Below are 72,089 nucleotides of genomic sequence, written 5' to 3' on the forward strand. Positions count from 1 at the left end.
CCTCACTCACCTTGAATAATTGCTACTTAATGTGCACGAATCCGTTGCTTTATTTGTTTTAATCCGCGTTTTAGGCCCTGGCGTGTGGATGACCATTTAATCAGCAAACCGGCTATAACGTATTTGTATTACCTTGTAATTGATCACCATGCTTGGTAATTCGCTTCTCGAAATGTTTACGTTCATTGTCCCTTTTCCCATTTACATATTCATATCGAACTAAAAGCGTCGCTTATCTTGCGGTATATCTAAGTACGTGATAATAATGAAGAATGTAATCATAATCAAGGCTAGCGTTTTCTTCATGCCCGATTCGTCAATCAAGCGTTATTCGACCGAAGAAAGATAACTAAGCTTGCAGTATATAAATCGGTACATTATATACTGCAAGCTTAACTCGGTTACGGATAGCATAGTTGCCTGCAGAAGCGAGAGAAAAAAAAAGTACGCCACGTTTCCCTTTAATAAAATAAAGGTATGCTCTAAAAGAACTATGTGTACTCATACAACCATGAATACGCTGCTTTTGGCTGCATGTCTTCATCCGGACAGCATTCAATAGAACGCAGCCAAGACACATATGCCACGTACAATCGTTTTCATACAAGCCGACAAACAAAACCATATTTACAAAATACAACGCTTCAAGGCCAATGACGACCCAGATTCAGTTTTCTACAATGCATTGAAAGACAATGCCTGGATATCCTTCGAGGATGTCTGTTTCTTCTTTCAACGTGTGTGAAAATCACGATGAGCTACTGACGGGGTTTTGTTGCCACAGCTCCACTTGTGAGCATTGTTAAGACCGTATCTGACATCGCCATGACAAGCTTGATGCAGTATGTAAAAAGCCTATATTTTCATTGGAATAAATGTGAGCAGCTTTTGGCCAGACTGGCGAGATTGGGGAGCGTGGAAAGCAAAGAAGGATGGCGACACTAACGTTTTTCACTATATTCCTCGTTCTTTCAGTGCTGACGAGATGTAACTATGGTAAGTCTCTCCAAGTGGTCACATACGAGGGTGATTCAGAAAGTTATGCATCAAAGGCAATACTTTATTTGCGTTTAATAGATAGTACCGAGAAAGGTATCCGTGAAAAGCTTGCAGTGCCAACTACAAATGGTGGCATTGTTTTTCGACATAACCTTAATTGCGGGCAACACACTTTAGTCAAAGGAAACCAAGGAATTTCATGCCGTCGACAAAGAATCGCGAGGGCTACAGGAGACACCATTGGCGGACTACTGCTTCCACCTCCGAGTTACAACTTTAACGTTAACCCTTATGGTTATCCTTAAGTAAGGGGAAGAACCAAAAGTCGCAGAGCGCAAAATCCTGACAATAGTCTTGACGAGGCAAAATCCCCTTGCGCCTGAGGCGCTGCTGTGCTTCCCAAGTTTTGTGGCTTCTTTTCGAATGAGCATTGCGTGGTGCAGAATTGTCGGCTCACACGTATCTTTGCAAGTGTGTTTTAATCAGACCAGCAGCCGATTTAGACTGCCAAAGTAGCAGTTTGAGTTTGTTGTCTCATTATGTTGCAAAAATTCAATATGCAAGTAACATCCTAATTCTACAAGAGAGCCAACATTTTTCTAGCTGATAATAAAATTTTTTTTTTGGCAAGACCGGGACAGGCTTCGGTGCCCCATGGACTTATGCTTCGTTCCCACTTTAGAAACTTTAGATTTGCCTCATAACGGCATGTGCTGATTCGATAAATGCCTCACTCCGTACCAGAGCAAGTTTTCAAAACCAGTAGGCGTTGACGGCTGACCTCCAGTGTCCACAACAATGGTGCTGCGTCATTTTGGTGCGCAGCTGGTACGAATACATATGACGAGGCCCCTGAAAGCCACTCCATGGACAATAGCATGCTATAATTGCCTTTGCAACGCATGCAGTGCCACGCCAGAGACAATGGGCAGCTTCTCCGGTCCATTGCGTTGCTACACATACTGGCCAGGGACAGAACACGTTGCGCACCGCTGCATCGGATGCACATTTTGCTAATAAGGCTACCGCCGCTTCTTTTTATACAATTTCGGCTTGGTATTCAATATAGTTTCGAGCTCAAAGCACAATTTTCGGCAAAAACATTTTCAGTGCCTCTTCAACGAGATACCTTGAAGAGCAGATTATGAGCCAATTAAAGAAATAGAAATAAAGCACGATCAAGTAGCTTCACGAGAAAGGCAGAATAAAATCGATATTGGCGCTGCGGGGGTTGGCTCCAGACTTCCCGATGACTGAAGCTCCTAACATGAGATGCTGTCTTTCCATACTTAAAGTTGAAATTTAGAAAAAAGGTTCATTTCACGTTGTCTTTTAAATGTTGATCATTTAAATTCCTAGATTTCTATTTACGAATGCAACTTCAGCGTGTGATCACCCAGCCGCGCTGTCGCACATCCATGGGGGCTAAGTGTCAAGCCGTTCATGTACAGTTCGATGGTATATGAGACAAATAACCTTCTGTCGCCTAAATTAATTCGGAGCTAGTCACGCATGCTCCACTCTTGGCGAGTAGCTTCGGGACGTTAAGTCTGGCGTACACATACACGCACACAAAAAGTGCAAAACAAAAAGGTGGTGCTCTTAATTAAGCCTGTCTTGCACCCGGGCGACGAGGAAGAACGGTCAATATAACTGATACTATCACTGATTAATTTGGGTCATGTGCGTATACTAACACAAAACTTTACTTTCAGCACAACAGCAACAAAAAGAACTAGGTGAGTACTTTGCATGCCAAAGAAGGAAGGGAGATTTTTTTTGCGTAGATTTCTTCCACTGGTAGCCTTTTAACAGCTTATTCTGCGTTGAGAAATATAAATCATTGATTTGAATTCTGATCTGTGCATGTGCGTGTTAAAACGTTACCAGAATTGACTTTAAAGCTGAAATGTTTTACAATAAGGCCTGCTTTAGATGACAACATTCTCTCCATTCGGAGTGAAAGTGTCTCGAAGCAGAATCCAGGCATAACGCATACATAGATCAAGATGGATAAAGTTTATGTTAATTAGATAATGCCTTAACTTCGCTGAGCTTGTCATTAAGTTACAAAACACGCAATTAAGGTGTCGCTTTACATAGACTTTCAATGATTTTGTGAAGCAATTTAGTTTCACCACAGGAAGTTGATCATGTGGTATAAGTGCAATACGCAAGGCTTACACAGCCGTGTACATTGTAGCAGCTGGTTTTGACAGGCAGAAAGGTATGAAGTACTATGCTGCAATGGTGTCACACCACCATCGAACAAAATGTGTCGCCGAGACTAGCTCCCTATGACGACGGCTTCGTACCTTCGGCTGAGAAGAACAAACGATCACATAGATGCCATTGTTCTTGGCGGCGTGAGACCGGTGGCCATCCTGTTTTGTCTGCGATATGGAAGACAATGTTTGCTAAAAAGAGTCTTAATACATCAGGAGCCTGAATTTAAGCTTAATGCGATTTAGTTTCTTGCGTCCATCAGTTGCCCGTTACGCAACGTCAGTCGTTGTTGCTCATGAACGATTACGAACAGTTTATCCTCTGCTGATGTTTGCAAGAATGCGGATGCCATGGCCAAATCTGTTGGCATACGGCGACTTCTGATTATAAAGTGACGCGAAATTAAAGCAAAACATAATTTTATTGACTTCTGCTCTTCATCCGCTCTTCACAGATGCTTGAAAGTTACCCAGTGTTACCCATTTTTATTACAGAAATCTATAGTGCTGTCTTTCAAATTCTTTGAGTGCCGGCATTGAACTATACAATGCTAAAGCCTCTTTCTGAACAGTTAGTCGAAGCGAGTCGAACGCAGAAGATCTGAAATGAAATTTCTGCCAATGTTCATGGAAAACAGACACCGCAATAAAGACATTTTCACAAGCCAAAAAAAAAAAAGCACAAAATATGAATATTCTGAGCATTCTGGACGTTTGGGGAATGTTCATATTTTCATCCTGGGAGGCACAATTCTTGAGATTTAGAACTTCTCAGTTTGCTGCTTAATTACGTTTATATTAAAAGATTTGCCCATATCTGATAACATACCGCATTAGAAAAAGTGCAAATACGTTTCATTAAATATTGAACTGGCGAGCAAAATGGAGGCTATAACCAATGAGAGGATTAATGTTATCATAAAGCATGTCTCTTGGGTTACTTGTGCTTACTGACTGCTCTTTCCTAAGTGAAACAACGTAGAGGCTAACGTGCGCGGTCGACCTTCTGTTTTGGGGGGAAAATGCCAGCAATACGGTATGAACTCAATTCAGGCACACCCTTGCAGCACTGCATGGGCCTGATTTTTCGGCAGGGCCCGGCCAGGGCCCATCGTTATAAATCCGAGCCCCGCTCGGGCCCACGCTGATATGAAGCAGGCCCGAACAGTGCCGCGATAGCAAGAATCGGCCCGGCCCAGGCCCGGCAGTCAGTTTGCGTGGACTCCTTAAAAATGTGCAGTTAAGGCGAAAAATGAAACTTTTGACGCTTTTTATTCGATTATAAACGACCTTGTCCTGGTACACATGCAACAGTACATAAAAGGGTACAAAACCAAGATTGCAAAGACGTAGAAGAAAACGCGTTGCAAAAATTTCATGCAGTATTTCTTTTATCGAAAGTGTGCGAGACTGTATTCTCATGGCTCTCATTTGGGCAAGATGGTTGTTAGATATGGATATGTAGCGGCTATCGCACGAGGAACTGTCCACCTGTCTTCTGTATGCGTCTTCCCCGTACGTTAGTCCCAATGTCCGAAGCGCGATTGTAATAAACGTACTTGTAATATAGTATCTGATTAGAGGCGAGAGTAATTCTCTTTGTTATCTGAATTGCCGAATAACCAGTTGTAAGCATTACAAAAGGTTCACAAATTCTTGCCCCTTCAGTCATGACTGCATTTCATGTGCATTTTTTAGTTTAGTTTATCTGCTCTTATGAGGTTTCAAATATCCAATCGTTAGAGGTAACACAAGTTTGAAAATCTACAAGATCGCCTTCTTATAGACCCGATAGAGTAAGTTCACTGATTGCTGAAAGATTTCGAACTAGCGGTGTTGTCTGCTTTAGTAGGGGCAGGATCACCTAAACGAGCCTTGTGGCATGCATTGCAGCGTTTCATAAGATCTGCACTGTAGTAGAGGGCGCTGCAGGACTTGGCGCTTTATCTTTTTAACCTTTTCGCTTGTGCCGTTGAAAGCCGCCAGCCATGTGCGCCCAAAGTTTCTTGGGCAAACCACTGAGTTCTGCTGATTAAACTCGGTCTACTAATCAGCTTCCTTTCATTCGGCTTTACCAAATGCAGTATTATAAAGTTTATTCGTAAACCACTTGAACGATTTTAGCGCCGGGACTCCTTCATTTCCAAAAGAAACCGTACCAAGCTAGCCCCAGCCCGGACCCGGCCCAGACCCATAACTTCCATCCTCAGTCCGGCGCGTGCCCAGAAAAACAGCAGTTTTCAGGGCCGGCCCAGTACGGGCGTTCGGGCCAGCCCAAGTACGTGCAGTGCTTTGTACCCGCAATTCGATGGTGGTATGGGTAGTGTTGGCGGTGCAGGAGCCGGGGGGGGGGGGGGGGGGGGCATGATAGCGCTGGTGAGGGCTTGTTTAGCAAGCATTTGTATGACTATAGAGTGTGTCATAAAACTTTATGCATGTTCAAAAAAAAAAAAAGTCTGCTAGAACAAATGCGCTTTATCGAGAATAATCGCATTGTGTTGCAGCAGCAACTTTAGAATGTTTGGCCGTGGTAGATAGCCTGCTAAATATAACAACCAACAGCAATCAGTACTTTAGATATCCATGTTTACTTTGAGGTACTCGTCTATCATCACAGGTCTAGCGCAGTGGACTATACAGAGAACAATCGAAAAAAAAAGAAAAAGAGTAGAAAAAGGATGTACGAATCATAAATGTTGAATAAGCCGACAGCAAGTGTTGATGCCTGATGACCTCTTCGACTCTCGATTGAAAACGCTGAAGTAATGATCACATATACGAATAATAATTCGCACACTGCAGCTGGAAACTTGAGGAGCTGTGTGGCTCACGCGACATGGTCGTGAGATCTGCGCAGGCACAATCATATTCGTAATCAAAGCTAGGTGCGCAGGATCGGTATTTATATAAACACAATATGTACTAGACACGTACATGCGTTGAGGCCAAATTCTATTTAAATTGAGGACAACGCAGAGGGCCATGGAATAGAAAATGGTAGGTGTAACGTTGAGACATAGCGTTGAGACGTGCAGAGTGGTTTAGAGAAATAACTGAAGTTATTGATATTCTAGTCGAAATTAAGAAGAAAAAATGGCCATGGGCAGGACGTGTAGTTCGAAGAGAGGATAATCAATGGTCTCTATGAGTAACCAATTGGAGTTTTGGGGAATGTAAGCGTAGCAGAGGGCGGCAGAAAATTAGTTGGGTAGATCAGATTAAGACATTCGCAGGGATCAAGTGGATGCAGCTAGCACAGAACCGGGTTAATTGGAGAATAATGAGAGAGGAGGGAGCGGGTATAGTCGGGCTGGTGATGTACTGGAAAATAGCCTTTTTCAACTGATGCCTAACTCTACAACCATACGCCAGGGCCATTCTCTAACTGTATTGCTAAGTGGGCAAGCAGTTCCGCCGTGTCATAACATTCTTGGTAAACCATTTTTTTTTCGCTATTTAACACACTCAGGAACAGATTGGCCAGATTGTATTTCTGAATATAAAGGCACAGTATAGTACAGGAAGCTTAAGGCTCTTGTCCATGGCTTCATACTATGCTTTAAAGAGAAACGTTATGCAAGCAGTGTTACCATGCTAGGCATGCAGTCTGGTGCCCATAGCAACGGGCATGGAAGGAGACAAGCACTATATACCAGACAGCAGAACACCTAATACACGAGCAACAGATTGAGTTCTGACAGCGTGATTGCTGGGAGTGTTTAGAGTAGTCATAAGGCAAGAAAGGTTATGCCAAATGCCAAATGCAATTTCACTGTGAATGGTATGGGTTGTGGTAGACGATGTGGAAACTCGGTCTGCATATACTTCCGTTTTTTTCTCCTTTCTTACATTCGATAATGGTGGCTTCTTGAATAGTATTGGTTTATCAATATTAAAGCTTTACATTTATGGAAGGAATGTTGAGTTTACAGGAGCACATGATACCATGAAATGTACAGTTCATGGTATCACCTTTCTCAACAGTTCAAAGCCTGAACGTACAGCAAACTGAAGTCCTAATAGCTCGCAGTTGAGGTAAAGAAAAGGCTATCATGCATACATTTGTCCCCTTACTTGTCCATACATACATTTGTCCCCCTAAATACAGTGCGACGAATCAAATGCTAAAAATATTCTGCACCCTCATATCAGCATCAGGCTTTCATGGCGGCTCCAGTTTCAGGGTTGGAGCCGGCGGCGTAGGTGGCGGATCCTTGCCCGGAGCCGGTTTGTATGCCAAAGAAAAGAGTGAGAAGTTGCTTGAAACATATTGTGAAAGCTGTGGAAACAAGCGCTTTACAGCGTTTCAAACGGTAAAGATCAAAGATGAAAGCCTTAAAGCGGTAAAGATGAAATTGGGCATAGGCAAAAACCAGATGTATGCGATAAGGGCAAGGCGGACAACATCATCACGAATATGGACAAGATAGTCAAAGTAGCCGAGAAGTTCTATACAGATCTCTACAGCAGCCAAAGTAGTCAGGACCGTAACGAGATGGGCGGCAGGTAAAAACAGTCAGACGTTCCACCAGTGACGAAGTACGAGGTCAAGAAAGCATTAGAAACTATGAAAAGGGGAAAATCAGCTGGAGAGGATCAGATAACTACAGATTTGTTAAAGTACGGGGGGAATATCGTGCTAGAAAAACTGGCCACCCTGTATACGCAGTGCCTGGTGTCATCGATGGTACCAGAACCATGGAAGAATGCAAAGATTATCCTCAATCATAAGAAAGAGGACTCTAAGGACCTTAAAAATTACAGACCAATCAGCTTACTGTCTGTTACGTATAAGGTATTTGCTAAGGTAATCGCTAATAGAATCAGGACAACTTTAGACTGCAATCAAGCAAAATATCAAGCAGGTTTTCGTAAACGGTAATCTACTATCGATCATATTCATAACATCAATCAGGTGATAGAAAAGCGCTCGGAATATAACCTGCCCTTATACATAGCATTCATTGATTACGAAAAAGCATTTGACTCAGTTGAAACATCGGCGGTGATGCAGGCATTGCGAAATTAGGGGGTAGACGAGCCCTACGTGAAAATGCTGGAAGATATATATATATATATATATATATATATATATATATATATATATATATATATATATATATATATATATATATATATATATATATATATAGCGCTTGCACAGCAACCATAGTTCTGCATAAAGAAAGTAACAAAATTCCCATAAAGAAAGGTGTTAGGCAAGGAGGCACAATCTCCCCAGTACTATTCAGAGCTTGCTTAGAGGAAGTATTCAGAGACTTGGAATGGGAGCAGTTAGGGATAAGGGTAGATGGAGAATACCTCAGTAATCTGCGATTTGCTGATGACATCGCCTTGCTAAGCAACTCGGGGGATGAACTGCAAATAATGATTGATGACCTAGACAGGAAAAGTAGAAAGGTAGGCTTGAAAATCAATATGCAGAAGACTAAGGTAATGTTCAACACCCTCGGGAAGGAACAGCAGTTTACATTAGGTAGCGAAGTACTGGAAGTAGTAGGCGATTATGTCTACTTAGGACAGGTAGTAACCGCAGATCCGGACCACGAAAAGGAAATAACAAGAAGAATAAGATTGGGATGGAGCGCATTTGACAAGCACTCGCAGATTATGACTAGCAGCTTACCAGTATTGCTCAGGAGGAAAGTATACAACAGTTGCATCTTACCTGTACTCACCTATGGGGCTGAAATGTGGAGGCTAACCAAGAGAGTTGAGGACTTAACTTAAGTTGAGGACAACCCAGAGGGCTATAGAACGAAAAATGGTAGGGGGAACATTAAGAGATAGGAAGCGTGCAGAGTGGGTCAGAGAAATAACTCAAGTTACCGACATTCTAGTGGAAATTAAGAAGAATAAATGGGCATGGGCAGGACATGTAGTGCGAAGAGAGGATAACCGATGGTCGCTTAGGGTAACAAACTGGATTCCAAGAGAAGGAAAGCGTAGCAGGGGGCGGCAGAAAGTTAGGTGGGCGGATGAGGTTAAGAAATTCGCGGGGATCAAATGGATGCAGCTTGCACAGAACCGGGTTGAGTGGAGAAATATGGGAGAGGCCTTCGCCCTGCAGTGGGTATAGTCAGGCTGATGATGATGATGATGATGATGATGATGATGATGATGATGATGATGATGATGATGATGATGCTGATGATGATGGAGATGATGATGAAACGGTATTGCGTTGCTTGCTGAAGTTGAAACTGCTTATTTGCAGACGACAGCTAGCTGAACATCATCGTAAGCAAGTGTCAGTGCTCTTTTACTTCCTGATTTGTTTTCAGGTGCCCCCTCACGACAAATAAGGTAACTGAGCAGCGGTGCAAGTCGTGAGAAATGGAGAAGAAACAAGAAAGCCTAAACAAACAAAAGACCAAGCCTTGCTTGAAAGCGGCGTACATCACATAGTTGCGCAGTCGTATCATTCGCACAATAGGACTCAAATCATATTGTGAGGTATAGCGCACGCAGCCCAGCGTCCAGAAACGTTGAGGCTATGTGTCCACAGAAAATGTGCCCACTAATGCGTTTGCACAGGAAAATGAAGTCCTGCGACTCCTGTTTACTATTCAAGTTGTTTTATACTTAGGTGCGCAGGGCAATGGTGTAATCGCCTCGCGAAATGCGTAAGCAGTTCCGAAGAGTATTGACATTCCTAAGAAAATACGTTACAAATGAAGAGGAAAGTGGTGCGGCTCATTTTGTTCCACACATTGAAGGCATATTCATGTCTATGAAGCACAATTGTCCTTTCTATTGTTGCATACCTTGCTCTACTATGTTTGCTGTACTGAGTTTTGTGCTTTTCACCATGGAAATCACAGTCTAACAGGTGCTCTTGGCACCCGGAATGGGAAGTTTAAAAGCGCTCCATGGCATGTAGCTATCAAAACCACGAACGGCTTATTCCATTGTAGTGATCCTGGCTCCCAAGATAGCAGAAATCAGTCCGGTTACATTTTTCAGTAAAACATATGCTGGGTTTTTGTTTGTACATATTCATTTATGATCTTGCGGTGTCAGTCTATACTATTAAACAGATAATGTGTGATTTCACAGAGAGGAGTGCGCAACTGGCGTTTGGGCCACTGCTGCGTGACATGATTTTGATATAGCCAATTTTATATGCAAAGGTAGCAGCCTATTTCCTGTTCTTTTATTGGTCGAAAGAGGCGCTAAGCTTTATGGAAATGCCCTCTAGATATACAGCCTTCAGGGCAGTGTTCTAGTGGACCAAATGTACATAGTGTTTCAGGAGTTTGAAAAATGGAGGTTTCTAGATGGCGCCAGGTGAACGCGTTCTCTTGTGTACAGCCATGCTAGGAGGTTGACTATGCAGAAGATTAGCTTGTGTGTCTACACTATTTAGTCTACCGAAGTGTCTGACGGGGCAAGGTTCGAGGTTGCTCTCTGATGCCCATCTATACCTGCATGTCCTAGTGCCCAGATGAGCTTGATATGTAGATTCAGTACGAGAATGCGGCCTGGGAACCTTTTCACAATAAAATTCTTTGATTTATTGCAGAACGCCAACTACTAGCGTCGGTTGGTCACCATTTATGGACGACTATGGATCTACATAGGAATATCCTCCTTTCTAACTGAGGTTAAACTAAAGAGTGCAGTGAGCCGGTGTTCGAAAACGCTGATTGTCACGCTCTATTTTCCTGCGCGGGCTAATATCAGGGTGAGAAGATGCATCCGGCACCCTCAACGAACACTGCTGGTGGTCATTAGATAAGGAACGTTCGTTCTTAGCGCAGTTGTTTTTTTTATAGGGACACCAAAGCATGTCGCGGTAGCCGCAAAAGCCTTCATTATTTGTGAAGAATTTCATGCCGTGAGTGATATTTATGTCCAGGCTGATTTTATCACATTACAATAAAAGCTTGAACTGCCGAGGAAACTTTTTTCTGCTTCATGAACTTAATGTTTCTTTGATGTAAACAATGCTTGATCGTTATTCCAAGAAGCTTGCGTGATTCTACAAGCTCGTTCAAGTGCGTTTAAGTTTTCATCTGAAATAAGCGATGTATGGACGAAGCAGAAAGTCAGTGAACCATGTACATGTAGTTCAAAACTTGGGAGGTGCAACTAAAACACTGTTCAAGCTGGCCAACTTTTTATTCATTTGCGTTGTTACCATGTAATATCTTAAATATAGCGAACACTGGTATTATAGGCAGCGCGCCGAGTCTTGGCGTCGGAATATGATTACTATAATAGCTTGCTTGAAATTTAATTGTTGTTATTTCCTAGCAGTGAATGGAAGAAGAATAAAAACTGCACAGTGAAGACAGACCTGCAGTAATTAGCAGCAATAACTGCTACTGCGATTACTCCGCCGAATGCACTTAATAATATTCGGCAGGAAAGTAAGACTGCTTTTCTATAGGGATGCGAATGTCAGTTATGCCCACAGGAGAAAAGCTTTCGGAAGTGGCTTTCGACGTGTATAAAGTTCTTTCTAGGAGCAATGTATTAGGTGTTTGCGTAGGTATTTGCTATTGACCTCCATACTTCATTCACGATCTACCTTCCAGCTTCAAGTAGAGGCGTGTGAAATGGGCCACGAGAAATGGCATGAAAACAACCGGAGCTCTGCACAACCAACAGTTCCCATCAGAAAGTTTTATCCGATGTCGGGAAAACAGCGGCCACAAAGAACCGTCTGTGAATAGTTGCATGCTCTGAACAGTTCCAGCGGCTACTGCTAGTACACTGCGCAGGGTGTCAGCAGGAGTGCAGAAATCCTGTTGTAACAGCGGATAAAAATGTGCGTTAAAAAGATAGCAGGAAAGTGTTCAGCTACAAAAAAATTGTAGGACGCTTAAGCTTCGCCTTCAAGAGTGGAACACGATAGCGTTATTGCACCTTGTCTAGAAAACTTATTAAACGCAGGGGTATTGGGGCATCCTCTCACCGGTACCCGCGCGGCCCGAAGGGGAGAAGCGGGTGAGCGAAGATAGTGATCTAAAGAAAGGAAAGACGCTTGATTCTACAACCAGTGAGGGGGCACGGCGAAACGTCGAGGGCGAGTGGCGCGCCACGTATCGGGGCAGCGCCGTACATTGCGAGGAGGGGTTCTTCTGTGTTTGCCGCAAGATGGCTCTGCATGTGCGCAGAGCGCGGAAGAAATGTAGCGGAAACGTACTTCGCTACTCGTGTAACTGCGACTTCTGTAAGTAACATGCTCATAATTACCGATATACACCGCAGTATACCGTTCTACGGCACGTTTCTAAGGCAACACCGCATTCACTAGAAGCGCTTTCGTACCGCTTTCAAGCATCGAACTTGTGGCTGAGTGGTAGCGTCTGCGTCTCACACTCCGGAGACCCTGGTTCGATTCCCACCCAGCCCATCTTGGAAATTGCTTTTTATTTATGAAGTGCATGCCGGGATTTATCACTCACGGCCAACGCCGCCGACGCCGACGACACCGGCTTTTCTGCGACACGAGCTCCTTAACGCTACCGCGTTAATATGTCGTGCATTGCACAACGACTATGGGTTTCATATGCAATGTTAAAGTCTGTCTTTAGAGCATTATATTGCTTTTAAACAAAAACCTTTCACATCTCATTGTAAAAATTCTGGCGGCTGCGGCGTGTGTTCGTATATGGTTCTCAAAATAGGTCATCAGTAAACAATATGGCGCAGTATCGAGACATCATAATCTTGTGATATCGACCCAACCGCGGCTGAGCATACCGCTGCTTCAGGCAATGCTATTCATTCATTCGCGTGTATGTACCGTCTTTGCTAAAAGTAACCAGGCAGTATGTTCCGCTTCTCGGTTGGGTAGCAGAGAACTCGTAACACTTCTGAAGCTGTAAATCTGTGCAAAGTAAAGACGAGGTCCTGTCCTCACTCCTTAACAATTTGTCATCATCTGGAAATCCATGTTGGCTTTACAATACAAGCGAGAAGCAAGCCATGCAGCCTGGTTACTTTTGGCAAAGACGGTACATAGCACAAGCCTTCATTTCTCTTTGTATGTTGTATACATCTCTTATTCACGTTAAAGACTGGTTCGCAACAAGGATTCCAGCCGATGATATATACAGCGGCGATTGCATGTCTCCCAACCGAGGTTTCAACGATTTCGGCTCCCACATGCCACGTAAAGCACCGCAGTCCACGTGCAAAACACAAACACACCAACTAAATATAATTCCAAGCAAAAATAGAAACCTTCAATGAATGTCGAGAATTTCACTATAACACATTTCATCAGCGGAACCATCAGGCCTTCCTAAGGGCTAGCACTCTTAGGTGTCGCCGTCTATTCTTTTTTCACTCTCACAGTAAAAAATCTTATCTGTACAAACCATTAATACTTTCACAGTTGCAGCAAAACGGACGTTGCAACTGGGCAACGCAATTTGCACTAGCATTCTTTGAAGAGGAGTACAGCAAGGGAGTACCCATGTTTAGACAATTTGGAACAGACTAAACTGGAATATAGGGTAGACGTTCAGAGCATAATTTTATACTATGAATTATGACAGGACACTGTTTGTCAGTTACGACAACTCGTCATTCCTGGATGACTGACTGACGATGGAAATTATTCCTCTGGAATTCCCCAGGTGCAAGCCGCTCTATATGCTCAAGATTTTTGGCAAATGTAGGCCGCCAATGTGTATCCTAAAAACTGAAATAGAGAATTGTGCGCACGGCTTCTGCAACTCCTTTAGTATTATCCGGGTGAAGACGTTGCTGGGGGCAATTGGTTTGAATACCTTGCATTACGCCAATCAGAGTAAACGGTACCTTACGCTATATTTGTTATTTTTTCGTACTGATGAAACACTAAAAACGAGATATGTTGTTGTGTTTTCAGGCCCACTCCTAGGCGGCGGTTCCATTGGCGGTGGTGGTGTTGGTGCTGGTATCGGCGGTGGCGTTGGCGGCAGTGGCATTGGTTTCCGCGGTGGAAGTGTAAACGGTGGCGGTTAGTATACCAACAGAGTTAGCGCTGATCATTGAGAGATCTATAAAGAACTGTGCTGAGCTGCTCTTTAGCTCTGACAATTTAGCTAGATGTTGCAGCCACAACCTGCAGATGCGTCACTGTGGAGAAGAGCGGGCTAAATGGAACAGCAAATGAGACGTGGAGTTATTAATTTGCTTATTTTGATTTGCCAATTTCACAGGAAAGCGGCGCACGCAATAGTAATCTGGCGCAAGAAAAGAAAAAAAAACTAGAGAAGAAGAAATTTAGCTACAAATTGAAACTTTGGATGAAGTACTTAATATTTTATGATTGCTAGCCATTCTACGGCAGAATGTAGGCTGTATCTGATTGCGCCAGGTTTGTAGTGACCGTATGCAGGGGGACAAGTTAAAAAGGAAGTTTGCTCGCGCTAATAGGATACATTCCGGATCATGACAGCGCAAACCTATGCATCTAAAGAGATGTCTTGCCTTGGACTGAATGTCCTACAGAACTGAGTCACTGGTAAGAACGCCGCTGAGAACGAAAGGCTAACGGGTGCATTTCAAGCGCAAAAAAAATTCCAGCAATCTTTTCTCTGGCATGCTTGAGCTATTACGTCATTCAAACGTTATGATGAGGTGCCTTGTAATCAGAGAAAACGGAACTGGGGTAACATAAAACTTTCACAAAAATTTCACATTTAATTGATGTTTCTTCTCTACTTCCCATTCACTTTGCCTTAGCTATTGCTGGTATTAAACAGGTGGCTGGAAACCGTCAAAGAGCATAGCACAAAATTTTGTATCATAGCGCTTCCGCTTCACTACATATCTGTCCGCTTCTTGCAAACACACTGAAAGCACAGGTTCTGGTTTATTGCTTTCGCAAGACATAAAACGAGAAAAAAATGGCCTTATTGTCCTTGGTTGCAACATAAAGATTGCATTAGAAATGAGTATTCGTATTCATGATACGAGATTGTTTTCAGGTTTTAAAATGTCCACAAAATGGATAAGAACGCAGCTTTATGTGCCGACATCTGCAGCGACAGTCATGTTGCACACTCTTCTATATTAGTTGGTGGTAAGCTGCCTCAGAAAGAGTTAATCTTTGGCTCTTGCTTAGTAATAGTGAACATGTGTAAATTGCTCTGCAGGTTTCCCTTGCACCTATTTTACAAGACTCTTCTTCTTCGACGCTAAGGATTGAGATACTCGCCAATGAAATTTTCTTTCATTTAATTTACTTCAGGCACTGGTTTTAACATTGGCATTACATTCAATAATGCAGTCCATCGCTTTTACTAAGGCCCTCTTTAGAGCGTCGGAATATTTGTTATTTTTCTCTTGTAGCTGCAGTGCACCTTCGAGGAAAATATTCCAAATATTCCAAATTGGCTCTATAGACAACAGCTGAGAAATGTAATCATGAATTTAAAATCAGGCAAGGTACTGCATAGGCGAAGAGCGGGCACCCTCGGTAACGCTTCACTGTAGGGTCAACTAATACCCCTGAGAGTCTTTAAAATGATCCATATACGACAACGTGCACGCCAACGTCAAAAACGATAGTGAACACTGCTGAGCAGAGTTCTGAGCTAGCTTAAAAGGTATTTGCAACTTCATCAGGAATTGTCAGAGTGCATTTAGAATATCACAACCCTTTAGTTCTTTCTAAACTGTATTAAAATGAAAAATTATCAGGCATTGTAACGAAGAAATTTAAGCTTCAAAAAGGAAGTCAAATGATGCAAACCTGCATACGAGTGGGTAAAGCACCGATAGGCAGTTCACGGTATTCAGTCGTAGCTTTAGCGCCAAAAGAAAACATGCGCTACACGGGATGCCGTAGAGCAGGCTTCCGGTAATTTCAGCCAGGTTTGGTTTTTACGTACAGTGACATTGCATAGTAGACGATCGGCTTGCGTAGCGCCTCAGCAGAAACGGGGTCACCATTGTTGGTGTCGAGCCAGCGTCTTACGTAGCACCAGTCGAACGTTTTAACCACTAATCCTCCATGGTGGAAATGGGGTAGCGTAATATTGTCTTGTGAAGATGGTAAATTCATATATATTGGAGCGAAAACTTCACTATCCCACATCGGCCCAAGGTCAGCGATTGCTCATGTCTGACATTCAATGCGCCAGAGGAAAAAATGTGGCTTTAAGCAAACACCATGCACAACCAGCATTTTGTTGCACCACCTTTGACCTTTGATTGGAAGTATGCCTATAAACAAGGACTATACTGACACCTTAACAAAAACAGTCTGTAACAGAAATCGAACCACTATCCCTTCTATCTGCTATCGAGCGCGCTAACTACTACGCCACGCCGGGCTCGTGAAAAGCATTGTGATTCTCCTTACCTAGCGTGATCATGATAATAGTGATGACAATGACGATGCGGTTAGGGATAATGATATTGATGGTAATAGCATGACTATGACGGCGCGTTAAGTTTATAATGATGACGGTAGCGACAGTGATGGTGATGAATAGCAAGAAAAAATATCACCAAGCCTAAGGAGGTTTTCGCTTCGTCTGGGTTTAGCAATGTTACCATAGCAATTTTTGAGACTTACATCTGCTGACACCCCAAAATTACTCTAGGATTTACAGAATGAAAATGAGTTCGAAGAATATGTCACTACATATGAATTATTGAGATTTTGTTGTATAATATGCTACCTATGGGCACTGAGCACACATAAAGACATGCAATGCAGACAGATTGGGTGTTGAGAGCACCACTTAGCAGGACATCGTACCGGTACTGCGATTACAACGACGAATTTTATTCTTGCCAAAACCAAGAAGCAAAAAGGTTCTCATAAGACGTTTTCGGATGTTGCCTTTATCCTGCTTTAAATGTACAGGGTGGTCCCCTCTAAGTGCGAACACGGCTCCGCGTGGCCGCGCTCCGCGGAGCGCGGCCACGCGGAACCGTGTTCGCACTTAGAGTGGACAACCCTGTACATCGTTAAAGCGCACAACGTTCTCTAATGATTCTCTTGACTTGTGGAGGTGTTCTGAGCAATTTCATTTCGTTTGTAAAAAACATGAAGTGGGAGGCAAATATTATCGGAAACATCTTGTTGCGAGAAAGTGTTATGAGAAAAGGCATATAAGATATGTTTGGTGTTATTGAAATTTTCCTATTCATTCTGCCATTTTTATTTTGACACTGCAGATGAAGGCACTATACAGCACATTGTTACGACAAAGCGGCAACAAAGGAGTCGCACATATAAGAACCCGAAACTTGTACCCCCCTTATGTTGCAGTAGAGGCATTTCAATATCTCGAGATTAATTAAATGGTGTAAACGTTTAACACAACTTGTATCTTGAGCCTTTCTCTTTAGGTTGCAAACTGAGGAACGACATGGATTCGCGCATACACCTCTTCGAATGCGTTTAGGTAGGAATAACGAAACGTTTCCTTTATGGCAGTTGTGATGAGGCTGCCAGGTAATTAAAAATAAAAACACAAACTATTCCCCGTCACGCTGTCTCAATGGTTAGGGCGCTAGACCCCTGAACCATACGATCTGGGTTTAACCGTAGTGGCGGCGGCGTCCCCCTTTTAATAAGGGCCAAAAATAGAAGCCACCTTTTATATGGCAATATTTCCTCACACAGGCGGCAGAAACTACCCGGAGCCTCCCACTGCGTCTTCCCTATAGCCTTGCTATTTATGGCACGTTACGCCTCATAAACCAAACCTAACCAAACGTGTAATTACGTCACATTACAGCTTTCAATATTCTAATATTTTTAATTTATTCGGGAGATGGTATTGAACGCCTTATATTATATCGCGAAACTGTCTCTCAGCAGTAAATACACTGCAAACCCACCTTCACCTGGCTTTTACTTTCTTGCTATTTGTTTGTTTCAAAGATTCACCCATTGATTATCTGTGGCACTATTAAAACTCATGAGTGCAATATAATCATCACAAGCATAATTTTGCTGCACATTGGATTGATCTGGAATCGAAAACGTTCATTGTCAATTGAGCCATATGTTGCGAAACATAGGCAATTGCTATCAGTATATACTGTAATGGTCGCGGATGCTGTGAGGCGTCACGTACTATGAAAGAGGACGAGGCCTATCGGCTCTATTTCGGGCTCAGAGCCAGCAAGGAACTTGTAGCTTGAACAGTACCTTTGACTCGATCCGTTCTTGGGGGAGGTGTTCACTTGCGACAGTATTTATATCGAATATCGTTCGTTAATGCCACAGTTGCCTCAAAATAATTTAGAAATATTTGGCTAACTTGCTTCATATGATTCTTTAACTGCTTAGCGTAAGAGCAGAAAAAAAAAGCTTTAAGCAATGTTCGTTTATGTATCGATAGTTTAGAATACTCTACCAACGTGTCCGTAACGATATCTTATAAACCGCAGTTGCCTCAAAATAAATGAGAAAGCTGTACTGGTTCTCCTTTTTCAATCACACCAAAGGACACCAAAGGTTTATCGGACGTCCTTATTCTGTATTCTTGAGTGCTGACAAAAACAATGCCACAATCATGGTATCTACTGATTTCAGGCCTAGGCTTTGATGGCGGCTCCAGCGCTGGTGGAGGTACCGGACTGGGTGGCCAAGGTGGCTTCAGAGGAGGGTTGCGCAGTGGCGGTTCGTACCTACTTCAAATCGGGACTACAGATATGCTAAGAAAAAGAGCTGTAAAAAGTTTGAATAAGAACAGCCACAGGTTCCTAATGCGGACACGAGTGCAGACTGCTTCCATGTACGAGAGAATGGCGCAAGCAAGACTCTTGAATTTTCTTTCATTTTTGTCTATTTTTATAGTAGAAGCTTTGCTACCCGCATTTTTGGATATCGCTGAGATGGTTGGTAGGCTTCTTGGAAGTCTTCTCTGAAAAAGAAAAAAAAAAAGAAGAAAACTCGCCGGAGGTGGGTTTCCAGACCAAGTAGAGGCAAAAAAATGAGCTTTGCAGGCCACTGCGTTACACCTTCGCGCCATCCCTGTAACCGGTTTCTGAGTGCGTTAAGCTTCCAGGCTTTCACGCTGCGCTAAAGATGCTGCTGCCAGTTTCGTTGCATTGCCCTCCTCTGATCAAGGTAGAAGGAGAGAAAGAAGATGGCTACATGATATCAAAGAGTACTGCACAAAGGTACGGGGGGGGGGGGGGGGGGGGGACTTCAGTTCGCAGGTCGAGCCAAAGTTTTGACAAGTGGACTTGTCTTCCTCTGGGCCCAGACGAAGATAAGTCTACTTGTCACAACATTGGCTCGACCTGTGAACAGAGGCTTCCGTCCCCGCCCCCTCTACCCTTGTTCAGTGCCCTACATCCTCTGATCAATTTGAACTAAAACTCTAACTAGGCCACCTTTGTTCTAATAAAAGCTTAGAGCCCCAGATAAGTATTTTGCTAAACATAGCCAGGGTTTCAAGGTCAAGGAAACGATTGGTGAAATTGGTAACTTCGGTCCTCACGGGGGTAGCGCGCTCCAACATGTTAAACGCATAATGCACCTTAAGAGGAAAATGCGATAACGGTCCGTTCTCTTTGCACACAACTGTAAGTTGATTAGACGATTACACGCAGTGCACAGTGACAGAGTTAAACGCCTGTGATGACCGGCTTGTTGAAATGATTCTGTATTTTTTTTAATCGAAGCCTAAGATAATATTTGGATTCGAATATATTTTGACGGATTTTGCTTTTCTGGGAAGGTTGAAGGCCAAGGCGTGCGCAAACAATTCGGTTCTCCAGTTTGGCGTGGCTAGTAGCGCTTTTGCATTAAAATGAATCGGGTAGCAGTTCTTCGCAAATGACATATCACTTTGATTTAGTTTCCTCAATCGGGTTTAACTTCTCAGAGCTGCTGAGAATAGTAGGAAACTTGTGAATTTTGCGAGTACTTTGGACCTGCTGGGTATTTAACGTGCTGTAACAGCGCACAATACACCTTAACATCCCCCCCCCCCCCCCCCCCCCCCCCTTCTATAAACTGAGTTAGAGCCAAGAGCATTTATTGTCCAAGAGGAGAGCATCTTCGTTTGCTACTGGGTGCATGAAGAATGGGGATCATACATTATGTATATGGGCATTGTTACGTTATAACATATAATAAGTAATAATACAATAAGACGTTATGATATATCATAAATTACTCTTTTCTTCGCTGATTCTAATTATAGGTTCACTGTGCCCATACCATAAATTTGTGCAGGCATCGCAAAATCGATAAAAATAAATATATGCAACTGATGATGTGAGGCCACGCCTGCATGATAGTTAAGGAATATAAGAATTTTTTTTTAAATGTAGGCGTATACTGGTGTGCCCATGTTTCTCAAGTAATCCGAAAATAATGTATAAAACGATGAAAATATATTTATTCGTAATTGAAAGAAAACTAAGAGGTGCAGTGATGCGCAGTACCAAGACGTTCATCATCATGGCACACTCCTCATACGCCGTAAGAATCTAAGTCATAAAATGCTTCCTGCGCTCGCACCGAAAAGTCCCGGCAGGCTTGAACAATCGGTGGTGTGCATTAATAGATCGAAACAAATCGTGCTATAATTGTTGTTCAGAGGGAACGTGCAGCGAGCAGTTACGGCATATTTGAAGATTTTCTAGGTCTGTGTGAAATTTTGTCTGGGTCTAAGTGGTAGAATTTGCGAAATATTGATAAGTTTCACGATACAGACGCCACTCTGGGGTGACGCGACAAAATGACCTAAACAACGAATACGCGGAACCCCAACTTTAGTTTTGTTGTCTGACTGATTAGCTGACAAATTAAGACTTCGTTGGCAGAGGCTTCAGTAAACATATCTCTAAGGATTGCTAGTAGAGCGTGACAGAAAGACGGCTACGTGCAATTGCGTCTGTTTTTTTGCGTCAACATTCCAGAGGGGTTATCAGAATACGTTTTTATGGTTCAGTGGAGGAATGCATTCCAGGCAAGGATAGTGTAAGGCACCAAGCCTATGCGTTTAAAGAGAGGATTTGCTTTGGCCAGAGCGTCGTAAAAATATTTTGGTGTTGGTAAAGAACTTCGCTTAGAACACTGTATTAAAGGGCACGTTTCAGGTGCGAACACTGTCCAGCAAGCTGTGTGTCGTGATTTGAATATCCCTCACCATCAGAGAAAAAAAGAGCGAGAAAGTTACAATTTCACAGTATTTGAATTTTGCTTTCATTATTGCTACTTCAGATTTCCCGTGCCTTAACTGTGCTGGAGCTGGACTTAGACGGATTTATTTCAGCCGTCGGAGAGAATAGGAAAATATGATTGTACTGCAGCGGTTTATTATTTATTCTTCTACCCACTGCTTACAAACTACGAGCACATAATTTGATTAATATCTTTATCGAGGCATACAAAAAGACCTACTTTTCTTGCTTCCCACATGAACATGATTTCAAATCAGCACTCGTATTAGAATGAAGGAAAGCATATCCTCAAATATTTAGTGATAGTCACATTAGAAACCTTCTACCTTAGAATATGTTAACCACATCACAAATAAAAATGGGATGGTCTTGGTATCTAATGGCGTTAAATTCATGAATAGCGCCTTTCTGATTTAACTTAAACACTATTTTAAAGATTCTTTCACGTTAATGGTAACAATTTTAAATTCTCGTCGAAGCTTGAGTGAGCCATTCAGCCAATAAGTTCTTGTATGGCCGTTATTCCAACAAGACAGCTTTTTCTTTTTTTTTTTTGTTCCTAAACTCAGTCAACTTGGGAGACAATTGTTTTGGCTAACCTGAAATTATCTGTATAGATAAAAACTTCGAATGAAACTAAGATTTTTAAGTTAGGCCAAAACGTGCAAATGCTGAACCAGGTGCACTCCACACTAACCTTGCCAAGTTAAGTAAGCTGTAGCGCCCTCTTGGTTCTGAAAACTACCAAAACCTCAATATGCCCAGGTAAGCTGAAATTATTGATGTGGCAAAGAGGTACTTCGCAAATGACGGAAATAACGTTAAACCGTGTTAGAATGTAATAATACAAGGACTCTAATCCCATCAATTTTATAATTAGAGATAGTTCGGCACTGTAACGTAGAATCATAAGCTCAAAAACAATTCAATTGCATACGTTCGCATCGCACAGTGAACGAGTGCCTTAAGTTTTTCGTCCATTGAAACAGTCGCCGTGGCTGAGGTTGAACACGTCGGGTGCAGCAGTCAAGTGCCTTAGCCACGGAGCCACAGCGGCGGGGCAGAGACAAGTGACATGTCTTGAAGTCTTGCAGTGTTCGGTAGCTCTATAAACATTTATTACTGACATTTTGCAGGTATCACAAATGCCTGTTTATAAGTATCTTTCTATGAGACGTCTGTTAGAATAATATGCTAAATAATAAACATTGACTTATAAATTAGTTCGTGATCTGCTCACAACCTGCGGATAAGATAAACCTGCAAAGCTGATGGAACCAGAGTTAATGAATGGCACTTCGAACTAGTATTGCGAACGGGCAGCCAAAGCTTCCGTTAAAATATGTCTTGGTGTGCTCGCCTTGCCTGTTTTTTCTAACAACTTTAAAATCATGCTATTAAGATTCCCCTCAACAGTATCTCTTGCTGGGCTAGTTGGTGTGACATTGCGTTAAACCAAAGGAAATACAGAGCTAAGATTTAGACGAACCACACAGAAAGACGGACGGGACAGGCGCTAACTCCAACTAAGTTTATTGAAAGATTCATGTGCACATATATAGCCCGAAGACAGTGAACGCTTGCGCATGTCCCTAAAGTAAGAAGGAAAAAAACCATTTACCATTGCTACAAAACCTCAAGGGCAAGCCAAAGGGGCAACGTCGAAAACAATCCTTTCGTGGAGCCAAGCCAGTGGTGATACCGTATATGCACGAAGTATCCCACAATTTAAAACGAGTTGGCAACAAGTACGGAGCCGCCATGGTCTTCTCCGCCCCCTGCAAATTGGCCAAGATGTGCCCCAAGGTTACCAGTAGGGCTCAAACAACATCTGGGTGTGGAAAGAAACACTCGAAGCCCTACGTAAAGTGTGCCACGGGAGTGGTCTACGAGATCCCCCTTACGTGTGGCAAGGTGTACGTCGGTCAGACCGGACGCTGCGTTAACGAGCGTGCCGGCGAGCATAACAGGTCTTTAGGGAACGCATCAGATTCGTTCCAAAACCTACCCGCCCATTGCCGCTCTTGCCTTAATGAAAATAAAAAAATCTGTGAACCACGATTTGGAGAGATTAAAATTCTAACCAGAAGTAAAGACAGATTAGCTCGCGAGCTCGCAGAAGCCTTTTTTATCAAAGAGAGGGGGGGGGGGGGGGGGGGTAAGTGTGTCAGCACGACTTCTGTATCTGTACGCGAAAGTGAACACAGATTGTTAAAAAATACGAGATTATGAGAAGGTTTTTACCTAAGGGTGTTTTTTCTGAATGGTTTTTTTCCTTCTTACTTTAGGGACATGCGCAAGCGTTCACTGTCTTCGGGTTATATATGTGCACATGAATCTTTCAATAAACTTAGTTGGAGTTAGCGGCTGTCCCGTCCGTCTTTCTGTGTGGTTCGTCTAAATCTTAGCGCTGTATTTCCTTTGGTAAGATTCCCCTGCCTGTTACAGGTGTCCTAAAGCATTTATTTTGCTTCTGAACGAACACTTGATCAATTTCAAATCTAGCTGCAAACGTCTTGTTTTAATAGAGCAAGCAAATAAAATCCGAAGAAAGACAGGCAAGGAAGTTTCATGAGATATGACGCCCCGACTATATTACGGTCCCAGTGACTAAAGTTGTAGTCAGCAGTATCGAATTTTCCTGGCTCGTTTGTCGATCTTTATTTTTAAAATAGAAATCTATACACTATACAGTCTTGTGTTTCACGCACTTGACGCAAAACATACGTTGGCACAAGGCCGAAGCCAAACATTCACCATCATTCCATGAAACGCGGGGAGACAATAGATGCTTTTCCTATCCTCAGTAACTGAAATGGACTAAACCTTATACTAATGAAGGATATCGAACGTAAAGATTTAGTTCGTAATGTGTGCAACACACTGCTTAGTACGACACTTTCTAGAAAAAGCTTGGCTTAGGTATAATAGATGAAATGCTTCTTTTGTCGCAAGTTGTAGTGATGTTCTATGTGATCTGCCTGAGTGAGTTGTCTAGTTAAATGAGCATTCAGATTGCATCCCGCCGCATTGGCTTAGTGGCTAGGACTTTTACTAATATGCTAATATAATTTACATCTTCAAGTTGGTACAGCGGCAAAACCACACAACACGAACAACAAAAGGAAATTGTTCTGAGCATGGAAGTTTGGTCTTCATTGCACTAGCAACCACACAAGTTGTGTTGGAGGATATAAAAGCTTCTTTGCGTATTTTCCTTTTATTTTTTAAATGAATACTGAACAAATGAATTGAGGACTGAAGGTTTAATGCGTGTTTGGATGCTAAATGTATGTCTGAATGTATGCACTGGAATTCAGCGGCTCTGCTGCGCTTAGGAACAGAAAGACGGAGGCACGCAGGCGAAAATATTGTAGGCTAGAGCGCGTTTAATAAGGTTGATAACTTAAAAAGTTGCCATGTGATGCCTTTTTCTGCGTTCTTGAGGTAACGACACAAGTTATAAAATGTCCAAAATACTGTATGTACTGATTCGTTCCCAGGCATGGGTGGCGGTTCCCTTGGCGGTGGAGGTGGTGCCGGCAGAAGGATCGGCGGTGACTTCGGTGGCGGCAGCGCCGGCGGCGGTTTGTATATAATCAATATAAAGAGGATCTGCTGTATCAAGCAATAAGAAAACGAAGAACTGATAGTAGCTGTAATTCACCATGTCGAACTAGAGGGAATCTACGACCGCAACTTGTCGGGAGACTGCATATGGTAACAATATTCATGATTTTTCAGTGACTGCCCCCGGATGCCAAAGGAATAACAGGTGGTTGGATGCACGATTAGCAAGTCAGTAAATACCGGCTTGTTTTCATTGATCACGGCAATTGAAGCATCCTCCACTTTAGGTTCGTTCCGGTGTTTTTAGAAACTATACTTTTTGCAAGCTTATCGGCAGATTGTGTTCATGAAATCACGTTAAAGGCATAGTTTGTAGAAAAAATGGCGTTAGCATTGTGAGCGAAAAATAAAAGAAGCTCCTTCTGGCGTGTTTTAGCTGCTAGGCAATAAACTAGGCACTGATTCTTTGGCGTGTTGCATGACGTCACGAACCCTTATAAAATGCCCGTGTTGGGAAGAGCTGGCAGCTAGGGTGGTTTCTTCGAGCAGGGAGGGTAGGATAGCATGGAAATAACACTTTTCATGATCCTGGTATACCTATCACGACTCGTTACATCTCGGCCATACAGACTTCTTCGTATGGGTCGATCATAGCGGGGCTTTGATCGACCCCCGCTCGATTTTATTATTATTATTATTATTATTATTATTATTATTATTATTATTATTATTATTATTATTATTATTATTATTATTATTATTATTATTTTGCGTCGAGTACAACGTACAGGATGCTAGAGGCCTACAGAAAAAGCTGCCATGAAGACAGCCTGACGAGGCCGGAAGCCCCCTTATACACTGGACGTTTCACAGCACCGCAAAAACAAAAACAGAAGGCCATAAAATTAACTAAATCCAGACTAATAAAGAGTGTCAGCATAAAAAGAAAGTCTTCAAAAAAGGGGTAAACTGCATAACACGTCAAGATCAGGCCACATAACTTTAAAAAAGTGCTATACGAGGATTTGACACAAAAATGACACAATAGCTGACAAAAATGAAATGAGCAAGGAAAAAGAAATATGTCAAGTTAGTACCTGACGTATTTTTTATGCCCAACCGGCTGTAGTCAGCCACTTAGGGCACAAAGCAAGTAAACAGAAATACAAACTATACCAAAATAGGCGTCAGGTCATAAAATTTACTTTTAAGAGGAATATCTATGTCGGAAGATCTTTCAAATAGACCGATAGCTTGCTTACAGCTGTAAGCTGATGGTTATGTTGAGGTAATATAAGTACAAATTAAAAAGTGATTTATTTGGGGAGTCGGAAACTATATGAACGTGAACAAGGATCCACGAGGAGAGCATCATATGGGAGCTATTAGCGCTTTTGTGTCATTCCTTAAATGCAGCGTCTAAGAGTTCCTAAACTTTTGAATAATGGTTCAGTGAAGGTGGTCCTGGGATGTGCTCAGCAAAGAGTTTATTAAGCAGTGAAGTCCTTTAAGCCGGCACGTTGCCTGGTGGAACAAGGTGCCGAAGAGTATCACATGGAGGTGAACTGGAAAGAGAACACAAAGGCGAATTTCTTGAGTCCTACCCTGTCCTTCTTTCTCAGTCTTTTTTGTTAAATTAAAGCAGTTTTATCTTAAGTTAGACAATGCTGCGTTAACTAGCCAAGCAAAATGTATTGTCCCCCGTTAGTGCCTCAGTGCTGCAATGTAGATGTCACAGAGCATGCGTCAACGAATGTCTACCTTCACTCTGCGCTAATTTAGTAGCTCAAAAAAAAAAAAAAAACAACAAAAAAACACAGGTACCATGATCGATGGTTCTGAAATAACTTCGACGACGTGAGGATCTTTAACGTGCACTGATATCGCACAGCACATGGACGCCGTCTCGATACCATCGATACGGGGCCGCCGCGGCTGGATAGTTTTGGTGTAATAAACATTTAACAGTAATATGCTGAGGAAATTGTTATTTCGAAAAGTTCGCCAGAAAAGAGAGAGAGAGAGAGAGAAAGATGATTTGATTTGTTTTTTAGGCTTTATCATTCTAAAGAGACTGAAACTATGAAAGACATCCTAGTGGAGGACTTAATATTTCGACCACCGAGGGTTCTTTAACAAGCACTGATATCGCACAGTACACCGACGCCTTGCTTTTCGTGACTTCGTGGAAAATATAACGCGGAGAGAGTAAGAGAGAGAAATAACCTTATTGGAGGATTTGAAGGGACTGAAAGAAGATTTGCGTCTACGCAGAGCAAATAATTCGAAGCAAGAAATGATATAGCTTTAATGTGCTGAAACCAAGTAAGATGTGCTAAAGTACATGCGTAATGGGGATAGTTTGGTTTAACTTATGCATGGTTGTAAACGACAGGATACATGCGTAACAATTACGGTTATTTTCAGTCAAGTTGTCGCGAATTTATATCAAAACAAAGTGTGTGCACACTGCTCAGGTTTTCGCTTGACAGGCTTTCATGCGACAAATTTCCGTGCGAAAATTCAGAACATAGAAAAATAACGTTGCTGTGGCATTACAGTAAACCCATCTCCAAATTTCAAATGTCGCTGTGAAGTGCATACAACTTTATTATTGATAGAAAGGGTAGGGGTTGGGAACGTGCCTCCGAGACCATGGAGATCCGGGCGACACAGGCCCACGACACAGGCCCATGCCATGGCTCGAGATTGGATGTCCATGTCGTCGCTGGCCTTGTTGACAAAGGTGTGTCAAAAATGCCCCGGCAGCAGCCAAGGTGGCCATGTGGGCAACGACGAAGAAGGGCGATGATACTTGCAGTTGCAACGCTCTGGCTTCCCATATATGATCCTCCAGCAATGAGCCCTGTAAATAATCGCCCTTGTACAGAAGTAAATGCTAGCTTGCGTAACACTTCACGGTGCACTACAGACATATGACGAATGTTATTTGATTTTTTCAGTTGGAATGCTCCCTGGAGGGGGAAGTGCTCTTGAAGGTAGCGGCAGAGAATTCGACGGGGGCTTGGGTGGTTCGAGTGATGACTCGCTGAGCGGATCCGGTGGAGGCTTGTCCGGAGGGCCTGCTGGTAGCGTTTCCGGCGGCGTCGGTAGTGGCTCCCTCGGACGCGGTTTGTATCAATAGTGACTGTTATAATGCGATTTTAGGCGAATAAGGCAAAATATTGCTCAAAACGCTTTCTTTGGCGCTGACCGAACTTATGACGATGGCGGAGACCCCAATTAGACTGCGTGTATCGAGCAAATATACAGCGCAAAATATTTACGCGTATTCGGGAAATACAATATGTGACATTAATGCTACATTTAGTGTACTATTCTGAAGTGCATAAACACATGCTCCTAGTGATGACAAAAAATTGCTGAAGTGAAGGCGACAAGTGCTAAACAGCGCTCGTTTTGTCTTGGCTTCGCCGCCGTATCTGAAGTAGAAACCTTTCTTGAGGCTTCCGCCGCTCGTCTAAGTAACGTTACTAGGCAATGATATCGCTGTCATCAGCACGCAATGCTGTGATTGGAAGGTTTATTTTTTTCTTTTACAGCTTAGGTCAAATTTAGACTATATTCTTAGCATCTTATATCATCATCGTTAGCATTTTTTATACATAGGAGTGTACATAACTGTTGTTCACCACATTTATCCAAAAATATAGAGAGAACATATGCTTATTTAATAGTTTACAGACATATATAGTTTTCAGCTCCCTTGCAGTTAATGCAAATTTTTAGCTCTGTACTAATTACGAGCAAATCTTCGCTCTCAATCCGGCGTCACTGGCAGTAGCGGTGACGAAGGACAATTAATCCAACCACAGTATTGAAGGACTCTGAACTTAGACCTCATTCATATTCTTATCGTGCGTATAAGAGCGTTCAACTACGGTAATTTCATTTCTGTGTTAAGTGGCTTCAAATGCCAAAGATTATCTTTAATGCAATGTGAAAGACAAAACTCAAAATTTGAAAAAGAAATTGATTTACAAATGCTGTGTTTCTCCCCATAACAGGACGGAGGCTTGGTGGAGGTCGGTTACGAGGACTGCTAGGACGAGGAAAGCCGTTAACCCTAGAGGAGCGGCAACGCAGGCGTACGTCCAACTATTCATTAGCTCGACTCGAAATAAGAAAGATATACCCAAGTATTTAGGATAAATTTCAGCAATGTAGGTCGGCTGTAAATGCCTTGGACACAGAGAGGTCTGGAAAACCGGCTTATGATAACAACAATAATGCTTAGAAGTAAACATTTTGTGTAACAGCTGGACAAATGGAGATTCTGGTCCTGAGAACCAGCGTTGGAATTTACGAATACTCTATACAGGTCATATGAATACCTTAAAAAGAAAAAAACATTTTTAAGATGGCGAGCCATTCAATAGAGAGCAAGCAAATTATATTTAAATGTGTGGGGTACTTGCGACAAAATAGGCAAATAAAAAGAAGGACGCACAGTTTTGCCTTAACCTTAACAGGAAAACAAACACTGCATTATTGTAGACTTTGTAGAGGTAGGCGGGGACGCGAGAATATAGTGCTTCTCAAGGTCAGAACTGCGCCGGAAAGCCTAGCCTACCCCCGAACTCATTGAGGTTCAAGAGGCTCGAACGAAAGACAGCACGTTTGCTTATACTTGCACTTGCAGCGATGAAATATTGAAGAGAACAAGCAAAAACGAAAAGGAAAGATCGAAGGAAGAGAGGCTCGCCTGATTTCAGCGTTGAACGTTAGCAGTTGGCTTCAACTGAGATCAGGAGCCCTGCAGATAGGCTGCCCAGACAAAGCTGAACGGTCTCAACGGTGGAAGCGTAGGCTGCGACTAATATAACGGGTTTAGTCCTAATGTTGTTTGTGCGGACTTATGTAACGTATATATACCGTGGGCAAGGTGCCTGCAATATGTGAAGGAAGGAGTAAAGGGAGGCGGCAGGTTATTCCTTTTGAATGTTCCTATTTTTCTCACAGGCATTTCAGACACGTTTAAGGATGACAATAAGCAGACGCACACATAGGACGGGTACATCTCGGCACGACTAGGAGGTCATAACACCAGCCAGGTTAATCAGATTATGGCCTAACCGGGCTTAGTATTTCGACACAGAAAACAGCCCAATGTGAGAGATTTGGCCTAATATAGTGCTCCGCCAGGAGAGCAATCCTTTGTTTTTGTGTTTTCATTTGTCCTCGTTCTTTGGCTTAGTGCCTGCCTTCACAGCTCGTGTTCACTTTAAGCAATATATTTCTACGATAAAAGCTTGAAGAATTTAAAGAATTTCATTCTGGGTAAATTGTTCGTGGAAACATCAAAAATTATTTTTAAAACGAGTCGTGAGGAAAGTAACACGCATTCGTTGGTATCAATTGCGGCATCGGTTGCTATGCTCGACACTGCTTAGTCATAGCATGCCGTGAAAGACAGCAGCTGAAATAATATTTTCTCTTTGTTTCATATGTGTCCGACAGGAAAGAAGTTGTTGAAGGCGGGTAGTATTCTGGCCGGTGTCGGTGCCGCCGTTGCAACGGCTGGCGCAGTAACTGCAGGAGCTGGTTTAGCGCAGACGGCAAGAGGTGGTGAGTAGCAAACTTTCACTTCGTATTTTGATGTGCGCGATTGGCCTCCTAGAAGAAACCAGACTTGGGGAAAAATAGCTCGCATTCTTGAAGCACGGGATCATTTTCTGACATCACAGTATCAAAACAAAAGGGCACACATTTTTGCGCGGCGATAAGAGAAAAAAGCCGATAGAGTCCTCCGATATTGTTTGCTCTAAATTTGATTATAATCCTATATCATTCTGGCTGCATGCTAACTCACGCCCTTAGTTTTTGTTCATGAGACTGCGGAAGCTACAGTTAAATGCTTTTTAGCTTTATAATAAGTAATAAATATGGGCTAATAAATGTTTGACCTAATGAAGTGAAGTTCCTCATTGTTTTTCTATGCTATATTTTAATTTCAACATATTTTTCTTACTTTGCCACCATCTTACGTATCTGAATAGCACACATTCATTTATTGTCTTCTTGGCTCACTTGACCCGCGCGATTAGGCTATATTCAAGATACTTGTAAATTAAAAAAAAAATGTGGTGTTATTAACCTAGGTTCTTTATTTTCAAAGCACCTTTAAATGAAAAGCGAAACCGATTACCATATTTGAAGCCAGAATGTTGAATTTTATATGGCCTTGTGGAACGAAACACTGAAACCTCGTTTCCCATTAATTTTGCCCGACTAAGCCCTGTTAAAGATAAGAATATAGTGAAAAAGCGAAAATTTATTGACTCCACTCACAATCCGCGTTAGAAAGAATTCATCAATTCAATCGGATTACAATTATATATAATTAGTGATTGTGTGATTCACTGTATTGGGTAAAGCACTTTAGATTTTTTCCTGTTTATTTCAAATGAAACTATACTTTTTTATTCTGAATATTTATTTTCAATCATAAACGTTTATTTCAGCGTCTGTGTCATCATACACAGTATACGTAATCAGTAAATAGCGCGTGAATGAGTCCTTGAAGCATTACTTCCGAAATGAAAGTAAGCTTAAAAGGCTAGCAGACAAAAGCACAAATTGACGTTTACTACAGTAACTAGTTAGCCTTACTGTTGTATTTTGGTTTTCGAACTCTCCTGAACGAAAGAGTTAGGTTTCCGGCATCCTTCCGCTTTTGGACTGAAGGTATCGATGGAACTTCTGCTCAATAGTTGAGATAGCTATTACATCCTTTTTTCTGGTGAATCTCATGCGCCGTTTTACGTCAGTTCATGCACAGCTGGTGCGCCGACTTAACCGACTGACTGCTCTAGGCGAGGGACGACAAAAAATAAACAGTGCTCAGCTTGCACACGGCGTGGAGATAGTGCATCCCCTTCTGCTGAGGTGCATGTGCAAGCTTGCAGAGCACGCTCCCCAGTCGCACTATACACACGGCTTGTCCGACATTCCCACCTTCAATCCACACCCGCAGCTTTCCTTTTCCACTAAGAACAATTGTGCTTATCATTCATCTGACTATGCCTCGCATGCCTGCGTATTGGTGTTTTAGATTAGGTGTTTAGGAAACGGCTCCATGAGAAATGGTCTTCCCCGATGAGTCAGAAATCCGCAGTTTATAGAAAAACACCGATTTATTCCGGGTCAGCAAAAAAGCACTTTTCAATACAACAATAAAGCATCGGAAGACGCTGCAGAGCGAATCATAAAATCGAGGCTTGCGGCAGCACTATATGCCATGATTACAAAAGGAAGGGAGACTGTGCTCTTACGCGGTGCGGCAAGGCAAAACAAACTAGGACGCGAATAAGGGGATGCGGCACGGCAAAATCGCTCTTAGCGGAACCACAGACATGGATTCACCCGTGGAAACAACTCACGCAAACAGCGTAACCCTTCTGCGGAGGCACTGCTTTCGCCTTCATACTGGTAGGAGTGCACCGCCATCCGTGTTCACCCGGGATGCATCGTGCCGCTTGCCGACAGTATGGCCGCGTCCCCGCAGCGCTGTCTTGGAATCCACAGTTCTCGACTTTCCCCCGTCCTTATCAAGGCTCACTTTCAAGCCGAGCACATATCACGCCCTGCCATAAAGTCTGCACATGCGCAGTTGCGCTACCCCCGCGCGCACCAAGACGGAGTTGAAGGAGCGCGCGTAGTTCAAAAGGCCATAAGGGAAGGGGCGCGGGAGCCCCACAAGGTCAAAACGAAATTTCGAAAATGCATTTGGCTTATTTTACAAGGCTTTCTTCTGAAATCGTGACGTATATACCTTAGCTAATGAGCATGCATCTTATGATTTCGCTTTTTTTTTTTCATACTGTGGTAATAGTGTCGAAGGACCACAACACATCGTAAAGTGTTCAGATCGCTGATACCGTGAAAACATTGCACAACGTATGATAAAAATGGAATATTTTGACCTGTTTACTAGGCTTCACGTTTTGCTCATTGATAAAGGCAGCCTCAAAAGTTAAAGGCAGCAGAGAAAAGGTTTATCTGCTATTCCGCACATACGGTAATTTTGAAAGACTTAGGCAACCGTGGATCGTGGCCATATATGCATCATTGAAGAAGAATGTAACCAAAGAAATTCATCAAGTTCGGCATGATGTGATGCTGCAGCTCAAAAATTATTATAAACAATATCGGGCATTTAAATTTGAGGCAGCCGATTCTCGTTCTATCGTAAAAGGTGTTGCTTGAGCTCACCGTGAAATGGTGGCTTATGTGTTTTACAGTTCCGAAGCGACTGAGGCTATGAGAGACGCCGTAGGGAATGGCTCCGTAAATTTCGACTACCTGGGGTTTTTAACGTGCACTGGCATCGCACAGCTCACCGGTAGCCTGTTTTTCGCCTCCATCAAAAATAGGACGCCTAGGCAGAAATTCCATACCGCTTCCTTGTGCACAACGGTCGAGAGCCCGAACCACTGCTCCACCGCGGCGGGGCTAACTGGAAATAAACAGCCACTGATATGTACATGCGGCTTGCTGGAAACCGCTTCCGAGAGTAGATTTGTTAAAAGTGCAAGAGACTATAAAACACGAAAGTTAGTCTTCTGAGAATCACACGTTGTGCAGTGGGCGCTGTAAATAAGCTACCCACTGAATTCTTACTTCTTCGGTGCCGGAATGAAGCACTTTTTCATCAATAGTTATGTATGTGCACAACTTCTCGCTGAAGCTAAACGATCTATATTTGGGGAATTACATTATCGAATTCAAAGTACGTTGTCAAAATTACATGTATCTCAGGACTGCCTGTGCATTTACAAGAGCAAGAAGTTGAGCAAGTTGATTGAAATGCATGGTTGAAAAAGCACGAACTAGACACAATGACGAAGAAAGGAACGACAGGGACAGCCGTCTGTCCCTGTAGTTCCTGTTTTCGTCATTGTGTCTAGTTCGAGCTTTTTTCAACCATACCTCCTGTGCAACCATGCCCCGCCAAGACACAATCATCTACTTGGTTGGTTTGTTACAGTAGCTAAATGATATGCGTTGTTTCCAGGAGGAGGACTGAGGGGATCAATCCGCGTTCGCGGTGGTAAACCAGGATGCCACACTCCTTGCAAGGCCGGTTGCAGCAGAAGTCGGAGATCTATTTCGCCGAAAATTGAGCAAGTCATGTCCAAAATGTCTGGAGCTCCCAGTATGTATTCACAGCTTTCTGTGTTTCTATGTCCGTAGATATTTAAATATTTCATCACTCCTCACGCACCAGAAATTTGAGGGCCAGGAGATACAGGGGAGGACCGACAACTTTGATGGTGTCCGTTTGCGGCGTCGTTTAAGGATACTTATTCGCGAAAATTAATTTGTCACTCGTTCATTAACTACCATTTGCGCATATTACATAACAACCTCTCCTTAGCTTAGAGTCGTAGTTTTTTTTTTTCACTTTAGGTGAAAAAAATAAGCGCTAAATATAAATAAGTTAAAATACTCTTGTGGGCTCGAAGAGACACCAGGGATGCATGCTGATGTATGAGGACATTATAATGAAATAGATGGTGCGGTGATCATTCTGCAAATAAACAAATTATCAGACTGCTACGGCTTACCTCATAAACTCAAGTATGCCGGAAGCATGGAAATACACCTAAATTATACTTTCGATTAGAAAAAGGAAACAGAAATTACAAAATCATTCAGAGATCAGCTCATTGCCCCACGTCCACAAGGGATTTGAGAACATAATCGATAATCAATAACTGGAGGATTCCCCTAGTTATCACTGAGATCAATTCTGAGAAAGTAAATCAATAAAAAATTAGACGCCGCAGGTGGTAACATCAAGGAGACCATCGTAATTTTTTGTGGTCATCAGCCTGTAATAAAAATTCGAGGACACTTTGGCGACTAAAGTGATGAAAGTGAAAGCCTGTGCTGCATTCTGCTACGCGACTATTGCGCATGTAGCAATGAATGCTGCTACGAGTATAGCGAGCGACTACTTGTTCCCGTTCTGCGAGTGCATTTATTCAGTAAATTCTGCTTGGCAGCGACGAGATCGCGCTCCTTGTATCTTCGCAGTTGTTCTACGTTTACTGTTGTGTGGTTGATTTTACCGGGTGCGTGGCATGAATTAGTACTAAATCTATTTAATTAAGCAACTGCCACTAAACAGTAATTAATGTTTAATTCGTAAATAATTTTTATTATTACAAAATTAATTTGTAATTAGTATTTATTAGTAGTTAGTAATTATATATTTATCAGTAATTAATAAGTGATTGGTCATTTATTGGCATATGGCCATACAAGGCACGCATTCGCGCATACTGTGGTGGAGCTCTGTGATTGGCCGTGGCCTCTATGACGTCATCCCGTCTCGACCAATCAGAGCCGCCGCAAAAACGTGACACTTTTGCTGACGACAACTATGAGGCAATAAAGTCTTTCGCCTTAATAAGGTAGTCATGGAGATGAGCAATTACAGAGTGGATGAAAAAACTATATAGGATACTCGAGCCCAGCCGGCTTTTTGAGTCATAACGCGATAGCTTACTGGTTCCCGTCTGCGACTTCACTTGCGGTTCCTCGTTCTATTACTTCTAGTGTCGGGTTGCGTATCTTCCACCCCATTATATTGTGCCTCCAATCACACATTATTATTAGCATATATTATTAAGCTATCCATTATGCAGCTACCGGTCGTAAGCGTCAGCCCGGAATAGAAACAAAGCCCTCTATTAACCAAAGTCGTATGGTCATGCCTGCATGGTCTATGAGTAGCGTGCCTGACACGACATCAAGAGTTACCGAAGATTGACTCTTATCCCAATCTCCCAACTAAAATGAGCAACCAGAGTTGATAGCTCCTCCAAACTTTGTGATATCACGTAGTCTCCTTACGTCACAGAACCCATTGACGAACCAGTGCTCGACCATGACATCTGCTCCTGTTATGTGCCCACCTGTGACCTGCGACACCCACGCCCGTTATTTTTCGCTTACAACGTGGCAAACTCCTGCGTTGTCGGCCTTTAAGGCTCACGTTAAAATAACCACATGCGGAATGTGGTTGTTTTGATGCGATAGAGTTAAAGGACTGGTTAAGCAGAAAATCCGACGTCGGCGTTGAGAGCAAAAAGACACGAGCATATGGCGTTGGCAGCTGACATAGCCGCGCACTGATTGACCGCAGGGTTTCTTGAAGTCACGCATAGCAGTAGCTTCCAACTCGTGCCTCTCCTTTCATATCGGTGGGTGATATCAGAATCAACCTGCCAGGACCCTCGCACTCATGTTACCCTTAGGCCAAGCCGGTACGTCCATACGGCTTGGTTAAAGGATTTATATGTGGTCTGGTAGCCTTTACGCTATCATGTCATAGCCCCAAAGAAGGAGCATAAATTTTCCGCATAACGTTTGTGTTCTCCGCTTGCAATAAATTATTTCACGTTGATTAGGGCAACAAAAAATCTTTATTTTTTTTCCTTCGTGTCAGAAACTGTTGGCATTCATCTCATAATAGCCCTTCATTTTGCTCGTGTTTGCTGGCTGCTAGACGCCATACAACCCGAAAATCAATGTCCAGCTGCATTACGTGATCCTGTCAGAGTTATGCCAGTCACTGTTTGCTCAAAATGCCGACGCCAATGCCAACAGCGCAGAATAATAAATAATAATAATAATCAATTGGTTCACAGGAAAGAAAAGGCGCAGTATCTGTCCCATGTTTCCTGTAGATACCTGAACCGCGCCATAGGGGAAGAGACGAAGGTGGGTGTAAAAGTGGAAAGACAAAGAAGTACCGTAGTGGAGAGACCTGACTATGCCGACGCCATGCTTTTTACGAGAACGCAGCGTTTATTTCTATCACGGGTAAAAAACCGTAATCAGACGCAAAGAAGCCAAGGTAAAAGTGGAGCTCTAAGTCGCCCTCATTTGATGCTTCGAACTAGCATTTCAATTATGTATTCAGGTAATGCATGCCGATATAACAGCGGCCCTCGCACTGGTATCTTGTTTATTTGTCCTTCAATGACGCTATGTCATGGCTTCGTTTCGGCGTCTTATAATCGAACATCACTTTCAATCCAAGGGAAGTGCATTCCACACAAGAAAGAGGATACCACGGGAGCTTATTCCAACTGTTTGATGTCTGGTGTCCTCTTTCTTGTGTGTGTCTGTGTTGCACTGAATACCGTGAAATTATGTCTGACAACCAACTAGCTCAGCAGTTAAATCTCTTAACCATCAGCCTTTCAACAGATTTTCAGTTGATAGACGCAGTCTTAGTGGTGGTATGCTAAAAGGGCCGTCTGCATTCCTTGCAACACAACAGGGTATTTCCTGTGTCCTGCCTTTTTACGCATCATTTCTCGCTCCCAACTCTCCTAGGTTTGGACCTTAAAAGCAAAACACTTCTTGGGAGTAAATAGCAAACGATAGTTTATCCGCTATTTGTCCTTTGTGTAATAGGCCAGAAAAAATATTATTTATAGCTCCTCTTAAACAGCCATTTTGCTTTAGAAATTTCACAGAATGCCACCTAAATGACAACAAATGCCACGAAAAACTTGGTATATATTATTGTACCTTGCGCAAAATTTACCACTAATTGGAATATTTCCGCTTATTAACATCTATATCTGTTAGGAAATACTAGGGTCTCATAACACTGAAGCAGTCACATGGCTTATTCCGTCACAGTTGCGAGAATTATAAGAAGAGATAACAGCGAAAATACGCCATTATAGCAAGGCCTTCAACAATATGGGAAGTAAACGTATTTACACCTCAACGCTCTTTTTTCTCCACAGCTTTTGGTTTGAAGTAATGAAGACAGCTCTCAGGAATCCAACATTCTTCACTGTTCACGGAACAAGTGCAATGATGACGTAACCTCCATTTCCTACGCCCATCATTTCTTGCAATAAACCGGAAGTATTTGAAACTCTTACTCACCGATTTCTGTTGCTAACGGACCGAAATTCTCCGCCAAAACGTGATGGCTCATATGTGGGGTGTCCAACCGCGATAGCTATAAAACAGCTTTAAAACTTTGAATATACATTTTCAGCAAAGAACCTAGAAGCTTTTTCAAAATTTCACTTCTTAGATGACGAACCGAATTATAGCTTTCCATAATTCTTCTACAGGTCCAATTACTGAATTGAGGAAGTTCTACAAGAGCATATGCATATATTCTCTCCGGCAAGTACTAAAGACCTATTTAGAAAAACTGAACGCGATGCTCCATGTCGCCAACTACATGACATTTTACTTTCAAAAACTCCTACCGGCTTCATTAAAACAGTGATGCCATATACCAATGGAAGCTTTTCGCGTGGCTTTTGTCACACACTAAAGGGGGCCTAACAGCCGCACAGTTTGCAGCAACCCTAGCCCTGGTTAAATCGGCACTGCACCACTTTTTTGGAACTTAAACGAACATTTGGTCTCATTGCTGCGTAGTTTGGCATTTTTATACCTGCATCTCAATCCTGTGATGCAGTCGAGATCATGCAGTAAACGGAAGCTGCCTATTGGAATGACGAACGCCGCATTTTTGCCGTAGTCCTGCTGCCACGGCGCATATGCATGCTGTTCATATGTGCAAATATTTCCAAGGTCTCCCCATTCGCCTCAGGGTAGTTTTTAAGGAAGCATATCCAACCTTATTATTCAAATTATTTGAATTGGAGAACAAAGAAATCAGCTTGAAGATTGGGAATTTTCAATGCTTGCTCATGCCACGGTTTGAAATTTATGGTTAGGCAGTCTAAAGTGCCAGAACACCTGTCTTCTTGAAGTTTTGTTTCAGCGCAATACTGTTTTTGTGAAGACAATGAATTATGCTCTAATTCGGGTGTTTTTATTATGCAATACCTTTTTTTTGTAACTTGCTTCCCGGATGCATGTTGGAATACCGTTTATATGAAAGCTTTCTCCTATAGTAAAGAGGTAGAGTATAATAAATTAATACATCAAGCCGTTTGACCTGTTAGTGTCAGCTTGGCCTGGGAAGACTAAAGCCAAAGGTTTAGCCTATCACAAGCAAGGCTGAATAAGTAAGTTTACGAAGCATCATTGTTTTATAACTGTGATGAATGGCAGACTCTCTAGAATATTATTGTCACTAAAGTCAAATCGGCAAACTAAACTAGAAATATTGCAGTGATAAGGGTGGTACACTAAAACACGCCAGAATTATGGAGGTATATTGAGGAGTCCTCTGGTATGTATCAGAAAAATCGCAGCACAAGAAAAGCACCAGGACAAAGAAAGGACAATCACACAAGGAGGGCTATGGGAAAGTAGTGTAAAGTTACTCCAAATAGTTAGACAAGATACAAAGAAAGGAAACTCGTCTAACGATTGTCTACAGCGCTATCCATTGTTTCTATGCGTGTTTCCATTCCTAAGTATCTGCTCCAACTTCACAGCGTGAAAACTATCTATAGAGGCAGCATATCCTCATGGAAAGTAGTTAGGTGGATATCAATTATTATTTTATTACAACGAAGAGTGCGTTATGGCGGTTCACATGACATTAATAGTATACCCCAAAACAAGAGCAGCAACTTATATGAAGGATTTGAAATGTTCTGTGTGGGTTAAATTAACGAGAAAGCCGATTTACAGGGTCGTCCACTACTAGCTATAGCACTGTCACTGCTTTCAAAATATCATTGCGTCCAACCCGGCCAAGTAATAACGTTAAGTAGCAGGCCATGCGAAGTACTACCTCCGGCTCCCTCTCTGCTTCTATTGTTTTGTTTCGATGTGCGCTTGCGTCGGATGAAATGATATTTTGAAGGGGCCGTGTTATAGTTAGAAGTGGATGACGTATGTCACTTGTGGGTTTTATTCAGGATGACGTAATGAGCATGCGCCAGAGACAGCTGTCAGCCTCCTGCGTATATTTAGGCTCACATCAACTAGAGCGCCACGCAGAGATAAATTACAAAGCGACACTGGGCGTTTCTAATAAAACATATTTAATCCACGGAGTAAAAAATTATGGTCCATGAACACCAGAAATAATAAAATATGTCACCACGTATTTCCTTAGGTGTTGCTGATTGTTGGTTTCCTTCATATTGTCACGTAGCCGTTTAGGCCCGTAACCAGAAGGTTGGGTTTTAATGAGGGGTTGAGCTAGCAGGCGCAGAAGAGCAGGGTCGGAGCACCGAGAGACGGCAGCTAACTTCAGCTTCTTCTCGAACGCCACGGGGCACCTCTTCTAGTCCGCGGACGAGACTCTCGATGAGCAGCCGCCTAGCGGCTGCTGTTGCACACGCTACAATATGTATGTTATGATGAGCACGTCGTTTTTTTAATCCTGTTGGGCCACGTTTACTTAAATACCAAATTGCACGGCGTGCCCCAGAAGGGAGCGTCTCACACCGGTTCTCGTTCATCACTCTTCGCATTAGAAGAAAGTTTTGTCATGCGGCTATGCGCATCGGCTGTTAGCGCTAGCTTAGCAAAGCCTGGTTGCGAGACGAATGTTAGGTCTGAACGAGGTCTGGCTTCTCTCTCCGGTATTACTTTCCAATTCTACACATTGCTTATGCAATGAAGCCAACCGGACTAACTAAATCATTCCGGAGACCCACCTGCTTTGCGTAGGCTGAGACATAAATACTTACCCTGGAACTTTAATAACAATAATAGTAATTGGTTCATAGCAAGAAAAAGGTGCAGTATCTGTCACACTTGTTTCTGTGGATACCTGAACCATGTCGTAAAGGAAAAAAGGAAGGTGTGAGTGAAAGTGGAAAGAGAGAAAGAAGAGCCGTAGCGGAGGGCTCCGGAGCAATTTCGACCACCTAGGAAGCTTTAACATTCACAGATATTGTACAGCACACGGACGCCTCTTAGTAATTCGCGGCCATCGAAACGCTGCCGGCGGGGGTTGGATTTGAACCCGGGTACTCCGGCACAGTAGTCGGGCATCTCAACCACTGCACCACCGTGGCGTGGCTTTACAATAATCGCAAAATTTAACCTAGTGGAAACGTATTTTACACTCCAATAGAAATTTGTTGAAACAATGTGTCACAATTTGAACATAAACACAAAGTTCTCATTACAGAGCCATAAAACAACACACTGCGCTACCATACTAATTTACAAGCGACAACGAGGTTGCTCCGTGACACGGCAAACCACAGGTTTCAAGTGCAGGCGTATGCAGTCCAGCGTCTGCTTAATGAAAGAAACCAGAAATTTTGAGACCAAAGAAAAAGAAGGCGGAAAGTCTGCTACAATCTTCCCGGACAATACGCCAGCACCCTGCCGGGATTCTATGCTCCCAACAGTACACACGGGCGGCAAACACACTCAACTAAGGCAATGTCACCATAACATCAAGACATAAAAACAATTAACGTACGCTCAATCCGCATAAGACGCGTATGTTAATATGAATTGGCGAGGTTCCCCACTTGGATGCGACAGTTAATCTGCCATGCGGTCCATTCGAGGGCCACTATATCCTGAGTAATACGTATGTGGTGCTTTGACCACCGCCTAAGAAAGGATCCTCATCAAGAACAATAAGTTGTGCATCCAGAAAGCACTACATTAACACCGCTAGCTTGGCCATGAGGGGCTGCATGAATCGAAGCGGTCTTTGCACCAGTGTAGCCACGTCGTGATTCTCCCAAAGAACGAGCGCGATCGTGAACATCAGGAGGTACTCAAATGCTCCACGTAGTGTGGCTACTCTCGACAAGGGCACAGAGAATGCCCGCGCAGCCAAGCTGTGGAGCATGGGCGTCACTACGCATTCTTCAAGCACATTCTTGCTGCGTAACCATAATGCATTCTACTGAATCAAAATGTCAGTGAGTACTCCGTCATTTTATATCCAATGGCCAATCAACGCCATTTACCACAAAATGTGCTAAATAAAAAAAATGTAACATTTTTAATCCTAGTAATGAACCGCAAAGCCAGTCAGTGTTCTAAGTGTGAATGTCAATTTTTTTTTAGCATTGAACAACATTTAAAGCCAACTGAAGTGTATTCTGATTTCAAGCGTCGTTGTTCCAACCATTACAGCCAAATTAGTGTCTGAGTAGTTTGTATGTAATAACTTTTCCTGAAGACCATTTCCTTCGATGTATATAATTGATCTTTTGTAGTTCTTATGATGAAAACTTTGTCTGTGGGCCTTGATGATACTGCTACAGTACTTTATATGGAGCAAGACTAACTGCTACTGGAGGCAGTTCTCTGCTGAAGTACCAGTCGCAGTTTTCTTGTGCTAAGCTCACCTTTATGTTACACAAATATTAAAATAGAAATATTTTGTTATCATTATTATTTCGTTCGCCCGGAGAAACAAGTCTCGAAAACTGAAATTGTTAGCAGTAACCTTATGCTTACTATTGTTCTGGCCATGAGCTCCTTATTTTTGGTTTTTCCAAAAAGCAAGTGCGCTGTACTACATATCTTGAGCAGATGTTCAAAAAGATAGCATATGACAATCTTGGCGCGATATGCAATTCATGTTTTGTTTCTTTTTCTTTTCAATTTGCCGCCTTTTTTTTTTTTAGTGCAAGAATCTATTTCCAACGGTAGAAGCTTACAAGAGAAAATAAATATTTTTTACTTCAATTGTTTGCCTGCAATTTATTCAAATTAAAGGATCTGTCACAAACATGCCAATACATTCTTCGAACGTGCTGTCAACAGTCTTATTCACAACACATTGTTTTGCGACGGCTTCTGCCACTTTTTAAGGCTTTCTACGCAGAATAAATTTTCAGAGAGTAGAAGAAGAAAGATTAAATGTACTGAATTGATTATGGCTCCTGAAAGTAGCCGAACGAGGAATAAATTGGTATGCTCATATGCTTTTCGGCACACTTTTCAATATAGAATACAAAAAGTACAGGTTTTAAAAAGCAATGCTGCCTTCTTAAAAAAAACATCATGGCAAAGTCTAGAAATAGAGAAATAATAGCATGGCACCCATCACCAACTAAGTCATAGCATATTATTGTGTACCCCCTAAAAAAGTTTTTCATGCTATTCGAAAAGGGTTCTAGTGCCAAGAAAAAGATGGCTATGAAAGGAGGGATGGAAAAGGGGACCCAGAAGCCCCAAGGAACGCCCGAGATCTCAATTGTACGTAAAGTGAGACATTGACGAGGAAAGTCAGGCTGCGGAGTAATGACCCGTAAAAGAACATTTTTACCTAATTTTGGATAGAGACAAAAGGAGACGCACCTGCTCGCGTGATGAAGGTCGCGGGTCTGACGTCTTTCAAATTCGCTTTCATAGTGTTTTATTTTATTGACACGAGCTTGACAACGACAATGTCGAGCATGCGCATCTGTTTGACCCTGGCTACATTGTAACGCATTGTGGAGCTGGAGCTTGCGCATTTTCTTGCCATCTACATGACAAGTTTGATGAAACTGTCCGAAGAAAAAATTCCTTCTGCTCGTCTTGAAAAAACAGTCAGCGCGTTCAGCTCATGGTAACGGTCAGCCGAGTAGGATGACAAGGCTTAGCCATTTGAATTTTCTTCTAGTTCTTCTCACCTTATTTAATCTTAGCCATGGTAAGTAATGCTTTCTTGTTTGTATGCCTGTAGTGACAAGTACGGTTATCAGAGGTGCTTGCGTGTAACATATTCACCATTTGCCATCAGCTGCCTTTGCTTTCTCATCTGCGTGTCAGTTCAAAAACAATGCTGTCACACACCATCTATGCTAGGATATCTTTGAAAATTAATTTGTTGCTATTTCTAACTGACTGGTTTCAAGTTTGCTCAAGTTTAAAGGCAGTGCATGTACTCGACTGAAATTTGTTTTTCAGACTTGAAAGCTTCGGTCCAAGATTAGAGCAACCCTTACGTCAAGAGTTAACACATGGAAGTCTTTATATTCTCTTTTTTTTCTGTTCAAGCCAGGGCATTGTGTTTGTGAGATCGGCGCTTTGGATTGTGAAGAAGGGCACACTCGCCAATTTTTCTCAGCGGTTGTGGCACTTGGCTGGTTAGTGCAATGCCTGGAGTCAAACGCAAGCCACGGCAGCTGTCATTCAATGAATGTGAAATGCAAACATGTGCTCTGTGATCTGTGATGTGATGTAAAAGATGTCCAGGTGTTCAAAATAATGCTCAGCTTTACGCTAGGCGCCTCTCACAGCCCATGTGCAGCTTGGAGGCAGTAAGCCTGACAACCATGAAGTAGCATGAAGAACAGAATTTCTTTTAATATTCCGCTTCTGTAATGCGCCTTGAGAAAGTAAGACATCAGATGTTCAGATTCGTGATACATTTTAGATAGCTGCACTCTAAAATAGAATACATATGCTGCGATTGGCAAAATATTTATGCCCGCTGAATAATTTATAACTAAGCTTTTCTCTCGTGCCGTTTCTGTTTGGCTTCAACAGCTAAATGATCATTACGGCGTTACAGACCTGTTGAGGTAATGTGAATCATACAGAGTGATATAGCGGCCTCTTAGGATTTTTTCGGTGATTAAAAACTAAGGACAGGTTTTGTAAGAGTTAGCGCAAAGTAAAAAGTAACAAAAATGTTGCGGTTTTTGTACCTCTCATGTGAGCTAGATTCATCTCTGTACTCGCAACCGCCATTCCGCCATAGAAAACCGAAACAGCACAAGAGACAACAAAAACATGTATTCGTAGCGGCCTCTTCCTTGGGTCTATTATAATGGCATGTACATGACTCCAATACAAAATACGCAACTATGATCCAATGTCCACGCTTTTAAAAAATACCAAAATTTATGACCAAGGGCTGTCTAATATAATATCTTTGCAGCCGGTGGCCAACGGCTGGTATTCGGTGTGTTGCACTCGCGGCATTGAGTACAACAGTCGAAAACCCCGGTCATTACCAAACTACCCATATGGGTGACAGTTACCAGTGGTATCTGAAGAAATATTGCGCCCCTTTTTCTACGTTGGCGTCGTATCCCACGCTAGAAAATTTTTCACGGCACATAATTACCATTAGCTGTGGCAGTGCATTGGTCTCAAAGCAAAAAACACTACATCTTCACCTGTCATCACTTCCCGTATGTAATTACGCCGTCTTCACAGGGTGCCATACTAAATATCTTAATTAATACAGGGTATATAATTGGCATGCCATGTTCATAACTAGAATATTTAAACTATGACGTTATAAATTGTGAGTTGTATTCATATCATAACTGGCCAGTGTCTGAGGAATCAAGATTATAAGTGTCATGACATAGCTGTCATGAGACGTTCCGTGGGTCTTACGCGGCCATGTAATTATTATACCACGATCGCTACAATAGAGACTAATGCTTCGTTCGTTTGGTTTATGAGGTTTAACTCCCTAATGTGACTCAAGCTATGTCGGATGTGTAGTGGAGGTCTCCAGAAATTTGGACCACCCAGGGTACATTAACGTTCACGGACATCGTACAGCTCACGACACCTTGCTTTTCGGTTCTATCGAAAAGCGGCAGCCGCAGCCGGGATACCTCCCCGCCACCTTAATTCCAGATGTTAAGCGCCTTAATCACTTAGGCACCGCAGCGGCCCCATAGAGAGTGAGATATCTATCGACAGGGTTCGACAGGCCGACACCGCATTTTCACTTAAACGAGGCTTTTATGCTAGCGTGTAAAACTGAAACGTTCACTTCTCGTCACTCACAATACAATCTACGTTCACCTAAGCTCTGCGCACAAGGAATGTTTCAGGAAAGTGCCCATCGCTATCAAGTGCACCACGTGCAGCTGCAGAAGGCCTTCGATGCTAGGTGAGTCAAATCTTAGAGTCAGCCAGATACGAGTCTCGGCGCTCCCGGAGCGAAAGGTGACATCTGGTGACGTACGCAGGGGCCCAGAAGGTTGCATCCCAGACAGGGCTTTCATGTTGGGCAGGACGTTATATGTCGACCTTCTGTTGCGTCTCCAAGATCCAACAAGGCTCTTTACTTATTCAGTGCAGTTTCAAACAACTTGTTGAAAATATACCATAATACAAAAATATATGGTGACATTTATGTGATCTTCTCACTCTGCAAGCATAAGCATTAGTTGCTGATTACCGTGCTTCCAATGAACGCATTTAAATGTGAGAAGTAATGCAGTGTCAAACGGCTTTGAGGAATTGTTGGGCCTTATTGAACATGAGGGCTACATTACGCGTAAAAACTTACGTAGCCAAAGGGAAGTGCGTGCGCAATATTAAATCTACCATTTCATTTAAAACGATGATTGAAAAATACACCCATGATATAGAGCGTAGATTGTACTGCTACCGTTATCCAAGGTCATTCAGTTGCGCAAGCTAGGTACTGTGCATGAGTCACTTTTATCTGCGCCTCGCCACAGCTGCGTGACTAAAAAAAGAGCGAGCGAGAGAGACCCTTTAATGAAAAACAGAGAATTGAGCCGGTTTTTAGATTTCGCTGGCATGCTACTCCGTGTAGGAAGGGGAATTGAGAAGGAAAAGATTGAAAAAGAATGGTGAGGAGAATAAAAGAAATGAAGGAGGAGATAAAATGCGACCATTAAATGCGTTGTAAGGTGCATCGTGGAGTAATGATATACGATGAAATAATGAGGTGCGTAATCCGACAAACGTGCTTGTAGAGTTCACAGCGTAAAAACAGCCTGAGGGTAACATTTAAGGCGTACTTAGAGTTTGTCAAGAAGTCCAATTTCTTTCAAATACGTAAATAAAAAGTTAATTGCGAGTCTCTGTTGCCTAGGGCACGGTAAGGAACCTAAAACACTGCTCATTGTTAAAGGCACTGGGAAGAGCTTCGTCATGATATATTCATAGTACCACGCTCGTCAGCGTACGCCGGACACTCAAGCAGGATATGTTCTCAGTTTCAATTAAGCGCAGTTGTCACAACGCGGACTGTTCATTTGACCGAAACGGTATCGCAAGCCATTTGTATATGCACAGTTCAGGCGAAGTCGGTGGTAAAGAGTTTCTAGTTGGCGAGGAAATTTGACTTCGAACCCGCGCCAGAACGAACAAATCAGCTTCCTTGACCTAGTCACGAGAGCACTACGCTATCTCTGTTTTCTTCTTTATTTCGTGTTCTCAATAAAGAATGCAGTGGGATAAAAGTCTCAGAAATGTACAATACCATGTAAAGCACCAGAGAAAAGCAAGGCTGCGCTGTATTTCGAAACGTTTTAGGTTAGCAGGCTAAATCTAACTATGGTATGGTGTCAGCCGACTCGCCTCTTGTAAAACTGTAACACACCCTCGCGCTGTACAGTGAACACCTCCATCTTCATGAATCTCCATCAGCGCCGCTTCTTCATTTAAACAAAGTAAATACGCAATACACATATTCCATGTGGGCGAGCGCGGCTGAGGTTCGCGAACATATTGTCGGTCGAATCTACCAGGCAGCGTGACGTATAGGAAGCCGCTCTCGCTAAGGACAGAGAACGCAGCTGTGCCAGACAGTCTGCTGAGGCAACCGAACAATAAGTCGTACTAGCACGTTGCCGAGAAGCTTAGCAAGCGCGAAAGCGTGCCAAGGTCGAAGCGGCAGTAGCATGCGGCTTTGGCAGCTGGCTTACGCTCGTAAAACTTGGCTCAGTAAGTTCATGCATACATTTCCATAGCATATTCTGATTCTAACAGTGTAAATGTACTACTGCAACTGAATAAAAATATTCTTACCATTTTCACACCTGGGCAAACATTTAAGCGAGAACGTTTGAAGTCAGTCTTGCCTGCGAAGCTACAGACTCAGAAAGCAACGTTTAAATTGGGCTTTTTGCTAGCTCATACGCTTGCAAACGTTGAAAAGTGTCTGTTATGACCAGTGACATCATCTCCTTGCCGTCGTAAATAATCAGAAGAAGGAGTAGGATCTCCGCACCCGATATAGGCCGCCAAGAACTAGAACAAACAATTATCGCAGCCCTTTAGGTTGAGTCTGCGAGACACGAAAGCAGTACGTTAAGAACGCCTTGCTGTTATTGGTGTCATGGATGAGGAATTGTTCCTCAAAACAAAAAAAAAACGTAGTATTGTAATACTACAATAGTAGTACTGTACTAGTATTGTAATACAACAATAGATGTAAGCGAAAACATGATTGCTGGGACTAGCGTAAGGGCAGCCGATATATAAACGCGCCCCATTATATAGTCCGCCTTCTGCGAAACGCCTGTGGCCTATGCCACAAAATTTCGTGACTGGCAAAGAGTGCTCACGTGGTCTGATGACGTCAACATCCCACCGTCCAACAAAGGTTTTGCAGAGTGAATTTTGCGTTAGACGGAGCAAGAAACTTCTGTAGTCCTGCATGCTTAACCCGGCACTAACCATATGAAATTTCTTATTAGTGACAGTTAGCAGCGTCGCAATCGACGTCCCAAATCTTATAGCGCGGTTTTCAGCAGCTGCTCTTCTTCAGCTTTCGTAAAGAATGACCTTGCCGAACGTTCAGTTTCTAACTAAACTTCCCCACCTAAACCTCTCCGAAGCTTGCATGTAAATGTCTTACCCTGAAACGTTCACAGTCGGAAGTAAATTTTTTGCGTGCTTTAAAATGCCCACTGACCACCAACACAGATTTGAGACTTCAGAAAGCTCATCGATGTTGGTATAGGACGGACGTAGTCATCGACAGAAACAGTAATCGTGCTATGCTCAGTGATAGTTGTATGCTTTACGGAACTCAAAATGCGTCAGGTAAGGCGAAGCCATGATGCAGAGATCCGCCCTAGATTGGCGGGTGGATGTCTTTGCATATACATGTATGTGCAATATGTTCACTTTTATTTACCCAATACATAAAAGCCTACGTTTTCAACGAAGAACGGCAGTAATGTAGAACATCTACTCGCTACTTTTCCTGTGTGCAGACCGATCAGCGTGCATATATACTAAATCAGTACCCCATAAAAAGAACATGACGTTCAGTTACAAAACGTAAATATAAGTTTTGAAACAAAACAATCCGAATTTCACGATAATTGAATGCCTGAACTTTGATAAACCAGCACAACTCTTCAGACATCCGATTTTCGCGGCATATACTCCGTTTAGACAAGGTACTCAAAGTTAAGATAAATGTACTGCTTTTAAATAACATGAGGAGTCTAAATTTCGCTGCGTATATTGTCTATACAGGTACACAAAGTTAGGTAAAAAAAAGATGTGTTTTTAGGGAATATAAAGAACCCAAGAAAATGACCTCTGGAGGGGGAAAAGCAAACATTTGCATCTGTTTGCATCTTCTAGAAAAGCCTAGAGAGCTGTTTCTGCCCTGTCAAAACCCTCTATCGTTGTCTCTTGAATGACACAAAGTCGAGTCGACTACGCGAAAAGATCTGTCGAAGTTGTACGTATCTGCTTTTGTCGAGTACGCAGCCCACGGACAATCAGCGTTGCCAATTCCAGTTAGAGTCTCGGCTGGGCGGCAGCCAAGGCAAACACTGCCCTGTAATTACATATCTATGAGACCGGCAAGGATCGAGAGGGCGAGACCATCACTGGAACATCAGCCTTTCTCCTTGATGTCTGGCGACAAGATGTTGTATTCTGGGTAGCTCTGTCGCGAGAGTACGCGCTTATGCCGACAGAAAAGACGTCCTTAACCTCCTCGGGAGACCAATATTGTCAAGGGACGAAGATGACAAAGTTCTGTGCTCGCGTGTGGAATGTGGGGAACGCGAAGACGACGAAGTGTGTGTGATTCGTCTTGGGCGCCACTGGCCTGAAGGTGTTCGTCTGGTCGGCTACCCCTATGAAAATATGTGTAAATACATCTCTCGGTGTGCGTGTATCTGCGATACAATATGTTTGCTACAATATGTATGCTACAGTATGTTTGAACACTGTTTAGGCAGCTCGACACAGGCATTCAGGCATCTAAAGAGCACATCCTTTCTCACTACCGACTTTCCCTGTAGAACACCGACAATAGGCGACGTCGAGAAGATATAGGAGCGTAAAAAAAGGTACAAGTGCTACATATGACCTTTATATCATGATGCACATGGCTGATATAAGCGCTCCTCGCCTAACAAAAACGTGCTCCAAGTTAGCACTTTCCCTGTTCCCCTCTTGGTCGGTGTGCCATTTTTGAGCTGCTATGTCTCCCTGAATATGCACAAAAGCACCCAGCTAGAACTATTTCTGAATTCTTTGGCGATGTCGCACAATGCGAAAAACATACTAATCAGAAACTGAAGGGGGTTGTAGGCTCTCGCACGTGGCGGATGTTTCACTGCGGATCACATTCTAAGCGATAGTGTGAACTTATTCATCAGGCTCATAACGTGCATGTAGTTGACAGAAACCACACGGCACATGACAGCAACGCTTCGTTCAAACTATGACCAATAAACAGCACTGCTCAGGAGACAAGCCGTATAAGGCCGCTACTACCTAGTTACCGCTACCACGTATGCCCTAATTATTCGCACATCTAATCTGAAAAGTTAAATAAAATACTCCACTGCGATGATATCGCATCAACTCTTTGCATGCTTAAGCGTCCCTGAAGGTTTTGTTATGGAAAGCGAGGCTCTCCAGGAAATTTTCGCCACTCAGGAGGAAAGCACTGACGTCATCCAAATACTTTTTTTTTTGCACAAAACTTTTTTTTTTTTACATATATCTTGATATTCATTAAATTTGATACACCTCTAACGATTCTATGCGTGTTTTTATGAATTAGGCTGGCAAAGAGCCAGGAAACTGTGCTTAGTTGCGCCTCACACTGCCACAAGTAACTCTCATGCTGCACTTCGAAGTTAGAATACAGTTTTATTTTACTGGCACTTAGAACTCGAAAATTCTGGAAAAGAAATAAGCAGAAAAGCTGACTCACGGCAGTTGGATGCGAATATCAGATAATCAAGAGAAACTTCTATTGGTGGTACTGGTGAACCGAAAACATCATTTTAATTAGGCTTGCGACGCTAATTAAATACATTACACCTAAGCTCCCACCTGTGGAACGCTTGTCGGGGTGTTGTTTGACTCAGCGCCTGAAAATATGCAGGTTAGACACAGCCACACCCGTGTTTTTTTTAGAAGTCGAAATTTTCGTTCTAGTATACCTCCACACACCATGTTTATATATCTAAACATTTCGTCTGAATTTCCACGCTCCTATACTCTTTCCACCCTCTCTCGTCTCACTTTGCTTCACGAATCAGCAATGCCAGCTTTTTCATAGGCATTTACGCATAATTTTCAGCTGCTCTACCATTGCAACTGCAGATGCGGAAGCACGCACATGTTGACGGCCGCCATATTCGCACTGGAGGCTTAACTACTTATTACAAACATCTGAAGCTAGTCGTGCAAAACCTTAAAAGTGTGCACTATATATATATAACTCCAAAAATTATGTCCCTCTGTATGCTTAAGCTAAATAGCACCTCATAGAAGCACCCTAAGTCACCCCCGCTGGATTCCAATTCCTTGAGACTTGAGAAGCAACATAGGCCAACGTAGTATGCAGAGACCGTTTCTTCACCGTCAACTCTCCAATAGAAATCAGTGTTGCAAAACCTTCGGAGGTTTTCCAGTTTCTTCATGTTGAAAAGGTTATAATAGGGAACGTATAGCCTTTATCAAAAGTTTACAGCCCAGAGGGTTTGCTTTAATCGTGGAAGTCCTAGCCATTGGAGAGGCTAGGACGAAAAATCTGCTTGCCTTCAGTAAGTATGGAAACCTGGGAATGCATTACGAGCCATATAGTATCACTCAGAAGTAGACCCCATGGGCTGTGACTTTTGATAAAGGCTGTACGTATGGCATTCTTTTCGCAGCTGTCATTTTCTGTTAAATTCTAGTTGCCATTGTCGTTTATTTACTGAGTGGGTAAAAACAGAAAAGCTGAAAAGGAAAAATTTAGACCCTTCTTGAAAGTCTGATAAATAGGAGTTCGTAGCTTAAACTACTAACGATGTTTGAAGGACGTAAGGACCCATTCTGTGTGGATGGATATTTAGTTTACTGCTTCTGGTTTGTTCGTGACTGCCATACGAACTGGGAAATGTGAACTAAAGAAACTTGCTTAATCACCTCTTCCGAGCTCTGGTTTAGGCTAGATTTGTGTTCAACCAGAAAATCACAAGTAAATATTAAGTCTATCTTAGAGGGTTAAAGGGTCCGGGATCGCTTAGTTCAAAAGCGATAGTGCACTGATGCCAACTACTGTGGAAATATTAAAGGAGACAGTGTGTCTGAAACAAACCACAGTCGATAGCCTCTGGACTATATCTGAGTTCGCTTCGTGTTATTGAATATCGTTGCAGGAATCTACGAAGTGGCTCATCGCGAGAGCGTAGGTGTATCCCAGGGTCTGGTGCGCGTACGTCGCTCTCCACAGCCAGAGACATCAAAAGGCGGCTCCAGTTTTGGCGTTACTGGATTTCATCCAATTCATGTAGCGGATGACAGCGCAGAGGAGGGTACGCGTGCTCCCAGCAGCCCAATATCACGCCGAGGTAAAGGTGGTGGAGGTTCGCAGCCACAACTCTTGGACGAAAGCCTGAGAGGCAGAGGACGGAAAGAAGATAATGATGAAGGTGTAGGTTCCATTGATGGCCGTAAACGGTCTTCCAGAAGGAGGGGAGGGCGTAGGCGCGGAGGCCGGCGCAGATCTAGGGGAGGCAGAGGTCGCGGACGCGGCCGCGGCTCCGGTGGTGGTAGACGTCAGAGAGAAGAGCAAGGAGATTCAGACGTAGGCATAGACAGGCCTAGGAGTAGAGGACGCCCTAGTCGAGGTGAAGAGCCTGAAGTAGCAGGACCTATTGGCAATGACGGCATGACTGTAACCGGTTTTCACAAACTTGTTGTGGCAGAAGACAGCGGCGAAGACGAAGGAAACAGTCGCGCTCCAGGTGGTAAAGCCCGTGGGAGCGATGGTGACTCAAGCAGGTTTGATCCCAGCCGTGGTTCTGGAAGACAAAGAAAACGTAAGCAAGAAGAGGAAGATAACGATGAAAGAGGAGACAGTGGCCTTCTGCAGGAAAACAGAGTGCGTGCAGGTGGTGGCCAAAAGACAATCCGAAATTCTGGAGATGGCTCTACCTTTGGCGTCACTGGTTACTATGACATTATTGTTGCAGACGACTAACAAAACGCCGGTATAGTCGCTTCGTACCGTCGATGGAGACATGCGACACATGTAAGTCTTCTGTATCAAGCCAATCACTGAACGCCTAGGCGCTAACAGTTTATTACGGAAGAATATGTACGATATATTCTCTTTACTTAGCGAAAGAAACGTTTATCAGAGTTTATGGTCTACACATTATAGATGGAAGTGAGTTTTAGCTCTCATACTTTTGCAGCAGTATTACGGCGTTGCTGCAATGTGCCCTTGACAAGCTGAGTTTGGCATTGGCCTTGTATCAAGCACAGCTAGCAAGGCGCCTACCGGACGATGAAATAGAGATAACGAGTGCTATAGCCGGAAATGGAAGTAGAGCACTCACGAAAAAAAAGAGTGAGGAGGAATAGGGGATGCTCAAGGGGAGAGCGTGAGGATGAAGGTGAAAGAAAGGAGTACGGAGTTAGGAGAGGAATTTTAGAGGAAGAAAAAGACGGAGTAGGCAAAGGCGAAAGTGCCAGAACATTTAATTCTCCCTCTGCGGCAGCGCCTGCTGGAAATTGTTCATACCGAAGAAGGGCACACGGCTACCGTTGAGACCAGAGTACTTCGACAGCAGCTGCCCATGTTCAACCTCATTAGCAGTAGCGCTCAAATTGCAAATCAATCATTATACAACAACTTACACTGGCCTAACGAGGGCCTTTGTTGGAAGCCTTGATACCATATATATAGTGTAAGAGGGCCATGAAATAATCGCCTTTAATTATGTTCCCCTTAAAACTCGTCGTAATATAGGACAAGGTACGGTTGACGGTACGGGCAACGGTAGAGCTGGTGAACACGCTTAATGATATATCACATGTACCATATATGTCTATCAAAGTAGATTAATAACGGCTATTGCAGCAGCTCGCTAATTAGAGAACCGGTTAGGAATTCGACTATTCGCATCGGAACAACTTGGTTATTTTAGAGCGCAGCTCTTTGGAACCCGTTCCTGGGTTTCGCGCCCAGGTCCGCCCCCATTTCAGCCCCCCAGCTCAGCCCCCATCTTCCTGCGCGTGCTCCCCCGTTCGCCGCTGCTTAAAGGTCAGTCAATTAATTAGGGCACACACCCCTCTTAAGGGTGTGAAGAATGCAGAAATTGTTGCTCCACCTAGACGTCCATCCCTCCTTGTACCCGAACAGTGGTCCAGAGCAATTTGTATGCAAGGAATAAAGGTTTAATTAAATATTTAACTCCATATTTATCAACATCACAAAAGAACGTTCTGCATTTTCCCAAGGGCTAGCGGCTGTAGGCTCCTTTCGCATGTAGCTCATACGTGCCCCCCATTTCCTTATACTTCCTCACTAGTTAGGTTGAGGAGTGTCTTGATTCTGCCAACCTTGCTCCTACAGACAGATTAAGAGTGTTATTGCAAATGTTCCGCTGTCCTCGTTAAGTATCGATCTATATGACACTGGCGGTAGCGCCTGGCTCCTGTCAGCACTCTCAGCGGTATACTGCACACAACATGAATACCCGCAAAACTGGAAGATTAAACAGTCGTCCTCGGAGCTTACCTTACAAAACTCCGCAAGCCAAATTCGGAGGCCGTGGGTTTGAATCTTATCAATGGCATGCTATCCTTCTTTATACTGTGTGATCATTTATTTTTTTGCCATAAAATCACAGAATCAACATCACAAAAACTCCCCTGTGCTATCTCTGGGGACGGTGGTTGCTTGCCGCGTTCGAACGTAATTAGCCGTGAAAGGGCGAGCCCTGGCATATTTAACAGGTTTATTTTCCATGTTAACTCAACAGCTATAATTTTGCGAGAACTTTCTAAGGTGTGTATAGACCGTCCATATGTAACGCGCTATCTTAATCTTTTCCTCTCTTTCATGAATCAACGGCTAGGTTGATAAGTCCCCTGCAGCTAGGAAAGAGAAAAATTAACCTGGCTGGGAAGAAGATTTACCAAAATTATTCGGAAATTATTCTCCAAACATTCAGGGAAACACTTTTATGAATTGACGGCTCTTGAACTGTGAAAATAAAGGAATAGTTTTCTTTAAAATAGACGCAATTATTCGTATTTTACGAAAACATCACGTGATTACATGTAGCATTGGTATTTAGAAAAGAAGCTTTTAGAAGGTTTTCGCTCAAATTATATTTTATTCCTCTAGTACGTCATTACGGTTGCCACCAGTAAAGGATGCTAAAACGGATTTTATTTATATGGGAACGTCGTATGTTGGCAGCCCTAATGTAGCTCCGTCAATCAGGATGACACGTATATTGTGTATACTTGTTGTTGGGCCAGTTGGTTCGATTCCATGCTTGCGGGACTCAGCGCAGAAAGATGAAGCATAAAAAGCAAGAAGGACGACAGGACGAAGCGCTGAACTAGCGACGTTTATTTCGAAAAGTGTTGTTGGCTTCTGTATTGTTTATCTTGGTTTTCATTATTAGTGCCCGCCATGTTTTGAGCGATTATAATTTCCCTCTCTTCCGATTATTTTGTTTTGCTGTGTTAGTTGTTGGCCGTTTCATTGTTTCTAGTGATTCTACCTTCACTTCCTTGCTCTTGTTTTGCTGTGCGAATCGTTGACAGCTCCATTGTTAATCAGGCTTTTTCATCATGCGTACTGTCATGTTTTTAGCGACCATACTTTCACGTTTTCCGGTAGTTTAGGTTTGTTTCATGTGCTTTGATTTACCATCCTGCAGTGAGTGCAAGTTTAGGTTTTGCAGAGTATTACTACAGTTATTATCGGGTGCATCAAAATATTATTTCAATCTTGTTCTGAATTCCTGTTAACTGTCTTTAGACAGGCGTTTTCTCCGCCCCGCTTCAACGTACCTCAGGTTTATGTCATATATATTTGGGTTCAAGATTCTCGTTAGCGACCTTCGTGGTCATGTGGCCTGAAAGAGCACCTATTAAATAATTTACTATTCCTTACAGGCCTCCAGGGAGGCATTGTGTAAAGGGGTGCAGAACAGATGTACATATATATAACAGTGTCTGAAAAGGCAGCAAAATTCGTAGCAACGAAAAGTGTTAAATACAAAAATTTATTAAGCAATCACTGGAAACATAACCAACTAAAAGAAAAAAACGTAACATAAATAAAATAATTAAAAATAACAAAACATACACAAAGAGTACCACGGCAGAAAAACGCGTGCATATCTTACAGATATAGAAATAGTAAATAAATGAAGTGAATCAAGAGTCCCGACTTCCTGATACAGATAGGAACGTTCTAAGTGCAATTGTCGATGAAATGTTTGACTAGATAATCATTTAAAATTTCATGTTTTGCGTTGAGAGGCGATGTGGCCGTATAATACGCGAGAGCGCAGAAAAGGTAAAGGTATCAGTACTGTCATAAATGAGTGTAAAACTAAAGTTAGTGTGGGATCTGATTAACGAATAAAGAGGGTCATTGCAGGTGCGATAACGGCGATTGGGTGGCATGGATTAATTTTTGAAATAGAGATATATAAGAGCAATATCTCGACGCAGTCTTAACAGAGGGATGGAAAGTTCTAACTCTGTTTCTGTTACGCTTGAATCAAAACTATTATTTCGTGTAATAAAACAATTAGCCCTGTTTTTGATTTACTCTAGCATATGGACAAGGTATTTCTGAGGGGAGACCAAATGGACGCGGCGTATTCTAGTTGAGATCTAACAAATAATAAATAGGCTTGTTTACGCATATTATAAGGAGCGCTATGTTAGTTGCGGCACAGGAAGCCTAATGACCGGGAAGCAAGCATTAGCTGAAATGGTAGTTATGTGACCACCCATGAGAGATTTGGTGTTAGGGGAACATCTAAGTATTTATATTCATTTTTCCGTGCCAAAATGTCGCTACTAATGGTGTATGGAAAGTGAGAAGTAGCTGGCTTTCGAGTAAAAGAGATTATGTTACACTTGGAGTCATTCAAGGTCATTAGCCATGTGTTAAACCAATAGTTAATGATATACAAATCAGATTGAAGTGCAGTGTGGTTGCCAGTACGTTTTATTACTCGATATATAGTGCCGTCATCAGCAAATATTCTCATTTTAGATGAAATGTTCTTCGTTAAGTCGTTAATGTAAATTAAGAAGAGCAGCGGATCGAGGACGCATCCTTGCAGTACACCCGACGTAAAATCAGAGAGGGGAGAGAATTATTAACAACTGTGCACTGCTGGCGATTAAAATGGAAGTTGCGAATCCATGGCAAAGTTAGTCTAAACTGAGAGCAAAGAGCTTTGATATTGGGCGACAGTGCACTACGCGATCAAATGATTTTGCGAAATCAAGAAAGGCGCAGTCAGTTTGTAAGTTGTTCATGTGTATAATGAAGGGCAGTACGTATTTCGAAAAGCTGTGCCTCGCAGGAAAAGCCTTTTTTAAAGCCATGTTGATTGGAAAAGAAATTATTAGAATCCACGTGACAACAAATATTAGACGCAATAATTAGCTCAAGCATCTTGCAGCAGATGCACGTTAGTGAAATTGGGCTGTAGTTTTCGCGGGAATGTTTATTGCCACTTTTGTAAACTGCTGCCACTTTTGCAATTTTCCAATCGCCAGAGAGCATGGCAATTAATAATGATTGCCGAAATATATGAAGTAAGATATTACTGGACACGGAAATAGTATGTTTTAGTATTTTGGTATTGATTTCATCAATGCCACTTGAAGAGGATACCCTAAGGCTGGTGATCAAACGACTGTGCCATCTAATGTGATGTGAATTGGAGCCATGCATGGGTAGTCAAAATCAGATATGTGGAAAACATTAGAACTGCCTTCTGTAGTGAATACTGATGTGAAAAAAGTGTTAAATGTTTCTATACAGTCAACATCCGAGTAAGAAATTTATTGATGTCGATGACCTATTATCTTGTAGAATTTTCTTGGATTGTTCTTTAGCAGAGAAGGGTCTTGTGAAAAATATTCATCTTTAGCGTGACAAAGAACAGAGCAGTATGTTTTCGGGTAGTTCTTATACTTATTCCAAGCAATCGGAGAATTCACGCATTTTTCATTTTTGTAGAGCCGTTTTTTCTTCCATTTGATTACAATTTTTTTGTAAACAAACAGGTTGGACTTATCATTGGTTATAGTGACTAGGGAAACATGGGTTTTCACCAAGCTTGACAGCTTTTCTCCAAATAGCACCCAGTTGTCATTGACAGACCGGTCATCGAAACCATGGAGCAATATCTTGCCAGAGAATACCTGAAGATCTGTGTTAAAACCATTGTAATCAGCTGTATTGTAATCGTGCATATGCTTCCGCGCAGTGCCACAAAACGGGAGCGGAACGTTAATAGTAACTCGATGCAAAATTTGGCCACTCCATCCATCTAAAAAAATTATGTTGCCAGTGGTTTCAGGGGCTGTTGTAAAGATGAGGTCGAATATATTGGAGCCACTGGTGGGCTTGGTAACTATTTGGAATAAGTTGAAATCTAAAGTCATCTTTATGAAATTTGTTGATGCATTACAAGGGGATGATAGCTTTATCCGGTCAGTCTGTGGAAAGCTAAAATCCCCAAACCGGTAAGTGATTTTGGCCTGGAAGAGTTGAAACGCCTTCGTCATGCTTTCACGAAGTTTATTTAGAAAACAACTGTAGGAATCTCGTGCGCGGTAGCAGTTACCTATTAAAAGTTTAGAAGACGAAATCATGCAAGCTGTCTAGATTATTTCTAAATAGGAATCAGTGTCAATGACGAATCATGTAAAAGATTTTCTTATTCCTAGGAGGATGCCTTCCCCTCGCCTGTGCGGTCGATCACTCCTATATATATTGAATTAAGTGGAGCCTGATAGCGCTTCCTGATCACTGATATCAGGGTGCAGCCATATTTCGGTGAATGCGATGTCAGAATCACTATATTCAAGAAAAGATATGACAATAGTGCGCTTCAATAGAATATTTTGTATATTTGCAAATTAAATAAATAAAAGTAAGGAGACGACGGCTAGTTTAGGTTTATGATGGCTGGGAAAACGAGAACTAGGCAGTGGCTACCGATCCGACCGGATGACAGCGTTGGAAGTGATGTCGCAGATGTACATTTGTGAATACGTGCGTAACTTGTCGACTGATAGCTTGCATTTCATATCGTGCATTTTTGCGAATTCAATCAGTTTTGACCTGGCTTTCCCTGCTGCAAGTGAAAAATAAAAACCTACCGAATGGCAAACGTCGTCCCGTTCAATTTATAAAAACAAGACAGAATGCGGTCGTGGTATTTAAAATACGTAAACTTTGCTATACTAGGGCATTGCTCTTCAGATATTTTCCGAGCCTGTGAACGTTTCGAATTTTTTCCCAGTTGTGGCGATACCTAGTTTGTCCCAGCAGGGGTTGATAACCTTTTGTTCAGACCTTGCCCAGTCCTTTTTTGGGCCGTCTTCCGCCCCAAAGGGAAGAAGATTGCAACGGCGCATCCGATTTTCAGTATCATCACATTATGACGAAAAGGCTGTCAACTGGTGCGAGACAACGACCGCATCAGAATCTTTCGCCCCATCCGTACATGGTAGTGTGCGAGGCAAAGGTTGCTTCCAAAGTCGCCCCTTTACTACTTAGTAGTTGCAGTTCCTTTTCTGCTGCTACTTGTTTTTTTGACAATATTGAATTTCTCCAATAGTAAACCATATCATTCCTCAAGCTTATTAATAGTTGAAAAGCCTCGGCAAATGCTTCAGCTCCAGCTTTTGTGGTTGGACCAGAGTTTGCTTCAACGTCACCCGCGAGTATGAGCAAAATTTCGCACAAAGCAAAGTAAACACCAAACAAATACGCTAACGCTCGCTTCAACACATCTTTCATCTCTAGTGGGCATGACACCGCAAAAAGACAGTAATTACTGCTTTTAACATAAGTCGCATTATTCAGATAACTAACCTGTAACATCAACAAGCGTGAGTAAGGAACCCTTGCGCGGCGTTGTCCCCGAAGTAGTCGGGTGTTGGGTGGCTTTTAAGCTGCGCTCCAGCCGCTTCATGAATTCACGAATTCAGATGGAGTTCCGGGTTGACAGACAAAAAAGCAAGTTCCTTCCAAAGTTGGTGTCAGGCGAGTCATGGTCGGCGAAGTAGGACGCAGGTCGGTAGGCGGGAGCCGGTCGGTTTCAAGAAGCTCGGACTGGTTCACCTTGTTTTCTAAATAAAAATAGTTATTTCAGCGCTTCATTCTGCCATCGTCCTTGTTCTTTGCGATTCGGCTTCGTGCGTTGTGTCCTGAAAACATATATTGTACTGCAGACGCTTGCTCTAGTCAGTTCATGAGTGTGATTTAGTCTGAAAATTGATTGTTTGCCTAAATGCGACGTCTATAAGTTTAACTTACCACGGTATTGCACTCGGTACAAAGAACGTGTCCGGAGCTCTGCTCAGCACAAGAAGTCAGGCGCTCTGATTGGGATCATTTCAGGGTTCATTGACAGCCGAAGTCTCCTTTGCAGTCTGCGTACTTGGAGTACTATTTGAACCAAGCTGAGTATCGGCTCGCACATGGGACGAAGCAGTTTCACGCACAACCCGAATGCTCGCCGTGCACTTTGAGCTGCCGCTCAACTCCAGGGTCGCGTTAGAAAAAGATCGGGAGTGCGCATTCACATTTTATGTGGAGCGAGTGGCCTTCTTGCAGCGCCGCTGCAGTTTAAAGGTTTGGAAAGTGTGAATGTACATTAAAATAAAATTGACGCAATAAATTTAATAACAACGATGAAATTATTCGAGCCTCTTGCTAAAGCCAACATTGAAAAGAATCCTCAAATTTTCTTGTCTAATTTCTAGTGATTATACGGCAAATATTAAAATAGTATGGCCAGCAAACACAAAGATTAAGGTTAAACAAGTGGGCGCACTATGGCTAAGCCAGATTTAAGGAAACAAGATACAGTAACATATATCCGAAGCTTTCATTCATAGCTCAACCTCTCTCTTCTACAGTAAAATATTATGTCGGTTCATCCACTTTTGTCAGCACTAAGCAAATGTAAAGTTCGCTAGCCTAGCATGTGGTTGTGATGCACTTAATGCACTTAAGTCTTCTGCATTTTCTTTGGGGAATTCAGCGCTAAATCTTTTACCCGCTGCATGTATAACTTTTCAAGTTATTGAAACGCCTCCGCTAGCAATTCGCTCGACAAGTCGATACTAATATGATTCAAACCTCCTTAACAATATTTACGTCGTATTAACGCGGTAACGTTCAAGGCCGCGTTCTCTAGGAAATCCAGCGTCGCCATTGGCATTGTTGGTGTGGCCGAACAATTATGGGCATGCCCCTGGCAGGTTGCAGTTGGCAGGTGTTATGATCGGACCCTGATTTCTCCCCAGGCTATGCGGTATCACGAAGCCACATGACATGGCCAAGTTGGCACGAGCTGTCAGCTTGAGTCCGCCTTTGGATTTGGGAGGGTGACACTGATCACATTTTCCCGGGAACTTGGATTTCTCGTCAGGCGGTTACTTCACGACCGCGCTGGCACCTTTATGCGGCTTGGTTAAAAAGGGGGCCTATGCCAATGTCAGGAGGTCTTTCATATAAATTGGTTACTTGCAGCTGTATGCTAAAGAATATGTGTAAAAAAGGCACAAATCACGCAAAAACTGTTAGGTGAGTAGCAAATGGCATATACGCAATTTAGAATGCTCAAGACAGGCGCAGTGCCTCCCAAACTTTAAATCTGATGCATTCACTAATAGACTGTTATTCTTTGCTGTCTGTCGCAAGACAATAGGAATTTGTTTCCACAGGAAACATCGTTTGGAAAACAGCCTTTGGAAAAAGTGGCTTTAATTTAGAAGATTAAAAAGTACTTCTCTAAAGGGTGCTTTTCTTTTTTTCTCTCTCCTTCCACACAGCACATCGGCATCACATGGACAGACGCTGGAGGGTAACCCTTACCGAAAGAAGCAGCGAAGACCTTTGTAGCAGCATACGCCGAAATATAAACAATGCATATGTTCACCCATAAGTATGCGCTGATCATCTCTAAATAAAGAAAGCATTGATTTAGTTTGACGAGTTTTTGATCGACCATAATATATAGGCGATGGCCCCAAGGTTTCTTTTTTCTGAAAGCACTCAACAGAAATAGAAGCTTTCCCATATAGACATACTTAAGATTATCCTATTGTTTTCAGTGACATGGCTGCAAGCAATCCATGAATAACTGGTGTAGTTTAATTTCTCGCGGAATCCGGCGTACACATATTTCATACCACTGAGCCATGTGAATCAAGGATATTAAAAAGCGTATAATGCAGCGAGCATTACAGATACTGAGCGCCTGGTTACGCAAGCCTTGCAGCTAGTTAACCCAAACCAATCCTTCATTTTGTAGCCAATTAATGGAACGCTAGCTAATATAAGAGGTAAAAATGACTCTTCACGTTTCTACTCAAGACAGCATGAACCAACCAGCCAAACAAGCAGCAATTCTGGAGCAATGCAGCTGCCGTATTTCTGAAACGTGAAAGGAACCCGCTTGGCTAATATCTTGCCCCGATAATGTTTTGTAACCGGTTTTATTTGCAACAAAGTGCGAAAGTCTGAGCCTTCGCATCTTTCACTTTCCATTCGCTATTTTTGCAAATGAAAAGGCTGGCACTCCACCCCGTGCACTAAAACGTAAGCGTGGGCGGTTTCATGATTTTACTTTTTCTGTTACTCTACGCTTCCACTTCCATATTGCCTTTCCTAGCGGTGTACTAGCGGCGACATGGCCGTACACTGATTGGCCGTCGGGCTGTATGACCTCATGAGACGACATGCTATACGGCCTATTTGGAAAAAGCTATAAACTTCGCCTTTGTCTTTGAGGTGGGAAGCTGAAATCGTAATCCAGACTTGTAGGATAATCGATACCGAGTTAGGCATTTGCCCATAGGTCACGCAGGGACATTCGTTCGGTCTAGGCGGGTTTCATGCTGGGTTTCATTGGTATATGCGGCATGCCTTGTGATCGTCCACACATATGAAATCTTGTGATGCGGACGACGTACTGGAGATAATCGCATTTCTTAAACTGAATCATTCATTTGGTTACGACAGCATAAATGGTGCGTTAATTAAAGCTTCTTTGAGGGTTATTTGTGGCCCTTTAGCACATAGATGCAACCATATGGAAATAACTATAGTTTTCCAGAAAAACATGAAAATAGCGCGAGTCACTGTTCTCAAATAAGGGAGCACGAGCAAATGCTTACAGTAATTACCACCGGTCTCTGTCCTCCTCATTTTTCTTAAGTTTTTTTGAGCACGCCGTTTTCACCACACTGTCCAATTTTCTCCTCAGGCGTAAGAGAGTTATAGGCAAAGAGTGTAGTTCCGACAAAAAAAAATCAGTCGAACATGCGCTCTTCTCTGTCACAAATGCGATCGCGAAGCTTTTAGGGGTACAGAAACGAATCATAAAATATTTTTACATTATAAAGGCTTTCAATGTAATTAAACATGACATTCGACAATAAAAAAATGGCAATTCATTATATTAGGGGCGCTACTATAACTTATGAACGCATACCTGCACAACAGCCATCAATTTACACGAATTTAGGCAGCGCATTTCTTCGGGAATGATAACATGCGGCTATAGGCAAGGCACTATGCTGGATTTTTCCTTTTTTTTTTTATACATAAGAAAGATTTTGTTATCGTTGAACTGGCACGAGAGCTTGCATATATACGGAATATATAAATCGATTACTAACGAAAATTTTGGACACCTTGAAAGAAAATGCAATAATGGCCTAGTAGAATTAAGGCCACGGTTAAGCATTATTCAACGACATTAATATGCAGTAAAAGTAAGTATGTGCCATTTAATGCCTAAAACAAGCCAGTCAAAAATAATTCGACTTCAGCTTTATAGATTATTCGCTGGAAAGAAAAAAATCCCGAAATATTTTGGGCCCCATTTTGCTAGAATGCCCATGCTGCTAACTTAAAAACAAGTCCCTCTAGATGACACTGCAGAAATGTTTATTCGACTCGCTTATTACAGCGCGATGCTATTCCCTAATAGAACATTGAAAGAAGTATTGTTTGATAGTTTGGTATACCACGTCAAAGCCAAATCTCGCCTCGATGTTAACTGCAAAAAAAAAGGCGATTAGTGCTATTTATTTTAAGAGCAAAAAATCACATACTACCTTAACTTCTGAAATCAAAAATACTTCTTTAACTGTTCAATTTGCTCATAAAAAAAATAAAATTACACCAGAAGTATATCAGTCCTAAAATAAACACGGCCCATACTCCGTCTGACATATATGTACGGCTGTTTTCGCGTTACATAGATGTGGAGGAGGAGGAGGAAAGATAGGGATATTAACCAGAAAGGGTTCCTTTGGGCTACCCTACATTACAGAAAGGGGATAAGGGGATTAAAGAGAGAAAGAGGAAATGGACGTGATGCACAGCCACAATTTGTCCTCAAGCCGGTGGCTGTCAGGTAACAAGCAATGCCCTCCATGCCTTGAAGGCAGTCGACCCTCGTGTCCACGGACCAAGGATCTTATGCGCCGTTAAAGGGCGAGGATCGAGGCGGTCCAGCGCACAACGCACTTCGTGTCATTCACTCACAAATGCGGAACATTCACACAGGAGATGCTAGACTGTCTCTTCATAGCCACAATTTGTGGCTAAAATTTCGGAAATTATATTCCCTTCGTCAGGACAACTTTATCTGCCTCAGGCGCTAAACTTGTGAGTGCAATGAGAACATTTCTATTATCTAATATTATTTACACACTGTTATGAATGGCGACAACGAGTAGGGCATGGAAGTTGCTGCTTTGGACGACCGAGGCAAGAACTCAGAGTCATCCCTACCGAAAGAGGTGAAGTGGTCAAGAACGCCGATGGCGAGACGCGACATGAAGCAGCCATCACAAAAGGGCCGGAAAGGAACGCGGTGATGTTCGGCCGGTCATCGACAGCGGTCAGCGAGCAGATCATCGGGAACAAAAGGCTCAAGTCGCACTGGTCGATACCCTCAAGGCGGCCGCGAGGGCATATCCTTTTCTGAGTAGCCGAGCGGTGGTACAAAAGGCTCGTTTCTGGCTGCGTTTCGCCCTCCTCTTGCCGACGGCGCGCGTCGGCCCTTTTGACGCAAGTGTGCGCCCAGAACATGAGCCGCCGGCAGACATTGAGCCCTTGTGCCGCCATCTACACCGCCACAACGGCTTCCTCCTGACCAGAAGGTCCAAACACGTTCGAGGTGGCGTGTCATCAGGAGTGAAAGTGCGTTCAAGTGCGCGATAGTGAAGTGATAAGGACACTCCCTCAACTACTAGCCCACCCTTCACCTAGGGATCCTGGGGAATACGAGCCTTATAAAACTATGTTTGTGTTCGGGCATCGGTGTTCTTGATTAGCACTTCAAACATATAAATAAACGAAGTTTGTGTGCTTCAACCCCGTATACCGTCTCCCCTGAGTGGAACGAGCATCGACTTGGCCAAGGATCCGTCAAGCGTGGCATCCGAACCCCACATCTAACAACACTTTTAAAACGGGGACATGTTGAACGACCCTGTCATGGTCCCTTTATGGTTTCGTTTCTCCGTCAAAAATTTCAACCGTAGACCTCACGAGTGATTTCGTGTCAGTTCGTGTGTTCAATGTGTGGCGCAGTTATCTGAACTCGTCTTTCGCATTGATTTCGTGTTGATAGTTATCAGAGGGTGGAACTGCCGCTATTATTGAATATGAAGGAAAACGTACGACATTACTCAGTCCCTAGATGAGAAAGCATGGCTTGGGGATGGCAGCCGAAAAATTAATCACCAAGGTTCTTAGGACGCCAGCCTCCAGCAAGAGCGGCTACAGCTCATCTCTCAGTCAGAAGAGATGAAGAATGCGTCTCACTTCATGCCCAAATAATTCTCATTCGGGGTAAGTCAGAAGGGTTGCATCGTAATCGCTTTTGTCACGTTCACGGTGCTCCATGAAGGTGTGATGCTGCTGCGGCGTTTGCATCAAGTGGACCTCGTGCAATGGGCGAGTCCTCGTATGCATTCGCCATACATCAGGGCCTTCGATGGCTGGAATACCTGTAACGTGTTCCCTGTCATATTAATCCTTTTTGGTCACCGCCCGGAAATTGTTTAGAAAACTACTCCCCCCCCCCCCCCCCCTCTTCCGAGTGCTCCCGCAACAGAAATTGACTTTTGCGTTGCGAAATTCGCAGCGGAAGTTTGTGTGTATCGTGCCGGCGTGCCTTGCCACGCCGTACATAACCTCCCTCCCATTCCTTTGTTTAGTAATTGATTCTGTTCACTTTTTTCTCAAGCTGTAATTTTGTGTGGGTGGTCTGCTTGGTGCGCGCCATGGCTCTTACCTTCCCCTTTAGCTTTAAGCCGAACTTTAACCTTCTTATACAGGAAAAAAATGCAGAGCAATTAAAGTCGAGAATCACACGCGGAAGTTGCAGCGTTTTCTGTAAAATGGGAAGGCGCGGGACATACGGCAGCGTGCTCCTATTTCATCCTTGATTGCACCTTGGCAATGTCGAGGCAGGGCACGTTTTAGGGGGGACAAAAAGAGTGTTTCAACTTAACAGAACCAATGCGACTTTTTGCGTTTAGATAGTACGCTGCTGATGCATGCTCTGAGACGCGTGCGGATTTTCACACAAATTTGAAGTTTGAACTTGTAGAATATACATGTTCTGAATCCGCTTAGCGTATACGGCGGTCCATGCCCGTTTGGTCTACAAAGTGGCTCTAACACGTGTTTGCTCTTGTACATGCATTCGATCCCGGATGTGTCGAAAAATTGCTTATATCGAACTTTGAGATCATTCTTGAAGCTCCTTTGTAAAAATATAGCACATGTCATTGCGTTCCTTGCTTTCAGCGGAACATGCGACCAAAGGTGCGAGAAGCGTGATCAGCGACACTCCTATCTGTTGTTGCCAAATATTTGTACAGCGCGTTCGAGCCCACGGAGTGACAGGTGAAGATGCACCCAATGTGACCTCCTTTGTAACGCCAGGCGAGGCGGTGGTGCCTGGCGCGCTTGTGAACGTGCGCGTGAGTATTGGTTTGCCGCCACGGCTCAGAAGGGTGGGCGGATAGTATGCCAGCGGGCAACACATCGCTGCAGAAACTCGTCGCCAGCCTGTGTACACCGTATTCACTTCTCTGTGTTGGAGAGGATGCCATCTGGTGTCATCTTTTGTAGAATTATGGATATATCAGAGTATTTCTTCACCCCGCTCGAGTTTGATACCACCTTGAACGACTGTACATAGTTTTATACAGGATGCTTTCTCAGGGTATGTCAATAAACTTTCAGCCGCCTTTGTTTTCCTTGCTTCATTTTTTAGAATTCTCAGAACTGAAGAAATCCTGCAGTATTGGTGGGAAGCGGCCATCCGTATACGCCCATGCCGTAACGCTAGATTGCATTGAATGGTGCATACAGGTATGTGCTGCTTTTCTTTATTTCTTCACACCGTATACATTAAGAAATTAAACCTAAGGTTGTTACTTGTGCCCAAGGCATGAAATATCCCACAGATAAGTGAAGCGGTGATCTAATGCTGTAGAACACAAAAAGAGCCCCATGCATTGACCACAGCCGAGAAAGTACGAAGCTATCCATTTGGTGCTTTTCTTGGGACCCCTTACTTTTTGAACACTGCTGGTGGTCGGAACATTTTTTCGACGTGTTCAGAAAAAGTTAGAGTTTCTGGAAAGACCGCAAACATCCCAGTTAGTTACTTTAGTGATATTGTTGCATATTGTGCTTGTTGGGTATTAGTGGGCACAAATTTGCGATGTGATGTTCGTTCAGTTTACATTTCAAGGTGCTCACTTGCTGTTTCCGGCGTCTTCACCAGCACAACCCGACAATTAAAAATTTGTTTATGCATCCCTGCTAGTTTTTCTGTGTAACTGCGAGCTAAATGTAGTAGGCCAGAAATGTTGGCAGCATAAAATAACAAATTTTCTTCCGAACGCAATACTACTCTAGGTTTCGAGCCTTCAGCGTAGCGCGGTGGTAGCCACGTACGTCTCACCCGCGTATCGCTGTGACGTCACACCCCGCGTGACACTAGGGTGTGGGCTGGCAGGAGCTGCCAGCTTGGGTCTCTCGTTTCACATGGGACTGCTATGTCAGAATCAGCCTGCTAGGACCCTGGCATTCACGTTATCCCTATAGGCCTCTAAGGCACGTTCATACGGCTTGGATAACACGGGGCTTTATATGAGGGCTGAGGAAGAAGAAAAAGAGAAGGAGAAGAACGCTCGGTCACCCGCAGCTAATGTTTTCGCTCAATATTTGGTTCAGCAGCGTTGAACCCTTGTAATTTTTTCTTCAAACCTTGTTTCTAGAAAAACAACCACAACCATGATGCACATGCAATGACAGCATATCAGTCATAAAATTGAGGGAAACAAAGGAAAAAAGCATGCTACCTGCAGTCGTAAGCAGTATTTTCTGCGTGCATGCCAATGCTCCATTCGAACGGCTACAATGCATACAGGTTAAGAATAAAAAGAAAGTTTGTTTATTCATAAAAAAAAAACAGATATTACATAAATTATACAGAAGGAGGTCCCAGAGCTCAAGGCTGTACAAGAGTAGAACGAACAATGCAGGATAATTCAGTTTCCACGCTAGTCAATGCCGCTGCTTTCACTGCGTCGCTACTTGGCCCAATGCATAGAACAGTATATTCCAAAATCACGGCTCCCAACACTAAGCCGATGAAATGTACTTCCTTGCATTCATTTGGTGAAAATGCACAACACTTCCCTGTAATGGGACCTTTACTTCAATAACGTGAGAAATTCATTGCTGCGCATCATGCTACTGATAACAGCAAGACAAGAAAGAACTAAGTTTAGCCTATCAACTAAGTGGAATGAAGGGAAATATCTGAACTGAGCCGTCTTGATGCTTCCAATATTTTATTGTTGGCTATGCACAATTCGTATAGAACTGCCTTACACAAACTCTTAAATTAGGCGCTGTTCACCCGCTCCCTTATCGTTCATCCCATTCGCAGAAAAAAAAAAATATCGATGAAAATCGTTTGTACTACCATCGTCCCAAGAAGGGAGAGTGACGCAGCCCAGTGGAGACAAGCGTGTTCAGTATTGATCCATTCCATCGACTGGGCATTGTGAAATGAACGCTCAGACATTTGTTGAAAGGAAAATGACCATGGGTGTCACGATGACATTGAGCCGGATCGTGAAGCAGAAGGCCAGAGGGTATCCCAGTGTTACCGTTATTCTTTTCTGCTAAAAATAAGACAAAGACAGCAACTCGTCAGAGCATCTACTTGGCCTTGGACATCTTCGCAGCATTGTACAAGGGCTGCCTGCCAACCGTCCACGTGTGTACACGACAAGTTTGCTGGGCCAGGCACAAAGGAACTGAATCTTTTTCTGTTGGGAAGTGCAGACGGGCACTTCTTACGGCGTGTGGAAGGATCAAGCGGGGGAACATGAGGGAATGGTCTAAGCCGTGCACATTCCTCCTCGTGCTGATATTGGCTAAATTTGGCAATGGTATGTACCCTGTCGTTAGCAGATATTCAGTTAACCTCCTCTCCAAACTTTGATACCAATGATAGTGACAATTGAAAGAAATTATATCAACATGCAGATCCGTAGCGTACTAAGTGTTTGTTGTGCTTCTGGGGCCACTGGCACTGGAAAAGGAAATGGAAACATTTTGCCTTGATGTGCAACTGTCCTTATTGATAATTATAGTAGTAGAAGCGCTATTTTATAAGTATTATTATAGTAGTTTATTTTTTAAGTAGTATAGATAATAAATATTCCAGCAGGACACAACAAAAATCAGGACATAATTGCAATATATTATTAGCGACGCGCTCTTCACAATACGTTGAATTCTTTCCCGGTGGGTGGTCCTTTAAGTAAAGTAAAATATTTACTTCTTTTGAAACCTTAAAGGAACGGCTGAAAATCACAACATCAACATAATTTTGTCTTGCATTTAGCTCGCTTCAATTATAGCTGTAGGAAAAGTTCACATGCCAAAGTCTTGCCGTCAGGCTATTCTTGAATAAGTATTTACTGTTCTTGCCAACCAGTTGCTAATGAGAGGAAGGTTCGTAGTTTGTAAACGTTGCTGACTCTAAAAAGGAGAAAGCACTCTCGTGATTTAAAGATGAGAAAATTAATATTGAAATGCCACGATTTTTCATCCTTTCATGCACTATCGCACTAGCCAAATGTCAAACATGAAACCGAACTTCGCAGTCAATTCAGTCCTATACTTCAATATTGTATTCCATGCTAAGGTGCAATGTCGACTTTTCCTCGCAAAAAGGTCGTCGATATTGAATGTTTATTGCATGACGAGAAACATTGGCTACGAAATAAAACCGATTTGAGCTGCTCTCGACTGTGCAGCATTTATCCCTGAGCAGAAGGAAAGTATAACATACGCAGGTGAACGTTTCCGATATCAACAACGAATCAACGCGATAACAACGTGTCGATTTAATGTACGCCACTTGTTCGCGTGCTGGTTTCTTTTGTTGATTATATAGTGGCAGAAGCCGCGTATAATGCACTGGCTTTCTTCACGAAATAAAGTCGTTAGTCTGTGAAAGGCTAGACGCACGTCCAGCCTTTCCTTTGTCCTTGTCTCGATATCCAAGCTTTTTATTGCATCTGACGAGTGCTTCTAGCTGGTTATTTCCCACAGTGAGCAGTCTTTTGTTGCGATCATTCTATACCTATTCCACTGTTTCTGAAATATTTGCGCAATGTTTTCCCCCTGAGTAGGCTGAGGCACAAACAGCCGACATCAGTGGACGAAGTTGGCAGCAGGCCAGCATTTCGTGCAGCATCGACACAATACAAAGTTCGCTCCCAAGAGTATGTTAGTGTCTTATCCAGGCTTTTGTTTATATCGCCACAACTTCAACACGCGGATTTTCCGATAATAGCGATGATGATTAGGGCTTCATCAGTCCATAGTTACAAGACTCTCATAGTTTTCTGTTATTTAAAGGGGGTAATTCTTCACTGCCGTTATTTTAAAGGCGAAATCTTTTACTACTCCTATCCGCAGCTTCTTGGCCATGTGTTCGTGTGTGTCCTTCAACCGAAAAGAAATCACGTGGCAGCTATGACATCACTCAGCCGCCGCAGAACCCGCGGTAATCGCGCGTGTGCCTCTGCCTATTACAAGACCACAATGGCGTCACTCAACCGTAGCTATGCTAGAGCCGTGGCTCTCGCTCTATATCAATAGCCTCTGCTGCTTCCTAGCCGGCTCCAACGGGTCGCAACAGCTCTCGACAATTGAACGGCAGCAGTCGTCATGGATGATCCAGGCGAGACGCCTCGTGAAGGATCTGCGTCTCCGAGGTGGGGAAAGCGACAGGTTGAATCCGATCATCCAGCGTACGTAGCTCACTGAGTGGCTGCCGCACAGAGAAGACGAGAGAGGGGCCGAGTGAAACGAGCCGCCGCTTTCACTTTGTCGGCCTAGGTTTTGCAGGGTAAAACCTTTGGCTACATTTAAAAAAAAAAAAAACAGTTCAACTTGTATTCTGAATTTTAAGATGCCTACATCAACCAAATATGCCAGCCTTGCCATCCCGCATTCGTTTTTCCTGTGGTATTGATTTCAGCACCTAGAAAATGTAACTCAGAGGCCTATAGCGTTTTCAAAGTGGAAAATGAACCGACTGAAATTATTAGGCCGGATTTTGAATTCAGTTTGATCGGTTCTGAGGCTTTCCCTTTTATAAAGGGTGGACAATAAAAAGTCCTATCCAAGTTCTGACTGTGGCAGAATCTGCCCCGCCATGGCATCAACACCACCAACACCATCCATTTTGTTAGTTTTTTCTAGTTTTCTATGCGACTTTTTGTCTCCACAGGCCTTTTATCCCGTCATGACATTTCACTGAGCTGATGCCGGTACGGGCTGCTGTAACAGAGTGCGCATGATATCGTTGGCTTCGCTGCCAAGGGCACAAGCAGGGCTTCGAGATTTGTCTAAAATTCGTGAGTTCATTCTCTCATGATGAATTCGTACTTCGAAACGAAAGGTTTGGT

General features: G+C 42.9%; 2 protein-coding genes across 2 annotated transcripts in view; both read left to right on the forward strand.

Annotated features, from left to right (window-relative positions):
• Nucleotides 1-24,861: 24,861 nt before the first annotated feature.
• LOC146172682 (uncharacterized) lies at nt 24,862-37,863 on the forward strand. Its single transcript, XM_084584849.1, has 6 exons — nt 24,862-24,943; nt 27,890-28,057; nt 28,955-29,035; nt 30,408-30,515; nt 33,964-34,104; nt 37,724-37,863. The coding sequence occupies exons 1-6, from the start codon at nt 24,862-24,864 to the stop codon at nt 37,738-37,740; spliced, it is 597 nt and encodes a 198-aa protein (XP_084440975.1). The 3' UTR covers nt 37,741-37,863.
• Nucleotides 37,864-69,447: 31,584 nt separating this feature from the next.
• LOC146172683 (uncharacterized) overlaps nt 69,448-72,089 on the forward strand; it is a 41,811-nt gene continuing 39,169 nt past the window's right edge. The window contains exon 1 of the mRNA XM_084583962.1: nt 69,448-69,554. Coding sequence (XP_084440088.1) covers nt 69,491-69,554 — 64 coding nt within the window. The 5' untranslated portion in view covers nt 69,448-69,490. The remainder of the gene's footprint in view (nt 69,555-72,089) is intronic.

The sequence above is a fragment of the Amblyomma maculatum genome, chromosome 11, assembly GCF_055883805.1.
Source record: "Amblyomma maculatum isolate TAMU_Amacu chromosome 11, ASM5588380v1, whole genome shotgun sequence".
In the NCBI taxonomy this organism is placed as follows: Eukaryota; Metazoa; Arthropoda; class Arachnida; order Ixodida; family Ixodidae; genus Amblyomma; species Amblyomma maculatum.

Bases quoted from the DNA above. Each gene is read 5' to 3' on its own strand.
- LOC146172682 (XM_084584849.1), top strand. From the start codon at position 24,862: ATGGGTGGCGGTTCCCTTGGCGGTGGAGGTGGTGCCGGCAGAAGGATC. The intron at 24,944-27,889 runs GTTTGTATATAA...TGATTTTTTCAG, and splicing joins TGGCGGCAGCGCCGGCGGCG to TTGGAATGCTCCCTGGAGGG. The intron at 29,036-30,407 runs GTACGTCCAACT...TGTGTCCGACAG, and splicing joins AGAGGAGCGGCAACGCAGGC to GAAAGAAGTTGTTGAAGGCG.